At 40.4% G+C, this 72,089-nt stretch overlaps 1 protein-coding gene across 4 annotated transcripts; it reads left to right on the forward strand.

Moving 5' to 3' along the window:
• The first annotated feature begins 14,176 nt into the window (after positions 1–14,176).
• On the forward strand, positions 14,177–50,397 carry LOC120993465 (interleukin-1 receptor type 2-like). 4 transcript variants are annotated; one of them, XM_040421963.1, is made up of 11 exons: positions 14,177–14,335; positions 16,829–16,911; positions 32,827–33,073; positions 33,500–33,610; positions 33,710–33,899; positions 37,918–38,092; positions 38,279–38,344; positions 38,576–38,708; positions 39,964–40,109; positions 43,345–43,470; positions 50,246–50,397. In XM_040421963.1, exons 2-11 carry the CDS (start codon positions 16,833–16,835, stop codon positions 50,281–50,283), a joined length of 1,311 nt encoding a protein of 436 aa, XP_040277897.1. In that variant the 5' UTR covers positions 14,177–14,335; positions 16,829–16,832; the 3' UTR covers positions 50,284–50,397. The 4 variants fall into 4 exon arrangements, with proteins under 4 accessions (XP_040277897.1, XP_040277898.1, XP_040277899.1 ...); XM_040421964.1 differs by lacking the exon at positions 50,246–50,397 and adding an exon at positions 43,840–43,904 and having other exon boundaries at positions 14,178–14,335; XM_040421965.1 differs by having other exon boundaries at positions 14,179–14,335; positions 50,259–50,397.
• The last annotated feature ends 21,692 nt before the right edge of the window (positions 50,398–72,089 follow it).

Genomic DNA, 72,089 nt, shown 5'->3' on the forward strand with positions numbered 1-72,089 from the left:
GCACTGCAAGTATTTTTTTGGTCAAGCATTTATTTTTACCAAGATTAAAATTAATCAGCCGCCCTTTTATAATCATATGGGCGTTGGCTGTTTTCATCTAAAGGGAGGCAGTCTCAACTTATCCGTACTCCATCTTACTGATATATTTAAAAATTACAATACATCCTAAAATCGCTTCAAGCTTCAAAGTAGACGCAGCTACCCATTCTGATCGAGCGGGACGCCGCTCTGCTCAGGCTAGTTCTAAAATTAGTATTCATAGGACAGATTTGTTTTGGTGTGGGAAACATTAAGGAACTTTGAAGTTACACCATTGAATGATAGAGGTGGACTTAACAGTTACCTTCGATTTATTTCAGTTTGATTATTTTAGATCATCACCATCGATATACTGTTGTTGGGGCTGTATACTATTAATTTGAATACTGTCTAGATCCAATTTGCTGCTATTTAGATATATCAACTGATGTCATTTATCTACTGTACATTTAGGATTTTATGGGCCAGATTTATCATTACTCTGACAGCTCACTCCACTTTAACATATGGCTAAAGTCAGTTTTAGCTAAGGCCTATTGCACACGACCGTATGGCTTTTTCAGTGTTTTGCAGTCCGTTTTTCACGGATCCGTTGTTCCGTTTTTTGCTTCCGTTGTGTTTCCGTTTCTGTTCCGTTTTTCCGTTCCGTTTTTCCGTATGGGATATACAGTATACAGTAATTACATAGATAAAATTGGGCTTGGCATAACATTTTCAATAGATGGTTCAGCAAAAAACGGAACGGAAACGGAAGACATACGGATGCATTTCCGTATGTCTTCCATTTTTTTTGCGGACCCATTGACTTGAATGGAGCCACGGAACGTGATTTGCGGGCAATAATAGGACATGTTCTATGTTAAAACGGAACGGAATAACGGAAATACGGAAACGGAATGCATACGGAGTACATTCCGTTTTTATTGCGGAACCATTGAAATGAATGGTTCCGTATACGGACCGTATACGGAACGCAAAAAACGGCCAGTAAACGGGAAAAAAAAACGGCCGTGTGCAAGAGGCCTAAGTCAGATCTATAATCGGCCCTTTAAGACTGTAATAAATGTGGTTTGACGGTAGCAGTTTATCCGTCAGTAAGCAGCTTTACAAAAGTCGCACATCTTTATGAAAAAGTCGCACGTTTTTATGAAAAAGTCGCATGTTCTATTAAAAAGTCTCATAAGATAAGCATGGTCCTCACTGGAGTGAAATTGCGACTTTTTTGCGACTTTTTAAATAGTCCCAATAGTAAATCTGTCTAGAGATTCATTTACATAAGAAAACACGCCCACTTTCAGAAAACTGGCGAGCATAGTGCAGAGCAGAAAAAAGTCGCAAATTTGTGCGCAGTTTTAGCGTTTGGGACTTTTTTTGGGACTTTTTCACTCCATTATTCTGATACGAGCTAATGATAAATCTGGCCCTATATGTTTTTATAGCGAGTTCCATCGTTTTAGAATATTCAGTACATCAATAAATATATATTTTAAAATGGTTCTCTATATGGTCCGAAATTTCTGAGAGTGCCCTGCTCCTTAACCCCTTTTATCTCATTTTATAGTGATCGAGTGAGTGTTCTCGATTGGTGAGGTGCACCTTTTTTGATTTGCTGATAGCCTTGTGCGACATCTAACCCCGTTCTTTCACATCCTAAAATCTTATATATAAAATATTTTCATCTAAAAGGAGGCAGTCTCAACTTATCCGTACTCCATCTTACTGATATATTTAAAAATTACAATACATCCTAAAATCTTATATATAAAATATTTCCTTTAAAAATATTCCTCTCTAACATATATTTCATACTTAAAAAAAAAAAATATCTATCAAAAATATCATTTGTTTTGACAATATTCACATTACACAGAAAACGCATCCATATGCACCTTATATCCATGTAGGTAGTCCTTATATCACCAGATTTAATTTGCAACTTATATCTATTTATTCCACCCTTTTCACATTCATATACAGATAAAACTCGAAAAATTAGAATATCGTGCAAAAGTCCATTTATTTCAGTAATGCAAATTAAAAGGAATTGCATTAATGCAGCTTAAAATTAGAATTTTGTGAAATGGTTTAATATTCTAGGCTCAAAGTGTCACACTCTAGTCAGCTAATTAATCCATACCCCCTGAGCAAAGGGTACCTCAAAATTGTGACTTTGGGGTTTCATAAGCTATAAACCATAATCATCCAAATTATAACAAATAAAGGCTTGAAATATCTCGCTTTGCATGTAATGAGTCTATCTCATATGTTAGTTTCTCCTTTAAGTTGCATTACTGAAATAAATGAACTTTGCACAATATTCTAATTTTTCGAGTTTCATCTGTAGGAAGGTATCTCCAAGCTCGTTACGCTAATTTTCATTTTTAGCCTGTTAAACAGGTTTTTATGTCAAACTCTATATTAAATCCTTTTGGTTGCAATGTTCCAAGACAGTAAATCCATTCTACCTCTTTTTTGTTGATTTTCACAACCGGATCTTCTCCCCTCCATTTTGTCTGTATTTTTTCCAAACCCACAAATTTCAACCCTTGAGGATCTTTATTATGCACCCTTTTGAAATGTGCAGACACACTATGTGTCTCTACGCCTTTTTTAATATTCCGTATGTGCTCTTGTACACGTGTTTTTAGCTTCCTTAGAGTTCTCCCTACATACTGGAGTCCACAAGGGCACTCCAGCATGTAGATGACCCCCATACTTTTACAGGTAAGTTCTCCTTTTATCTTAAAAGATTAACCATTACTCTTAGGGTCCATTCACACGTCCGAAATTTCGTTCCGCATTTTGCGGAACAGAATTGCGGACCCATTCATTTATATGGGGCAGCACCATGTGCTGCCTGGATACGGAATTGCGGACCCGCACTTCCAGGTCCGCAATTCCGTTCCCGAAAAAAATAGAACATGTCCTATTCTTGTCCGCAATTGCGGACAAGAATAGGCATTTTCTATTAAGTGCCGGCGATGTGCGGCCCGCAAAATGCGGAACGCACACGGACGTGTGAATGGACCCTTAGAGGTTAACTTCCTCAATCTTAAATTGTTTATTTTTCTTGGTTCTATTTTTCAAGCTCCACAAAAACCGCACCATGCAAAAACATACTTGTTTTTCTGCTGTTTTTTTTGGATAGTTGACTATGTACTAGTTTATTCTTAATATTTGGTGCTCTTCTAAATATAACAGTGGGTTTATCGGGGATCAATCCTCCAGGGACTGGGTCGTTTTTTAAAACTGACCAGTTCTTGTGTATTGCGTTTTTAATAGCGCCTGCGTTACTGCTAAATTCTGTAATAAAAGCTATTTTTGCTAAATCACTTCCTTCTTCCTTTTTCTTTCTTTTTTCTTTCATCACATCCTCAAGACATTTTTTTAAGAATTTTTTTTCGTAACCTTTCTCTAAAAACCGCCCCTCAATTATTTGACTTTGTTCATAATATTCTTGTATATCAGTACAATTCCGGTGTATTCTTTCTAATTGAACTTTCGGTACATTTTTCAACCACGGTTTGTGATGACGACTTGTAGTCTCTAAATATGTATTTGTATATGTTGGTTTAAAATGTTTTAGTCTTAACCTCTTCAGGACACAGGGCGTACCGGTACGCCCTGATGTCCTGGTACTTAAAGACACAGGGCGTATGGGTACATCCTGTGTATTTCCGATCACCGCCGCCCGGAAATACAGGCACCTCGGCTAAATGCGCGGGGGGGTCCCGTGACCCCCGTGTCGGCGATCGCTGCAAACCGCAGGTCAATTCAGACCTGCGGTTTGCGGCTTTACCTGCGGTTTGAGGCGGCGTGTTGCGGTGCCATCGGGTCCCCATGTGGCTGTAGGGGGGACCCGATGGCATGGAAGGCAGCGCAATGCCTAAGGAAGGCATCACGCTGCCTTCCGGTGACGAGCCTGTGAGATCCAGCCCCCTGGATCTCCAGGCCGGAAGCTGTATGAGTAAGGCTGGGTTCACACGAGCGTGTCCGGATTAGTTCCGGATGCGTCCCGGTGTGTTGCGGCAAACCCGCGCGAGTAGGAATGCAATTGCAGTCAGTTTTGACTGCGATTGCGTTCCGATGTTCAGTTTTTATCGTGCGTGTGCAATGTGTTTTGCACGCGCGTGATAAAAAACCGACTGTGGTACCCAGACCCGAACTTCTTCACAGAAGTTCAGGTTTGGGTTCGGTGTTGTGTAGATGTTATTATTTTCCCTTATAACATGGTTATAAGGGAAAATAATAGCATTCTGAAAACAGAATGCATAGTAAGTGATCAGTTGAGGGTTAAAAAAAATAAAAAAAATTAACTCACCTTCTCCGTTTGTTCGCGTAAGTCCCGGTCTCTTCTTTACTTCTCAAAAGATGAACTATGGGCTAAAGGACCTTTGGTGACGTCAGATCACATGCTCCAATCACAGGGTCCATCACAGCGGTGATGGACCCTGTGATTGGAGCATGTGATCTGACGTCACCAAAGGTCCTTTAGCCCATAGTTCATCTTTTTAAAGAACTAAAGACCGGGAGAACTACGCGAACAAGAGGACAAGGTGAGTTAATTTTTTTTATTTTTTAACCCTCAATTGATCACCTACTAAGCATTCTGTATTCAGAATGCTATTATTTTCCCTTATAACCATGTTATAAGGGAAAATAATACAGTGTATAGACAGTCACCTAGCAACCGTGCGTGAAAATCGCACCGCATCCGCACTTGCTTGCGGATGCATGCGATTTTCACGCAACCCCATTCACTTCTATGGGGCCTGCGTTGCGTGAAAAACGCAGAATATAGAGCATGCTGCGATTTTCACGCAACGCATAAGTGATGCGTGAAAATCATCGCTCATCTGAACAGCCCCATTGAAATGAATGGGTCCAGATTCAGTGCGGGTGCAATGCGTTCACCTACCGCATTGCACCCGCGCGGAAATCTCGCCCGTGTGAACGCAGCCTTATACACACAGTATTACTCATACAGCCAATGCATTCCAATACAGAAGTATTAGAATGCATAGTAAAGGATTAGACCCCCAAAAGTTCAAGTCCCAAAGTGTGACAAAAAATAAAGTGAAAATAAAATTGAAAAAAGAAAGTTTTCCCCCAAAAAAATTAAAAGTTTCAAGTAAAAATAAATAAAAACGTAATTTTCCCCAAATAAAGTTAAAAAAAATTGGTAAAAAATAGGCGCAAAAAAAAGTATACATATTAGGTATCGCCGTGTCCGTATCGACCGGCTCTATAAACATATCACATGACCTAACCCCTCAGATGAGCACCGTAAAAAAATAAAAAATAAAAACTGTGCTAAATAAAAAAAAAAATTGTCACCTTACATCACAAAAAGTACAACAGCAAGTGATCAAAAAGGCATTTGCCCACCAAAATAGTGCCAATCTAACCGTCACCTCATCCCGCAAAAAATAAGCCCCTACCTGAGACAATCGCCAAAAAAAAATAAAACTATGGCTCAGAATATGGAGACACTAAAACATCATTTTTTTGTTTTAAAAAAGCTGTTATTGTGTAAAACTTACATAAATAAATAAAAAGTATACATATTAGGTATCGCCGCGTCCGTATCGACCTATTCTCTATAAAAATATCACATGACCTAACCCCTCAGGTGAATACCGTAAAAAAATAAAAATAAAAACGGCGTAAAAAAAGCCATTTTTTGTCACCTTACATCACAAAAAGTGTAATAGCAAGCGATCAAAAAGTCACACGCACCCCAAAATAGTGCCAATAAAACCGTCATCTCATCCCGCAAAAATCCTACCCTACCCAAGGTAATCGCCCAAAAACTGAAAAAATTATGGTTTTCAGACTATGGAAACACTAAAACATGATTTTTTTTGCTTCAAAAATGAAATCATTGTGTAAAACTTACATAAATAAAAAAAAGTATACATATTAGGTATCGCAGCATCCGTAATAACTTGCTCTATAAAAATATCACATGACCTAACCCCTCAGGTGAATACCGTAAAAAAATAAAAATAAAAACGGTGTAAAAAAAGCCATTTTTTGTCACCTTACATCACAAAAAGTGTAATAGCAAGCGATTAAAAAGTCACACGCACCCCAAAATAGTGCCAATAAAACCGTCATATCATCCCTCAAAAATCATACCCTACCCAAGGTAATCGCCCAAAAACTAAAAGAATTATGGCTCTCAGACTATGGAAACACTAAAACATGATTTTGTTTGCTTCAAAAATGAAATCATTGTGTAAAACTTACATAAATAAAAAAAAGTATACATATTAGATATTGCAGCGTCTGTGACAACCTGGTCTATACATGATCTAACCTGTCAGATGAATGTTGTAAATAACAAAAAATAAAAACGGTGCCAAAACAGCTATTTCTTGTTACCTTGCCTCACAAAAAGTGTAATATAGAGCAACCAAAAATCATATGTACCCTAAACTAGTACCAACAATACTGCCACCCTATCCTGTAGTTTCTAAAATGGGGTAACTTTTTAGGAGTTTCTACTCTAGGGGTGCATCAGGGGGGCTTCAAATGGGACATGGTGTAAAAAAAACAGTCCAGCAAAATCTGCCTTCCAAAAACCGTATAGGAAATCCTTTCCTTCTGCGCCCTGCTGTGTGCTCGTACAGCAGTTTTACGACCACACATGGGGTATTTCTGTAAACTACAGAATCAGGGCCATAAATATTGAGTTTTGTTTGGCTTTTAACCCTTGCTTTGTTACTGGGAAAAATGGATTAAAATGGAAAATTTGCCCAAAAATTGAAATTCTGAAATTTAATCTCCATTTGCCAATAACTCTTGTGGAACACCTAAAGGGTTAATGATGTTTGTAAAATCACTTTTGAATACATTGAGGGGTGTAGTTTCTTAGATGGGGTCACTTTTATGGAGTTTCTACTCTAGAGGTGCATCAGGGGGGTTTCAAATGGGACATGGTGTCCAAAAAAAACAGTCTAGCAAAATCTGCGGTTTACGACCACATATGGGGTGTTTCTGTAAACTACAGAATCAGGGCCATAAATATTGAGTTTGGTTTGGCTGTTAACCCTTGCTTTGTAACTGGAAAAAAATATTAAAATGGAAAATCTGCCAAAAAAGTGAAATTTTGAAATTGTATCTCTATTTTCCATTAATTCTTGTGGAACACCTAAAGGGTTAACAACGTTTGTAAAATCAGTTTTGAATACATTGAGGGGTGTAGTTTCTAGAATAGGGTCATTTTTTGGTGGTTTCTATTATGTAAGCCTCGCAAAGTGACTTCAGACCTGAACTGGTCCCTAAAAATTGGGTTTTTGAAAATTTCAGAAAAATTTCAAGATTTGCTTCTAAACTTCTAAGCCTTGTAACATCCCCAAAAAATAAAATATCATTCCCAAAATGATCCAAACATGAAGTAGACATATGGGGAATGTAAAGTAATAACTATTTTTGGAGGTATTACTGTGTATTATAGAAGTAGAGAAATTGAAACTTGAAAATTTGCAATTTTTAAAAAAATGTTGGTAAATTTGGTATTTTTTATAAATAAAAAATAATTTTTTTGACTTCATTTTACCAGTGTCATGAAGTACAATATGTGACGAAAAAACAATCTCAGAATGGCCTGGATAAGTCAAAGCATTTTAAAGTTATCAGCACTTAAAGTGACACTAGTCAGATTTGCAAAAAATGGCCTGGTCCTTAAGGTGAAATAAGGCTGTGTCCTGAAGGGGTTAAAGACACCTTCCTCCATGTAAACAGTTAAATCCAAAAAATTAACAGAAATTACGGCTGGGATTTAAACTTAGTGTTGTCCCTGACAAAGCAAGCGAAAACGAAACCCGGGTCGGGCAGATGAAAAACAGAGGAAATACTTCATATGATTTTATGTGTGCTGATTAATTTTAATCTTGTGAGTATAAAAATAAATGCGTGACCAAAAAAATACTTGCAGTACTTTACTATGTCAAGCTCTTTCCGAATAACATCTAGGAAATAAAGTAAATGAGATTAGAGTTGGAGTGCAAGCCCAGTGATTAAATACAAGTGACAGATACTCTTTGCATCTGAGTCTCACTGAACAGTTTCCCATTGGAAGATATACAAGCTGCGCGGTCCTTCTTTATAGAATATATGCACTTAAAATTGTCCTCTACACTAAATAATTGAATAATCCTCAACGAGAATTGAAAGGAATGAAACGGGTCGCACATTTTGTCAGCCTCATACTGTATATGTTCGCTTTTTGCACGAGGCAATTGTAAGTCGATGGGCTCCAAAGAATGATTTGGATATGCTACAGCTTCTGAGCACTTACCCAGTTGCTAAGAGACGCCTTTGGTATCTGTCAGAAGAAACAAACGTAGGATTGGCTATTTTGGACGAACGTATTACTCAGGCTGTTAAGGAAAATATGACTAAAAATTTAGAAACCAAACCTGAAAAGAAAAAGGAAATGAGACGATTAGAGGGTAAAAATCTAGTTTTTGAAGGAAAAGACCTTAGCCATTTTGTTACTAATAAAACAAAGACATTCTTTGAATTGTTTGGGATCCATGACGTGACAGAATACTGCAGTGATTCTCTAAGAAGCCATGTGAATGCTCTTAAGGTGGTCAATGATACCGCAGAAAGAGGAATTGCTCTGATAAAAAAGTTCAATGAATCGGTCAGGAACGAACAACAAAAACAATTCTTGTTGAGGGTAGTCGAGCATCACAGAAAAGTCGTCACCAAGCTAACAAAAAGAAGGGATTACATCGTTCAAAGTTGATTAATATAACACATGTTTTGCCTATCATACTACCTATTTATCTTACCGTAGTCTAGTTTTAATATTATTTTAAGTTTGTGATTTATAGTTTTCCCAATAAAAGTAATTAACATTGAAAAATCTTATTTTTTGCCTACTTTTACAAAACTGATCAAAGTGTGCAACCTCTAAATATTATCCAATCTTCTTCAAATTTGGCATATATATCTGTTACATCACTCGGGGCGTAAGCAAAGTCTGCAAAAAATTTACATTTTATTTTTTTCCATTACTAAATGAAACACCCTAATGTACAGCATTATGCGTCCACAATTGTATGGAGCGTGTTGCTGCGGTGAGCCCTCTCCATACGTGGCGGGTGCCATCCAGCCACAATGACGGGAACAGTGATCAAGTCGAACCTGGTCATTTAACCCTTCAGACGTGGCCTCACTTTGAGGTAAGGCAGAGGGATGCGTCAATTTTAGCTCACAGTGAACGCCATGATGGCAAAACACCAAAAACCTTGTGTTTTTCTTCAATTTTACCCCACAAATAATTTTTTCCCCCATTTTACAAAATAGGCCTGGTCTTTAAGGAGTTAAAGAGGAATAAAGCCTTTCTTAAAATGTTCAGACTTTCTGTTTTTCTGGGGTAAGAGATGCTCTGTGCATTTGTTTCCAGATTCTCAGTATTAGGTGCTAGGTTAAATGAGTCATGTCAGTGTGTTCTGGAACATAGAAGCCTTTCATTGCTGCTATCCTTGAAATTTGCTGTGTTTGTTTGCTGAGTTTGATTTTTGATTTACCTCTGACTTACTGGGTTGTATTACCCAGCACAGTCAGTTCATTTTCTACCTGAATGCAATTACTATCTCCCACCTCCTACATTGCTGGACTGTCATCTTCCTTCATCCGCTGCCATCAGAACTTGGCTCCTGTCCTCTCTGGGTGAATTATTTCTGTATATTTGTTGCACATGCTTCATATATTTTTCTTCTGATCATTTGGTTATAGTATACTGTAAGTACTGGGGATATCTGGGTACCAAAAAACAAGGTTAGTACTTGGGCAAGGCAACTGCTATAGATGAAGTCTAGTTCTGCAGTCTTGTGTACAACTGGCATCATTACAATTACAGGAAGTAGGAGCCATTGCAGTGCAAACCCTTAATCTTGAGGGTTTCCCCAACTTGCACAATAGAAAAAGTTAAAGAATGTAATTGTCTACTTTATTCTAACAATCTAGCCCCAATGTGTAATTATTAATTGGTGTAAATGTATCAGTGTCTGAAACATCCAGTGTTTAGTAGTGCAACAATGCCATATATTGGTGACTAAGGTAATTGATTTGTATGGGGGCACACATCACAGACACTTCAGCTGGAAGGATGGGTGGTAGCAACCAAACTCAATACAGTCTTTTATACAATTTTACTAAGATGTGCTGCCACTCGCTTACTCATAATTACTTGAAATAAAGTGAAATTGCTGTACAAGCGCCAACATTAACAAACTCATTTATTGTTTCTTTTTTATGCACTTTGAATAAAAAAAAAAATAATTACATACAAAACCAAATTAGAACCTTAGCTTAAAACAAAACAGTAATAGATTTAACCAAAAAACCCAACTGAGATCATTTACACATCTTTTGTGTTTTGGGTGTTTTTCTAGTTTGTAAAAAAGCTATAACATTCACAATTCAAATTTTTTCCTATAAAAAAGTTTATGGGAAAATAAAAGAAAAAATACCATACTCAAAACATGCCGCAATTTGAAAAATGACAAGGGACCAAACAGAGGTGTAGCTAAGGGTTCAGCACTCTTCAGAACATAAAAGCGATTACAGTGCAGTTATATCCAATGACTTACAGTTGACGTGTTTGATTGGAATCATTCTGAAGTACATTGGAATACTTTTCCCGTTTTTTTTTCATTTTGCCTAGACTACCATGACAACTTCTTCCATGTCTGGAAGTCAGCATAGGTTGTAACAGAAAGAGTGCCCTAGAAAGTAATATGGCCCCTTTTTTGCCCCACAGATAATAATGCCATTATTACCCTTTTAGGGTCCCTGTGAGTGCCCCTAAAAATAAAAATGCCCACCGGGCCCCATAAAAAATAATAAAGCCTACTAAAAAGTAATAATGCCTCATGTGCTTCCTTAATAAATATTTATGCCCTTTGCTTAAATAACAAATAATGCCATCGGTGCCCCTTGAATAAATAAAACCCCTCATGCCCCAATTGGCAACAGATTTTTTTTTTACCTTGTAGTCATGTTACATCAATCTTCTGATGATCACTATGAGTCATGTGATGACATCTGATGTCCTGTGTGGGTTCTGGTGCTGTGTAGGCTACATGCCTAAACTGACCTGCAGCTTAGAAGATGGAAATTCTAGGGTAGGGATCCTGTGCAGCGGCATGCACAGAATTCATAGTACCCCATAGCAAAACAGTTCGGGATCCTCTGCCCCGCCAGGTTTCCCAGTAGGCATGCATCAGTCACACCCAGATGAATTTACTTTTTTTGGAAGAAATGTTTATTAAGCAAAATTTTTATATAAAGCCACACCTAGCCTCACCCAGGTTTTCCAGCTTCTGGGTCAGAAAAAGTGGAACAGGTGCTTAATAAATATGGTGCTTATCCTGAGCACTATATTTCTAAAGGTATTCACAGCAGACAACTGGCACAAATACATTCATAAATCTTATGCCCCCCTTCTATTAAAAACCTGGCTGTCTGCAGCCACCACTAGGGGGAGCTCAGTGCATAGGAATTTATGCAGTTACAATTAACAAAATTAGAAGCTGTAATAATCTGTTTGCACTGAGCTCCCCCTAGTGTCAGCTACATGAAAATGCACTGTTTTCACATCAGGAAGAGAAGAATGAGTTCAGTGCTGGGCCCCATCCCAGTTGCATGGTCAGCCTCCATTAAAGGGGTTGTCTCATCATAGACAATGGGGGCATATCGCTAGGATATGCCCACATTGTCTTATAGGTGTGGGTCCCACCGTTAGGACCTGCACCTATATCGGGAACAGAGCCCCACAAGGTGGTGGCTAGTGGACTCCGGTCCGGCCACCACCAAGCCAGTGGCTGATCCAGAGCCTGGTCTCGGGAGGGGCACTTTCAGATTATTTTCTGTCCGCCGCCACAAAACAATGGTGCTTATAGAACAGACTACACAGTGGATGCTATATGTGTATAACAAACATATTTCACATGAAAACTTACAGTTACTTGGCTTGGCCCTTGGGGATCTCGGACACCACTTCAACACTTTGGCTGGGGGGCTCGGGGGAGCTGATGTGTTTTATCCTAATGAGAAAGATTTCATAATAAGGATTTGGAGAAGGGGCAGAGGAATAGCAGAGCAGGGAGAGGCTGGTGCTGCTACTAGGGGGTCATACCATGGGGGAGTAATAAAGCCCACCATAATGCCCCCCCAGTAGAAATAATTCTCCTTATAATGTGACAGTGCAAAAAATACCCCCTTGTAATGCCCCCAGGTGAGCTAATGTCCCCATAGTGCCCACATAATGTGCCAGTATAAAATACCCCTATATAGTGCCCCCAGTAAATGCCCCCATAGTGCTCCACACCCTCCTTCCTCCTAGTGCCCCCCATAATGTACCAGTATAAAATGCTCTAGTAGATGCCCTCAGTGTCCCCCATAATTTGCAAGTATAAAATACCCCTTCTTAGTGCCCCCGTAGATGACCCCATAGTACTCCTCTCCCCCTTCCCCATAGTACCCACCATAATGTGTCCCAGTATAAAATTGTACTGTACAGAGCACCCCATATAAAATACCCCTTCTTTGTGGCCTCAGTAGATGCACCTATAGTGCCCCCAATCATGTGCCAGTATTAACAGCCCCTCCATGTGCCAGTATTAATAACAGCCCCACATGTGCCAGTATTAATAGCAGCCCCCCCATGTGACAGTATTAATAACAACCCCCCCATGTGCCAGTATTAATAACAGCCCCCCCATGTGCCAGTATTAATAATAGCCCCCCCATGTGCCAGTATTAATAACAGGCCCCCACATGTGCCAGTATTAATAACATGTGCCAGTATTAATAACAGCCCCCCCCATGTGCCAGTATTAATAACAGCCCCCCATGTTCCAGTATTAATAACAGCCCCCCCATGTGCCAGTATTAATAACAGCCCCCCCTATGTGCCAGTATTAATAACAGCCCCCCATGTGCCAGTATTAATAACAGCTCCCCCCATGTGCCAGTATTAATAACAGTCCCCCCATGTGCCAGTATTAATAACAGCCCCCCCATGTGCCAGTATTAATAACAGCCCCCCCATGTGCCAGTATTAATAACAGCCCCCCTGTTCCAGTAATAACAGCCCCCCCTGTGCCAGTAATAACAGCCCCCCCGTGCCAGTAATAACAGCCCCCCCGTGCCAGTAAAAGTATTGTATATATTTAAAAAAAAAAAAAACAACTTATACTTACCTCCATGTCAGTGATGCGATGCAGGCCTCTTCCGGCCTGTGTCCCGCGCTGTAAGGCTCAGGCGGCGTGATGACGTCATTGCGCCGCCTGTGCCGGCCTCTGATAGGCTGCAGGCACTAGGCCGGCAGCCTATCAGAGGAAGGGAAATGGACACGCCTCTCACTCCCCTGCCTCAGCACAGCCATCTGTATCGCTGTCCTGAGGACAGCAATACAGATGACTATGGAGATGAGCGCTTCCACAATGGAAGCGCTCATCTCCCAGTGCCCCGCCGCCGCCAGCTCGGGGGGGGGGGGCAATTGCCCCATTGCCCCCCCCCCCCCCTGGATCCGCCACTGCACCAAGCTGGCTTCCCATAGAAGTGAATGGAAGCGCACTGTGCTATTTTCGCCGGGCCCCATAGAAAATGAATGGAGGCAGTGCTCCGTTATCTATATAGGTGCGGGTTCCAGCGGTGGGACCCACACCTATAAGACAATGGGGCATATCCTAGCGATATGCCCCCATTGTCTATGATGAGACAACCCCTTAAATGTATGCCACTGAACCTGTGGTTCCCTGATCTGCCAAAGGTTTCAATTGTATCTGTGTCCACAATAAGAAATACATATGATAGTGGTGCTCACTGGCCACTCCAATTCTGGCTGGGCTTACCATACCCCTACACCAGCACTAGCAAAATGTCAACAAAAAAGCAGTATTTAAAAAAAAAACAAAAAAACATAGTGTCATTGAGCTTCATGATATACGTTCATATCACACAAAAAAAGGAACCTGTGATGTGCTTTCCCTTTATATGTCCTAACTTGTGCAATCAGGATATTGATGAGGACCTGGAAAGTGTCTGCTCTATTTTAGACATGACATTGATTGAGAAATGTGTGAGGAAGTTCCACAATGCAACACACGGATGTATATATAGGTATATTCATTCATGCCATGTAATCATTCATTCTACTTGGTTATCGCCAAAGATACTAGTAGTTGTATGCAGAGCAACACACACTATTCAAGGAATTTAGGTTTTTGTTTTTCCTCAAAAAAGAGACCATTGGAGTGTGCTATAGAAGGTAAGACCAGATTTAATCATTATTAGTTCCCTAGCACAAGATTTCTCCTGTATAGCCTTGCACTCCCTTCTCTCCTGCCCTTTAATTCCATATTCACCTTTATCTAATTTCTTATGCAGAAAAATGAATGCTCCGGTTTTTGGGTAGTGTGACTGAAATTCACATTAGGAGACATCAATTGTTGCCTATTTGCCCTTCCATCTGGTCGAAGGCATAACAATTTGGATTTCAGATTGATAAAGAACACAATATTATTTACGGAATTTCTAAATGACTCATAATTTGATAATTGCAATGGTCATTTATAACAATATAAACATAACAATAAGAATGTGGCATATTGGTTAGCACTGTTGCCTTGCAGGGCTGGGGTCCTGGGATCAAGGGCAAGACCTGCATGGAGTTTTGTATGTTCTCTCTGTGTCTGGTGGGTTTCATCCCACACTCCAAAAACATACTGATAGGTAAATTTGTAATTTAGATTGTGAATCCAATAGAGACAGGTACTCATGTGAGTGATGTCAATATCTGTGCTGTGCAATATGTTGGCACTAAATAAATGACTAAAATAATATTTTAGGATTGGTGTGGTCAATGTGCCTCACAGCCACAAATCGTTAGCTCGACTCAAATATACATAATGATACACAGAACAGCCATTTTCAAACGGACATTGTATAGTTCCTTTTTTGCATCCATCTTACACACCTGGACTTCCACTGGTTCATCAGAATCGGAATCAGAGCACCACAGCTTTCTATGGAGTACTAACTCCAGTTCTGGTGAACTTCAGGAGGACTGGCCCGGTGTTGCATTTATAATACAGACACAAAAAAGCACCCATATTATGACTGTCTGAACGTGGGCTTATGGTTAGCAATCAATCTTTGAAAACATGGAATAATAAATTCAATAATTTTGATTGTTACTGATCATCGGTTATAATTATTGGTTTGTCAACAAAATGCTTACATTTACCGGCAGACATAGCACTGTCAAATATATCCAGAAATATGTTTTTGAATAAATAATTAGAGCCCCCACCATCCTCTATGTGCCAGTGTGATGAGATGCTGGGAAGAGCAGTTCCTGCTCTGGTGGATTTGGTGTGACCATAGGTCACATGGTTATCCTTTCATTTGAATAGGTAAAGTGGGGCAAATGTATGGCTTCCCTTAGCTATAGATTGCTTAAGGTTTAAAGGAAATCTGTCACCAGTTTTATGGTGTTCTCACTAAGGCCAGCATAAACTAGTGACAGATCCCCTTAGCAAAACACTGGGCCACTTTCTGTTTTACTAAAATCTTGTAATCCATTGCATGCCGATGAGTACTGAATATACATGAGCTCCTGGCTTTCTCCGAGTCCATCCCCTGCTGCTAATTCAGTTGGGAAAAACTGTCAGTCTCACAGGAGCGGAAAAAGCCAGAAGCCCATGAATATGAGGATTTGTTGGCATGATCTGGAGCTGTTTGAATCTAGCAGCATAAAATTGGTAACTGATTCCCTTTAAGTAACTAGACCACAGTGATCAGCTGATTGCTGGGGTGATTTGTGTTTTAAAAAGGGGCTGTCTAGTTAGGGCAACACTTTAAAGGACTGTCCATCTTCACTAATTTTTTAACAGACCCCTGCACTGTTTTGTAACTGTTGAAAAAAAAAATAAACATACTAACCTGCACCTCACCGCTCTGTTTTGTGTCCCCCATCATCAGTCTTCCAGTCCCCTCCTGTAAACCTCTGGATGGACGGAGTCACGTGCATTGCTGTAAGCAGTGTCTGGCTACAAAGGTTATGTGACCCCAAGCGGCACATGAACCAGCAGTGACATGCTGCTTGGGAACACATCACTGAGGCCTTTCATTGGCTTTAGCAGTGATGTGTCCCCGTCTGTTCGGAAGTTTATAGGGCAGGAAGACCACTGAAGGAAGCCAGAATGGAGCGGCGGGGAGCAGGTGAGTTCGAAATTTCAACAGGTACAACACGATGTAGGGGTCTGTTAAAAAAGTTCCCGAAGCTGGACAACCCCTTTAAACACTGTACCCAGTTAGTAAAGACTACAAATGTAAACTTAAACCTTGTTGCTCAAATGATCCTGGTAGTTATTACTTGGACTGGTAGGTCTAACCTTTGTCTGCTGTAGTATAGCCAGAACCTATGTTCCCAAACTTCAGTACATGGTATTATCTTGGAATTTCTGGGGTTTTTGGACTGTTTGGTGGCATTTTTTATGCTCTGTTTAAGACATAAGCGCGCCTTATGCTTTTCTACATCAGATTATTATGCGCCTCTAAACATAGAGCCAGCACGATGACTCACAGTTTCATTATACATTTAGTTATTTGCATCTTGCAGTGACACTGGTATAAGCAGCATCGTGCAATGACTAAGATACTCCTATGCACTTGTATGCACACATTACCATGGTGAATATGTCACGTTACGTTACATGTTACGTTACTATTTGATGTCAGTATTATTATTTTTTTACAGGAACATGTGGTTTCCCTTGATCATATTTGGAACATGTCTTTTAGAGATTTCTGGATTTAATGTATACCGGTTGAATACTGGAGGTAAAGTGTCTTACATGTCATAATAACAGTAAGATAAAAAAATAAATGCACTTTATTACATTTTATCATTTATGGTTCAAAAAGGAGATAACAATCATACCGGACCATCAAAAATTGACCCAAAACAAAATACACAGTCCAACCAGTGTTACATTCACTAAAGGAAAAACAAGAAGAGCCTCTTTACAATCAAATAGTCATCTGATGTTGATGAGTGTCCCAAGAGTGAGTTGAATGAGTGTCCCAAGGTTTCAGGAATTTATCAGTGGTACCTCGCAAGAGGGCCACCGAGTATTCAAGCGATCCCAGATCTTGAATTCTGACATATAGGTCAAGTCTCGATGGAGGAGCTGAGAGCTTTCAGTAAAGGGCAATCAAGCATTTAGCCACTGTAAGAATGCGAAGAAGCAGCCTGGCCCTGGGAACCCAAATATTTTTAGGAACCATATTGAGCAATAATATGAGTGGGTCAAAGGAAATTAGGAGCTTATAGATATCGGATATAAGTCCCTTGGCTAAGGGACCCTGAGAGCAAGTTTGCTCAAAAGATGAGAGGGATGGCAAAACCAAGGAGATCAATCCTGCCCGACAGTGTATAATTCTGTGATAGTGAAATGCAGCACTATGTGAAAGACTGAATTTAGACTGAAGGTCAGAGAAACAAAGGAGGTAAAAGGGTTAGTAATACGTCATCCGCAAACAGCGAAATGGAGAACGATTTGTCTCTGATCAGGATGCCATGTATATTCGGATTATGATGTATATTCAGATTATGATGAATAAGGGCTGCTAGGGGTTCAATAGTCAAAATGTAGAGGAGAGGGGACAGAGGACATCCCTGATGAGTCCCATTAGGGTTTGAGAGAAATGGAGAGTGGGCGTGTGGTAATTTAAGTGGTGTAAGGCATGGTACATAAACTCCCAGTCCAGGCAGTCGAAAGCTTTTTCCGCATCTAGGCCCAGCAAAAGGGCCTCAATGCCTCCCTTATTAGCCTTGTCAATTAGGTCGATCACCTGTCTGGTGTTCTCTCCTCCTTGTCGGAAAAGGACAAAACCAACTTGATCCTTTTGGATCAGGTTATGGAGCCAACAGTTTAAGCGGTTCGCCATTAACTTTGTAAATATCTTCAGATCAGAGTTTAGAAGACTTATAGGGCGGTAGCTGGAGCAGTCATATGGATCTTTTCCAGGTTTGAGGATAACCGTAATGAAAGAGAGTTGCATCGAGTCAGGGACAACTCCAACTCATTAAATAGGAACATAAGGTCGTAAGAGGTCTCCAATGGTCTTATAAAAACTGTATGGTAGACTATCTGGCCCTGGGGATTTACCGCCAGGCAAATCTTTGATGGTATCTCTCAGCTCCTCCGGCATAACCACTTGAGTTAGATGATTTAAAGCCTCCTGGGATAGAGTAGGCCGACGGCACTTAGTAAGTAAGGCGTCCAATACCGCATCCCAATCGGCCACATCGTCTGGAAGGAAGGGAGGGAATAAATGGAGGAGTAGTACGAGTGAAAAAGTTCTGCAATTCGATTTAGATGGTACTGCAGTGTTCCCTGATTATCCACTATGGAGTGTGAGTTAAGGCCAGCCTTGCGATCTTTGAGTTGGCTGGCTAGGATGTTATGAGGTTTATTACCAAAGGTAAAAAAGCATTGTCTTGAGTAGCATATCAATCTCTCCGTCATCGACAAGAAAAGAGATTTTAAACGGTTAAGCAAATCTATAGCCTACTGCAGTAAGCTTCTCATGGGGCACGAGTTATGAGCTTGCTCAAATAAGCGTAAGGAGTGCACATAGTTGCAATATTGGGCTTCCCTATCCTTTTTAAGATGGGAGGAGAGAGATACAGCCTCCTTGAAAGATCGCCTTTTGAGCCTCCCACAGAATGCCCTGCAAAGGTACTGTGGGTGAGTTGTCTTTAAAATAATTTGTCAAAATGGTGCGTAGTTCAGTACATACAGTGGATATAAAAAGTCTACACACCCCTGTTAAAATGTCAGGTTTCTGTGCTGTAAAAAAATGAGACAAAGATAAATCAACTTTTTCCACCTTTAATGTGACCTATAAACTGTACCACTCATTTGAAAAACAAACTGAAATCTTTTAGGTGGAGAGAAGAAAACAAAAAAAACTAAAATAATGTGGTTGCATAAGTGTGCACACCCTCCTATAACTGGGGATGTAGCTGTGTTCAGAATTAAGCAATCACATTTAAAATCATGTTAAATAGGAGTCAGCATACACCTGCCATCATTTAAAGTGCCTCTAATTAACCCCAAATAAAGTTCAGCTGCTCTAGTTGGTCTTTCCTGAAATTTTCTTAGTCTCATCCCACAGCAAAAGCCATGGTCCACAGAGAGCTTTCAAAGTATCAGAGGGATCTCATTGTTAAAAGGTATCAGTGAGCAGAAGGGTACAAAAGAATTTCAAAGGCATTAGATATACTATGGAACACAGTGAAGACAGTCATCATCAAGTGGAGAAAATATGGCACAACAGTGACATTACCAAGAACTGGACGTCCCTCCAAAATTGATGAAAAGACGAGAAGAAAACTGGTCTGGGAGGCTACCAAGAGGCCTACACCAACATTAAAGGAGCTGCAGTAATATCTGGCAAGTACATGCTGTGTGGTACATGTGACAACAATCTCCCGTATTCTTCATATGTCTGGGCTATGGGGTAGAGTGGCAAGACGAAAGCCTTTTCTTACGAAGAAAAACATCCAAGCCAGGCTACATTTTGCAAAAACACATCTGAAGTCTCCCAAAAGCATGTGGGAAAAGGTGTTATGCTCTGATGAAACCAAGGTTGAACTTTTTGGCCATAATTCCAAAAGATATGTTTGGCGCAAAAACAACACTGCGCATCACCAAAAGAACACCATACCCGCAGTGAAGCATGGTGGTGGCAGCATCATGGTTTGGGGCTGTTTTTCTTCAGCTGGAACTGGGGCCTTAGTTAAGCTAGAGGGAATTATGAACAGTTCCAAATACCAGTCAATATTGGTACAAAACCTTCAGGCTTCTGCTAGAAAGCTGAACATGAAGAGGAACTTCATCTTTCAGCATGACAACGACCCAAAGCATACATCCAAATCAACAAAGGAATGGCTTCACCAGAAGAAGATTAAAGTTTTGGAATGGCCCAGCCAGAGCCCAGACCTGAATCTGATTGAAAATCTGTGGGGTGATCTGAAGAGGGCTGTGCACAGGAGATGCCCTCGAAATCTGACAGATATGGAGTGTTTTTGCCAAGAAGAGTGGGCAAATCTTGCCAAGTCAAAATGTGCCATGCTGATAGACTCATACCCAAAAAGACTGAGTGCTGTAATAAAATAAAAAAGGTGCTTCAACAAAGTATTAGTTGAAGGGTGTGCACACTTATGCAACCATATTATTTTATTTTTATATTTTTTTCTTCCCTCTACCTAAAAGATTTCAGTTTGTTTTTCAATTGAGTTGTACAGTTTATAGGTCACATTAGAGGTGGAAAACCTGACATTTCAACAGGGGTGTCTAGACTTTTTATATCCACTTTATGTGGATTAGCCAGGAGAGTCTCATTCAAACGCCAGTGCATTTGGCAAAGAGGGCATATGGCCACTGCCCGTGCATTGCGGACCGCTATTTGCGGTCTTGAGCATGGTCACGGTCACTTTCATTCATAAAATATAAAATCAATATACTTATTAGTTTAAGCAATAGTATAGAGCGCTTTGTATGTGTAAGATGTACAAATGTACACACTTTTCTTTTTTTTTCTTAAAAAAATGTAAACATTTTTGTCTTGAAATCTTTTGTAAGAGTTCGAAAAATTTGATAAGAAAGGAAATATATACATGTTTTCATAACTGTCACAGTTTTTTAATATATATTTTTTTATGTTATATCAGTTTTTAATTGCAATGTCAGTCAGTAGCACAAAAGAAAGGTCTAAGATGTTCCCTAAAAAATATCAAATACATGTAGGTTGACTCAGAAATTTAGTTATTTGCAGTTAGATAGGACCCTTGTTAAAACTGAAAAATTGGCCTGATAAGAAAGGAGGATAAACACTCTGGTAACGAAGAGGTTAAACATGCATAAGATAAGCATATATATCTACCCTGAGAGAAAATAAAAACAAAATTATATAAGGACAGACTGCATTGTCCACATGTCACTTTTTAAGGCTGTATTAAACAGCCCAATGTTGCAGACGATTGATGGAAGAGAAGCTTTCCCTCCCGGCAATGGCCTGCTCGCTAGTGGAGGAAACCGCTGCTATTACATGCAGCGATCTCCTCCGCAGCATGGGGAGGAGTAATTACTATGCCATCGCTCATCCCCATGCTGTATAGGGGTTTGCCGGCAGCAGATCGTTATTAGACACCACAATCTGCCATCTGCAAATGGTAATTTTTAACATTCGGGTCAAAAGATTCGGAGTGCCCGATGACCAAGCGTTTGCTCATTCATTGGCAATCGACGGCAGCATTACACTGCCATATGATTGGCAGTGTAATAAAGGCTTTAGAGTATACACTCAAATACAAATAGCGGGGGATTGAAACTAACAAAAAACATGTCCACAAGCCCCAAAGCAGAAGTATTACATGCGGAAAGCAGAAGTGATACATATTTTATACAAGGGAATGGAACTACAATGAAGCTTAAAGTAAATCTTTAACCCCTTCTATCCCAGGCCAGTTTTCACCTTCCTGCCCAGGCCATTTTTTGAAAATCTGACATGTGTCACTTTATGTGGTATTAACTTTGGAACGCTTTTACTTATCCAAGCCATTCTGAGATTGTTTTCTCATGACACATTGTACTTCATGACAGTCATAAATTTAAGTCAATATAGTACACCTTTATTTATGAAAAAATCCCAAATATACCAAAAAAATATTAAAATTAGCAATTTTCAGAATTTCAAATTCTGTGCTTTTAAAACAGAAAGTGATACCTCATAAAATATTTATTACTTAACATTCCCCATATGTCTACTTTATGTTTGCATCATTTTATAAATGTCATTTTATTTTTTGGGGACGTTAGAAGGCTTAGAATTTTAGAAGCAATTCTAATAAAATTTAAGAAAATTTCCAAAACCCACTTTTTAACCTCTTGGGGACACATGACGTACCAGTACGTCATGATGTCCTGGTACTTAAGGACACATGACGTACCGGTACGTCATGTGTAGTTCCGATCACCGCCACCCGGCGGGCGGTGATCGGAACTGGGTGCCTGCTAAAATCAATCAGCAGGCACCCTGGGACAATGCGCAAGGGGACAATGCAGTTTGCGGCGTTTCCGGGTTATCGGGCGGTGACTGCAGTGGCTATCGGGTCCCCGTGCTGCTGTGACGGGGACCCGATAGCAGGGAAGGCAGCGCAATGCCTTTCTTAAGAATCGGGGCTGCCTTCCGGTGAAGAGCCTGTGAGATCCAGCCCCCTGGATCTCACAGGCAGGAAGCTGTATGAGTAATACACACTGCATTACTTATACAGCCAATGCATTCCAATACAGAAGTATTGGAATGCATTGTAAAGGGGATCAGACCCCCAAAAGTTGAAGTCCCCCCAAAAAAAACATAAAGTGAAAAAAAAGTTGAAAAATAAAGTTTTTCCCCCAAAAAATTAAAAGTTTCAAGTAAAAAAAAACAAAAAACTTCATTTTCCCCAACTAAAGTAAAAAAAAATTGGTAAAAAATAGAAAAAAAAAGTATTAGGTATATTAGGTATCGCCGCATCCGTATCGACCGTATGACCTAACTCCCCAGATGAACACCGTAAAAAATAAAAACTGTGCTAAATAAACAATTTTTTTGTCACCTTACATCACTAAAAGTACAACAGCGAACGATCAAAATAGTACCAATCTAACCGTCGCCTCATCCCGCAAAAAATGAGCCCCTACCTAAGACAATCGCCCAAAAAATAAAAAAAACTATGGCTCAGATTATGGAGACACTAAAACATCTTTTTTTTTTTTTTTTAAAAAGATGTTATTGTGTAAAACTTAAGTAAATTTAAAAAAGTATACATATTAGGTATCGCCGCATCCGTAATAACCTGATCTATAAAAATATCACATGACCTAACCCCTCAGGTGAATACCGTAAAAAAATAAAAACGGTGTAAAAAAAGCCATTTTTTGTCACCTTACATCACAAAAAGTGTAATAGCAAGCGATCAAAAAGTCATACGCACCCCAAAATAGTGCCAATCAGACCGTCATCTCATCCCACAAAAATCATACCCTACCCAAGATAATCTCCCAAAAACTAAAAAAACTATGGCTCTCAGACTAGGGAGACACTAAAACATGATTTTTTTGTTTCAAAAATAAAATCATTGTGTAAAACTTACATAAATAAAAAAAAGTATACATATTAGGTATCGCCGCGTCCGTAATAACCTGCTCTATAAAAATATCACATGACCTAACCCCTCAGGTGAATACCGTAAAAAAATATAAATAAAAACTGTGTAAAAAAAGCAATTTTTTGTTACCTTACATCACAAAAAGTGTAATAGCAAGCGATCAAAAAGTCATACGCACCCCAAAATAGTGCCAATCAAACCGCCATCTCATTCCTCAAAAATCTTACCCTACCCAAGATAATCGTCCAAAAACTGAAAAAACTATGGCTCTCAGACTATGGACACACTAAAACATGATTTTTTTTGTTTAAAAAATGAAATCATTGTATAAAACTTACATAAATAAAAAAGTAGACATATTAGGTATCGCCGCGTCCGAAATAACCTGCTCTATAAAAAAATCACATGACCTGACCCCTCAGGTGAATACCATAAAAAATAAAAATAAAAACGGTGTAAAAAAGCCATATTTTGTTACCTTACATCACAAAAAGTGTAATAGCAAGCGATCAAAGAGTCATAACCCCCCCAAAATAGTTCCAATCAAATCGTCATCTCATTCCGAAAAAAATTAGCCCCTATACAAGACAGTCGCCCAAAAAATAAATAAAACTATGGCTTTCAGAATGTGGAGACACTAAAGAATCATTTTTTTTTTTAAATGCTTTGTTATGTAAAACTGAAACAAACAACAACAAAAAAGTTGTCATATTTGGTATTGTCTATAAAAATACCACATGATAAAACCTGTCAGATGAATTTTGTAAATAACAAAAAATAAAAACAGCCAAAACAGCTATTTCTTGTTACCTTGCGTGACAAAAAGTGTAAAATAGAGCAACCAAAAATCATATGTACCCTAAAATAGTACCAACAAAACTGCCACCCTATCCCTTAGTTTTTAAAATGGGGTACATTTTTTGGAGTTTCTACTCTAGGGGTGCATCAGGGGTGCTTCAAATGGGACATGGTGTCAAAAAACCAGTCCAGCAAAATCTGCCTTCCAAAAACCGTATGGCATTCCTTTTCTTCTGCGCCCTGCCGTGTGCCCGTACAGCAGTTTATGCCACATATGGGGTGTTTCTGTAAACTACAGAAGCAAAGCCATAAATATTGAGTTTTGTTTGGTTGTTAACCCTTGCTTTGTAACTGGAAAAAAATTATTAAAATGGAAAATCTGCCAAAAAAGTGAAATTTTGAAATTTTATCTCTATTTTCCATTAATTCTTGTGGAACACCTAAAGGGTGAACAAAGTTTGTAAAATCAGTTTTGAATACCTTGAGGGGTGTAGTTTCTAAAATGGGTTCACTTTTTTGGAGTTTCTACTCTAGGGGTGCATCAGGGGGGCTTCAAATGGGACAAGGTGTCAAAAAACCAGTCCAGCAAAATCTGCCTTCCAAAAACCACACGGCGCTCCTTTCCCTCTACGCCCTACCATGTGCCCGTACAGTAGTTTACGACCACATATGGGGTATTTCTGCAAACTACAGAATCAGGGCAATAAATATTGAGTTTTGTTTAGCTGTTAACCCTTGCTTTGTTACTGGAAAAAATTTATTAAAATGGAAAATTTGCAAAAAAATATTCGAAAATATTATCTCCATTTGACATTAACTCTTGTGGAACACCTAAAGGGTTAACGACGTTTGTAAAAATCAGTTTTGAATACCTTTTGGGGTGTAGTTTCTAGAATGGGGTCATTTTTGGGTTGTTTCTATTACGTAAGCCTCACAAAGTGACTTCAGACCTGAACTAGTCCTTAAAAAGTGGGTTTTTGAACATTTCTGAAAAACTTCAAGATTTGCTTTTAAACTTCTAAGCCTTGTAACGTCCCCAAAAAATAAAATGTAATTTCCAAAAAGATCCAAACATGAAGTAGACATATGGGGAATGTAAAGTAATAACTATTTTTGTAGGTATTACTATGCATTATAGAAGTAGAGAAATTGAAACTTGGAAAGTTGCTAATTTTTGCAAATTTTTGGTAAATTTTGTATTTTTTTATAAATAAAAATAATTTTTTTGACTCCATTTTACCAGTGTCATAAAGTACAATATGTGACAAAAAAACTGTCTCAGAATGGCTTGGATAAGTCAAAGGGTTTTAAAGTTATCACCACATAAATTGACACTGGTCAGATTTGCAAAAAATGGCCTGGTCCTTAAGGTGAAAATGAGCCTGGTCCTTAAGGGGTTAAGGAACAGTTCAAGTCTGAAGTCACTTTGTGGGGCTTACTTAATAGAAACCCCCCCATTAATGATCCCATTTTAGAAACTACACCCCTCAAGTTACTGAAAACTGATTTTACAAACTTTGTTAACCCTTTAGGTGTTCCACAAGAATTAAAGGAAAATGGAGATAAAATGTCACTTTTTTGTCAGATTTTCTATATTAATCTTTTTTGTTCTTTAACATATCGAGGGTTAACAGCCAAACAAAACTCAACATTTATTACCCTGATTTTGAGGTTTACACAAACACCCCACATGTGGTCGCATACTCATGTAAGGACACATGGCAGGGCGCAGAAGGAAAGGACTGCCGCATGGTTTTTGGAAGGCAGATTTTGCTGGACTGGTTTAGACACCATGTCCCATTTGAAGCCCCCCTGATGCACCCCTACAGTAGAAACTTCTAAAAGTGACCCCATTTTGGAAACTAGGGTATAAGGTGCCAGTTTTATTTGTACTATTTTGGGATACATATGATTTTTAATCGCTCTATATTACGTTTTTGTGAGGCAAGGTAACCATAAAATGGCACAGTTTTTATTTTTTATTTTTTACAACGTTCATCTGACAGGTTAGATCATGCACTATTTTTATAGAGCAGGTTGTTATGGATGCGTTGATATCAAATATGTCTACTTTCTTTGTTTGTTTCAGTTTTACATAATAAAGGTTTTTTTTTTAAAATATGTTTTTGTGTCTCCATTTTCTGAACACCAAATTTTTGTATTTTTCTGCCAATCGTCTTGTGCAAGAGTTGACGTTTTTATTGGTAACATATGGTTTTTTGATCATTCATTATTAGACTTTATGAGGCAAGGTGACCAAAAATATTGCTTGTTTTGGCACAGTTTTTATTTATTTATTTTTACAGCGTTCACCTGAGAGGTTAGGTCATGTGATATTTTGATAGAGCAGGTCGTTACGGATGTGGAAATTCCTAATATGTATACTTTTTCTTATTTTTAAAGTTTTTCACAATAATAGCATTTTTAAAACAGAAAAAATTATGTTTTAGTGTCTCCATAGTCCTAGAGCCATAGCTTTTTTATTTTTTGACCGATTGTCTTAGGTAGGAGCTTATTTTTTGCGGGATGAGATGACGGTTTGATTGGTTCTATTTTGGGGGGCATACGCCTTTTTGATTGCTTGGTGTTGCACTTTAAATTATGTTAGGTGACAAAAAATAGCTTTTTTGGCACTGTTTTTATGTTGTCCATCTGAGGAGTTAGGTCATGTGATATTTTAGTGACTCCATTGTCTGAAAGTCATATATTTTTTTTTTTTGGCCGATTATCTTAGGTAGGGTCTCATTTTTTGTGGGATGAGGTGATGGTTTGATTGGTACTATTGTGGGGGTCATACGATCGCTTGGTGTTGCAATTTTTGTGATGTAAGGTGACAAACAATTGCTTTTTTGGCACTGTTTTTATTTATTATTTTTTACTGTGTTCACATGAGGGGTTAATTCATGTGATATTTTTATAAAGCTGGTTGTTACGGACGCAACGATACCTAATATGTATACTTTTTTTTTTTAATTTCACTTTAACACAATAATTGCATTTTTGAAACAAAAAAAATTGTTTTAGTGTCTCCATGTTCTGAGAGCTATAGTTTTTTTTTATTTTTTGGCAGATTGTCTTAGGTAGGATCTTATCTTTTGTAGGTTGAGGTGATGGTTTGATTGGTACCATTTTTGGGGGCATACGCCTTTTTGATCTCTTGGTGTTGCACTTTTTGTGATGTAAGGTGACAAAAATGGCATTTTTTTAAACAGTTTTTATTTATTTATTTTTTACGGTGTTTATCGGACGGGGTGGATCATGTGATATATTTATAGAGCCGGTCGTATCGGACGCGGTGATACCTAATATGTGTGTGTTTTCTTTTTTTTATATAAAATCAGGGGAAAGGGGCGTTTTTTTCTTCTTTTACTTAAAACGTTATTTTTTTATTAAAAACTCCTTTTTAGACTTTTTGTTTTAACTTTATTTCTGTCGCACTGTGGGACTTTACTTTTGGGGGTCTGATCCCCTCTGCAATCCATTCTATGTCGCATTCAGCGCTGATCGCGGCATAGAAGGGGTTAATCTGCCGGCATCGCTGTACAAGGCTATCAGGGACTGCCGGACCCATGCAGTGATGGGGCGCACACCGCTCCGGTGCCCGCCAGATCACCATGACGTAATAGTACGTCAAAATGCGGGAACGCACCTGCAGCCATGACGTACTATTACGTCATTTGTCAGGAAGGGGTTAAACAATCAATGCCCGAATGGGACAGTTAGAATCAAACAAAAAAACTTTATTTATCTATACAAAATATGAAATGCGGGCTAACATCCTATAATAATTCATGGAAACAATCAGATGGGACATATAGCTGCTGCGTAGTAACGCTTCCACCCATACTACTATTTAAATATCTGAGCATGTGTAGTGCCCTAGAGCAGGGAATACTTTGACATTTGGACATTTGTGGACATTTGCCTATATCCCCTATGCAAAGTTAAAACTTCTTACTGTATTTCACCTAAAAGGGTTAACTTGCACTGTTTAATACTGTGTAACTGCATTTTATGTATATGCTATGATATAAATCATGATATTAATCATTATCACTGTATTTACATGACTCTGTGGAAAGTGTTAATGAATACTGAGAGACTGTTAGGGCTTTGATTGAGAAGCTGGTAATTTTCCACAGCTGCCATAGGGTTTAAAGAAACCATGTTTTGGAGGGAAAAATCCAGACTTGTTTACCACCAAAAAGCAGACAGCCTGACCTTTTAAATGTTTAGTTTAAGCTATATTGTGATGTCTGGAGACTTGTTTTTGTCTGGAAAACCTGCTGTGTCATTGCCATTGAGTATCATTGAAGCTCTAAAGTAAGTCTATACCAGACGGAAGCTAAAACAATGTATCTGTTTGTGCTGAGTTTCTCCACTCTATCCCTCCCACTAGAGGGTTCTAGTCTAGCAAAAACTGTATATAAGGAGAGCATTCAGAGCCCCTAGTGTTCTGCAGTTAGGGACCAGTGCTTCGGGGGGAGACTCACGCCAGCCTGCATAAGTGACCAGAAGACGCTGAGATGGGGATGCTGAGCCACAGACCATGGGTCACTAGCTCTGTGACCAAGGAGCCACCTGGACTACTGAACTACAGACTGTTTGCCCTTGACCAGGAGGCCAGCCTTCTGAGAGAGAGAGAGAGAGAGAGGGACAGCTAGCTCAGGCCTTTCCTCAGCATCATACCCTTTTTTCTGCCAGGGAGGAGACTCTGCCAGAATACTGAGTGACCAGAAGAAGACTCTGAGACGGGGATACATAGAAAAATAGAAAACATAGAAACATAGAATGTGTCGGCAGATAAGAACCATTTGGACAACTAGTCTGCCCAATATACTGAATACTATGAATAGCCCCTGGCCCTATCTTATATTAAGGATGGCCTTATGCCTATCCAATGCTTGCTTAAACTACTTCACTGTATTTGCAGCTACCACTTCTGCAGGAAGGTTATTCCATGCATCCACTACTCCCTCGGTAAAGTAATACTTCCTGATATTACTTTTAAACCTTTTCCCCTCTAATTTAAAACTATGTCCTCTTGTAGCAGTTTTTCTTCTTTTAAATATTCTCTCCTCTTTTACCGTGTTGATTCCCTTTATGCATTTAAAAGTTTCTATCATATCCCCTCTGTCTCGTCTTTCTTCCAAGCTATACATGTTAAGATCCTTTAACCTTTCCTGGTAAGTTTTATCCTGCAATCCATGTACCAGTTTAGTAGCTCTTCTCTGAACTCTCTCCAAAGTATCAATATCCTTCTGGAGATATGGTCTCCAGTACTGCGCACAATACTCCAAATGAGGTCTCACTACGCTGCCACAGACCCATGATCACCAGCCTTGGACCAGGGTACCAGCCTTCTGAAGAGAAAGAGGGACAGCTAGCTCAGGGCTTTCCTCAGCATCAAATCCTTCTTCTGCAACGGAGGAGACCGGAGAAGCCAGCCCAATGCCTTGCTTGTATTGTTTCGTACCTGAACTCCTCCAGTAAAGAAGCACCCTGGTTTACTGCAGACCCTGACTCTCTGGACTTATTTCCCATTCGGGTGCACCACGTCTTACCATCACTTCAGCTGAGCAGCAACACGTGGTGACACCTCGACGGTGTCCGGGGTAGCCAGCGTAGCGTTGGGGCCACCCCAAACCCAGCCACTGCACATGTTTAGTTAGAGACCACTGCACTTTCACTATTTTTATAGTGCTAATAGATCGTGCTGATCCCGTTCAGGTATAAGCAGGGATCATCACGCGGCTCAGTAATAAGCAAAAGACCAGAGTAAAAAAGGTATTAGAGGTATATGAAGTGGTGTCACGCCAAAAGGATCACCCCACAGATGTTAGGCAGTTTGAGTATAATAATGTGCAGATTAACTTCAAATGCATCTTTGTTAGAACTAGAGCAGCTAATCCTATTACCCACCTAGCCACTTCCAACGGTGAGTCCTTTTCAACGTGATGCCTTCTGCATACAATTGTGGCTCTTCTCTCCACTCTTGACTATGTTAGGTTAACATGGTAATCCAAGATTACACACGTCTCATCCTTTGACATGACCGTGGGATGGCCATGTGTCAGACCATAAACCCCAGATCTGCAAAACATGGGCACCTTCTGTGTGCAGTCCACATCATGGTGTGGACTCCTTGAGTTCAATGGGTCTGCAATCCACAGCAAAAGATAGGACATGTCCTATGTTTTGTGGCATGGAGGCACATACTTAAAAGCACACAGAAACATACGGAAGCCCTTCCATTTGCTTCTGGATTCGTGCCTCCGCTACGCAAAGATAGAACATGTCCAATCTTTCGCCCCGTCTTGAGGATCGTGAGCCCATTAAAGTCAATGGGTCCCCACCGTGATGCGGGGTGCACATGGTTGGTGCACATGTTTTGCCGAACCCCATTTGCAGTCTGCAACATGGGCGGAATCATCACACATTTGTCTGAATGCATCTTAAGTCGCCTGATTCTTGTGGTTCCTACAACCATGCCGCAGCAAAAAATCGTATACTAAGTCACACATCTAACTCCGTCCAATGCATAACTATACTCAACCAATCCCACCCAATCCCCTTAGGGTTATGGGTGAATAGCTTAAAATGTAACTTTTACTAATATCCATACGAATATTTTTCTGCCTGTTTTAGGAGTAACAAATACTTGCAAGAACCCTGTTTGCAAGTATTTAGGAGTAACGAGGGTGTGAATGGGGCCGGGACTCCGACACATTTACTATCTTTTCTGCCTGAAAACAGGTTTAAAAGAGGAGTAAAAACTGCTCCAGTCAGAGGCCGAAGTAGTTTACTGTATACTCCAGGTGCAGTGACTGCCGGAGGTGCATCTAATTCATAAATTAGGCTAATCCTCCGGCAGTGCAGAGAGGGATCAAAGATCAAAAGCCAGTCTTTGTAAATGACCCCCAGTATGTTACCTGACAAAACCTATCATGGTACACGGCGGTACTGGTACACCTTGCGATAAATGAAAGAACCAACTGGTCCTACCACATCCAGAGTTTTGCTGGTGTATAAGCAGCATGTCCGCTGGAACCTGAACAAGGTGACTGTGGTGACCGAGCAAAAAGAATAATCACATAAGGAAGGGATGGTAACTGTCCCTCTTAAATCCCCTACATGGGGCGCTGTGCTCGCCCTGGAAAACAAAGCCATGCCCATAAAAATTGAGGGCATTGCATTCCACTTAGTGCTACCACACAGTACTAATGGCCACATTGTGCCCCTCACAGTAGTAATATCTACATTGTGCCCGTCACTGTGGTAATGCCCACATTGTGCCTCCTTCACATTAGTGATGCCCAACTTATGCACCTCGCAGTAGTAATGCCCACATTGTGCCTCATTTACAGTAGTAATGCCCACATTGATACGTCACAATAGTAATGCCCACATTGTGATCCTCACAGTAGCTATGTCCACATTGTGCCCCCTCACAGTAGTTATGTCCACATTTCCCCCCTCACAGTAGAAATCCCCGCATTGTGCCTCCTTCACAGTAGTGATGTCAACCTTGTGCCCCTCTCACAGTAGAAATGCCTACATTGTGCCACCTCACTGTAGTAATGCCTACATTGTGCCCCCTCACAGTAGAATACCCACATTGTGCCCCTCACTGTAGTTAGCCCACATTGTGCCCCCTCACAGTAGTTATGTCCACATTGTGTCCCCTCACAGTAGCTATGTCCACATTGTGCCCCCTGAAAACAGTCATGTCCTCCTTGTGCCCCCCCAAAAATAACTATGTCCTCCTTGTGCCTACCTGACAGTAGTAATGTCCTCCTTGTCCCCCCCTGACAGTAGTTATGTCCTCCTTGTGACCCCCTGACAGTAATTATGTACTCCTTGTGACCCCCTGACAGTAGTTATGTCCTCCTTGTGCCCCCCTCACTGTAGTTATGTCCTCCTTGTGCCCCCCTCACCGTAGTTATGTCCTCTTGTGCCCTCCTCACAGTACTAATGTAAATTAACTGCCCTGGCACTCCCTCAACTCTCTGCACCTAGATCACGTGCCTCGTTCCACACCCCTGCCCATACAGATTTATTATTTGACTGCAGTATATGCCTGTTTACATAGGGCAATGTGTTACCGATAAAATATAATTTTTGTGTGCCACATAAGTAATGATCAACATACATACAAGAGCTTTGCATGTTTGTCACATGATGAGTGCCAAATATACACTAGACAATTACTGAAAAGGTTGGTTTAGGTAACTTCTATCCCAATAATTGGCCTAATCTTTGTTCTTAAAGTGGTTTGTCAGGGCTCTTACACCCCACACCCCTGCCAATCAGCTGTTTCAGATTAAATACCTCCATTGTGCAGTGGACTGTGCTTGTAACTGCAGTGCTGCTCCCATTCACTTCAATTATTAACACCGATCTGATATTGATGACCAATCCTGAGGATAGATCATTAATATTAAAATTCTGTAATACAGCTCAAAGGAAAATCTTAATGCACTTGTCCATAACATAAAAAATTCAAGTTGTTCTCAGTCCACTATTAGTTTCCTACCAATACAATACTAGATCGGTGTACCTAACAAAGTTTAAATGAAATGTATATTTGAATTGTAAATGAATCTTCAAAGGTGAACACTCCTTTTAAATGTTGACAAGATACGTTTTATATAAAGTATTTGGAATGTTAGTGTAACATGTAGTATATAGTATATGTTATTCAAAGAAAGTAACCCAATACTTTTTTTTTTACATAGAAAAATGTCAAGTGCCGATCACACATTCTGTGGGTTATTATGTACTAGATGAAGAGCTAGCTACTATCCAGTGTCCAATCTCACAGCATTTACAATTAGACCGCTCTACATTTCATTTGGTTTGGACTAGAAATGGTTTAGAGACAATGGATACAGCAGAACAGCCTAGAATACAGCAAAAGGAAGACTCCTTGTGGTTCTTGCCAGCTGTAAAAGAGGACACTGGGATATACACTTGTATTATGAGGTGTGTAGTACTTTTGAATTATACTAATTTTCTATGCAGTTTTGGTGCGGTTTTTTTGTAGGTTTTTTTCAGCTTTCAGTTCATTTCAATGGGAGAATTAGCGCAGAATCTGCTCCAAGATAGAGCATGCAGCTTCTTTTTTCAGATTTTTTATTTAACTTGGAAAAAAAAACTATTTCTGCCTCCCATATAAATGAATGGTGTCTTTTGGTGTGGATTCTGCACAGAAAACGCGTGTAAAACAGCACCAAAAAAATCTATGTGAACAGGCCCTAAGGCTACGCTCCCAAGTTCTGTCCAACTTGACTTCTGCCAGCATACTGTATCTTCACTCTTTTCCAGATACCTCCTCTAACACACAACCTCAGATTTGTCCTTTACCTTTTCCCTCTCTAATAATCTAAGAAACATCTTATACCTTGGTAGAAGCTTTTCCAGGAATTCTCTCCTCTCCTGCAATTCCTTCCCTCATGATCCAATCCTCATATATAATTTGAGTTATGGGCAGCATCAAATCCTTTTTGATACTAGACAAAGGTTTGTTATGGAATTTTTCTCTTTCTGGAAGTCTTTTGTAGCAATGAATAACAATTTTATGTTAATCATCAAAGCTTAATTTCACTTTTCTGTTTTTAGGAATGCATCCTACTGTGCTGAAATATCAATGTCCCTAAAAGTCATGAGTGACACACCATCATCCTATCCTTATATTAAATATGAATATATATATATAATTGGTGTTGAAAACAATACTTTTGAGATGATTTGCCCTGCTTTACCCAACTTTATAAAAGACCATATCAATGTGAACATAAATTGGTATAAGGTACTGTATGACGTTTACCTTTAACTGATAACTACTCATGTCTCATGTAGCATTTCCTTATACTGTTAGTAAAACTTATATTCTCTCTTTATGTATGCACAATAACTAAGATAGATCCTAAATATCGGACTCTGGACAAGAGGCAGAGCTTTTTTTTATATATATATATAATTTCAGACAAATCAGTTAAAGGCATTGTGACAAATTCTTAATTTATCCCCTATCCATTAAGTATTTTATCACTGGGGTATGACCACTGGCACCCACACTTATCCCAAAAATAGGGGTCCTCAGGAATGGAGAAGAAAGTTGCCCTTGCTTCTTTTTTGCTATTTCAATGTGCAAAAGCCCTACAAATATTTAATGGGTATATTTAAAACAAGTCTAATCCTGCAGTTCTCGCACTGGCCACTAAGCCTAATAGGTGCTACTTCTTGGTACGCATGGGTCATTTTTCAGAGGTCATCTTCTTATCAAAACAGACAGGATTAGAATGACATATATAGATAACACAGGATCCACCATTCACAATAGGTGATTGTCAGAGCTTACCTATTCTTTACTTGTACAATGACCTCTGCACAGGTCACAGAGCATGCCTAAAAGACTCTCCCATAGAAGTCAATGAGGTCCCCTCCTGACCATTGTGGCAGCTCAGGCAAGATGCAGCCCTCATAATCATGGTCAGAGAATAGAATTTAAAAATCTACAAATCAGAAAAGAAAATCAGATTAGAAAAAAAGGAAATGTGTCACTGGTTTTAACTAGTAGAAAGAAAAAAAATTATATATGGCACATGTATATGCCTTTAAATACCATAACAATTTAAAAATATAATCTTTTCATCATTCTGTCATCAGAACAATTCTAGCTGCACAGAGTGCCTTGTTCGTGCACTGTTTGGGGTATTGCCTTTTTCCTCCAGAGGATGTCGCTAGTTTCTTTCATATTAAACAAGTATAATAGGAGTTAACTCCTTCCTGCTTCAGCCATATTCTTTTTATGCATTTTTGATTTTTACTCCCTGTCTACCTCATCCCTTAATTTTTTTTTATGTTTGCATCACATATATGAGGTTTTGTTTTTTGAGGGACAATTTGAACTTTCTAATGGCACCAGATAATATTCCATACAATATATTGGTAAGCTGAAATAAAATTAGGGTGGAATTGGATAAAAAAATTGCAATTGCTCCGTTACAGGTATTTTTTTAAAACATTCGTTGTGCGGTAAAAATGAAGTTACCTTTAGGCTACATGCACATGAATGTTGTTTGTTTCCGTGTCCGTTTCCGCTTTTTTTTGCGGATAGGATGCAGACCCATTAATTTCAATAGGTTTGCAAAAAATGCGGACAGCACACCATGTGCTGTCCACATCAGTATGTCCATTCCGTAGCCCCGCCCCAAAAAAATAGAACATGTCTTATTCTTGTCTGTTTTAGGCATTGTTACAATGGATCCGCCCAAAAAACTATGGCATACGGATGTCATTGTTTTTTTTGCGGATCCGCAATTTGTGGACCGCAAAACACATACGGTCGTGTGCATGTAGCCTTATTCTTTGGGTCAGTATGATACTAGAGATACCATATACCTTTGGTTGTGTACATATTTTAATATTTTAATAGTTCAGGCATTTTTGGACGTGCCAATACCAATGGTGCTTGTGTTTTTATTATTTATTTATTTTTATGTAAAAGTAGGAAAGAGGGTGAGTTTAATTTTTTATAAATATACAGTAATTTTAGAAAATTGAACCTGCATAGTTTGTTTCTGCCACAGTTTGCAGTGGCATTAAATGTACATATGAGTGCCTTATGCATTTTTTTTTTTAGCTTAAAGGGGTTATCCAATTTTAAGAAAACCCCCCCACATGTGCCGAGCATCTCACCGGTAATATATTTACCCCGCTCCCCGCGCCGCTCCTGGTACTCGCACCGTCGTTGCTGCTTCTCCCTGCACACGGATGAAAACATCCGGTGTCAGTGGGGAGCAGCCAATGGCAGGCCGGGACAGGGACGAGCCTCTCTAGCATCGCAAGTGACGCACTGAAAAAATCTGCATCGTGTGCATGAGAATTTCTAATTTTCATAGAATGCAATATTCGTGACCTATGGTGCGGATATTCTGCACGCAAATCCGCGTGGACAATCCACACGCAATCCTGATCATGTGCATTTAGCCTAAATCCTTTATTCCAAAGTTGAATTGTCATAGGCTAAACTGCTGCCCAGAGTCTTTGGTTTTCACCTTGGTTTTCACCTTTAATTTACAGTGTCAGATTGGGCTCCTTGGGTCCATCAGAGAGAATTATTCTGAGAGATCACCCTCCACAGAACACAGAACATGTGCACATCCACTTCTAATGTTAACCGAGCCTGGGGGTACCAGAGGATCCTTTGGCAGGCCAATCTTACCCTACCCTTAAAAGTTTGCCCAGGATTAGAAAAAAGTTGTCTGCTTGAGACACTGAATAGGGATAAGCTGCAATACCAGAAACTTCCCATGAATGACTAGTGGTGCTTCTGGAAAAAGAAGACCTTTTTTCCTTAGCCTGGAGAACGCCTTTAACTCTAACAAGAAGATATTGACCTCTGGACATCTCTAGGTTCCAGTGCCAAGTCTTTAACCTGTGACACGCATCAGAATATGGTAGAAACCTGAAGGGAGATCGTGGTAATGTCATCACAACATCTTGTGCTGTTCTATTGCTTTATAGTCTTCAGGCCTAGTGGCCTGCGGCCTATGAGGCTTAATAGGGACGGGAGCCATAGGCTTCTGTGGCACACTGTAAACTGCCACCCACTCAGAGTTGGTCACAGGCTGCAGATAATAGCCTCAAGGGCCGTTTGTTTGAGACCTCTAGTCTATTATATGCTTACAGATGATATACTAGATAAACCTCGAGGCAATATACACAACCATTGTATACTTACTGATAAATAAAATAATGCACCCAGGGGCGTAGCGAAAGGCTCATGGGCCCTCGTACAAGAGTTCACCTGCCGCCCCCTTCCTTCAGTGCTTTGCGGCCAGGGACAGGAAATCTTTTGTGCTGCCTGAGGCAAAAATTGAAATGGCACCTCCCCAGCCAAAATCTTGACTCCCTTCACTCCAGCCAGAGGTGTAACGACCAACATGAACTTTCTATAATACCAGTGTCTTCTTATGTGGCACAAGGGTCTTTGGGCCCCCTCAGGCTCCTGCGCCCGGTAGCGACTGCTACCTCTGCACTCCCTATAGCAGTGGTGGCGAACCTATGGCACAGGTGCCAAAGGCAGCACTCAGAGCCTTCTTTGTGGGCACCTGCATCCTGTAAAAAGTCTATGGTGTACCAATATGCCTTAGACTGCCATTCATTAGAGCAGGGCACATTATGAACTGCACAAGCAGCGCATTGAATGTAGGCAGGGTATTAAATCTAAATGATAAAGTACATAGAAGATATACTATATCAGTATTCAGGTTAAATTGCTGTGTTGGCACTTTGCAATAAATAAGTGGGTTTCAGTTGCAGTTTGGGCACTCGGTCTCTAAAAGGTTTACTATCAATGACCTATAGCTACGCCCCTGAACGGACCCATATTGAAATGTCAATGTCATGGCAGGACTTCTAACTGGTATCTTTCAGCAGGATAATACTTTACCACACACAGCAAGGTTTGAACAATTCCTTGGTCTGTCTGGTCACCAGACTTATCGCCAATTGATCATTTATGTGATTAGCTGGGACGCCAGCTTCAGCAAACCACGAGTGTGTAGGATCTACAATGCTAGCTACAACATCTGTTTGCAAATGTGCCACAGGATACCATGCAGAACCTGTGTGCCTGCATGCCCTACCATATCTTATCTGGTATCCAGGCTAGAGGTGGCCTTACAGGGTTCTAGAACCTCCTTAATAAACTTATGCTTTTGATCAATAATTGTAATCACTTACATATATCATGATTGTCAATGATTGTATATCCTATAATACAGAAAAATAATATGTGGACATGTCTCTTTGCTTATTAGGATGGAGAACCTTTGCGTATTGACAGCTCCAAATACAGATACCTGGATGGGACCACATATGTGTCGATAAATGATGTAGGCTATGAGGATGAAGGCTATTACAAATGTCAGTTAACATTTTCCCTCGAAAATAAAGATTACACCATGTCAAGGATTATCCAACTTCAGATTATTGGTAATTGCCATATAAGAGCTTTGTAATGACCACAATGAATAACATACAGGAAATGTTCTGTACAAGCTGTCCTTCAAAGAAGAACGGAACTTGTCTTTATGACTTCATGTTTGTTGTACATTTGTTGCATTCCTTGTAGTTTCATAATTTGCTTTGTAACAATTTTATTCTCTTACATTTTTGTAGATGAAGGGAAGAGACAACAGCCTGTCATTGTGAATACCAATCACAAGACAATAGCAGCTGCCACAGGTATGATATATCTGGCTCAGGATTGTGATATGATAGGTCTTATCAGTGTGTTAAAATGCTTGAATATGGAAGAAACATTCAAGAGACCATTGGCTACACGAATGCTATTTTTATATTTCAGCTGACCAATGGACTATCCCCTACTCCTCTACTTCTTCAACTCCTATTAGATATATTATTCACTATTTATTATGCTGAATTTTTGACAAGCGTATTTTCATACTTTACAAGGTTCCAAGCTAATCATACCATGCAAGGTATTTGCAGGCCATGATGATGGTAATCTCATGATTTGGTGGACGGCAAATGACTCTTTCATGAGCGATTATTCAACAGATCACCGGGTGACACAAGGAATGCTACAGTATGTGAACTTACTTAGTCTGGGGGCTATTTTATAGGGTACAAGGATAGGGGAAATGTACTTGTTCCTCTATGTAAATGTGCCGCCGATCACCCAACAAATGAGCTGTAACGCTCATTTGTTGGGTGATTGCATCTTTTATGTGGCACCAGAAATCCTAGTTGTTGAAAGCACATTGTAAACAGGAGACATGCCACTGATAATATATTGAGTGCATCAGGTTATGTGGAAAGCCATTATAAGGACTGACTTGTGGCAGAATCAGACACTGCTGTTGGCCCTCACCCCACCCACCACTGCAGCCTTTCCAAAGAATAAAACCATTGATAATTGAAGGTTGTGCGGGGGAAGCGGGAGCTTCCAAAGGCTGTTAAGAAAAGAAAACACAAAAAACACTTAAAAAAGTGCTATTAATGGTAAAAATTTAGGAACTGTTTTTAATTTTCAGTCCATATTGTCTTCCTTCTCGTTAAATGGAAACAACACATTGTAATTTATTTAAGGATTACTTCTTTTTTTTTTATTACCCAATGATGAAAAATATCTTAGAATGTTTCTTGTCTTAACAAGAAGTTATATGTTTAAGGGTTCAGGGTTAGTATAACTGTTTTATGTCTTAAAGGGGTTGTCCCACAAAAAAATATTCTACAGTTTTTAGACCAGCACTTGGATCTGAATACTTTTATAATAGCATGGTCATGTAATTAAAAAAATTATGACTTCTGAGTTATTCAATGAAATTTATTTGTATAGCACCACCTTCTCTTTTTTTAATTTCTCTTTTCACCTCACTGAGGTGGACGCACATGCTCAGTTCCATCCTTCAACTGCAACCTACTGCAGTTGAAGGATGTGCTGCTAGCGTAAATTAGATCTAGCAGAGCAATTGGAATAATGCATGGAAAGATCTCTGGATCCATGTGAGGTACATGGCTGGTTCAAGCTTTGTTAGAATGAGATTGTCATGTATTATATGATGTCTGATTTAAATTTTTTAGATTAATCATGGGATAACCCTTTTACGTTTACACACAAATTAATTAATGTTTAGTTGGTACTTAATGTGGCAACCAACATGCTATAGAATCTCTCCACTACATTAACCTGATAAAGGGAGAACATATCTGATCATTCTTCAAACTTCCATGAAGTGTAAATCACCACCTTCATTTTTATCACTGGGATGGTATTTACTGTACTCTTCCCAGAATCCTTACATCATACTAATAATCATACAAAACTTCTTTCTTACCAGAGAAATTACAGAGGCTGATGGTCAGTACTTTGATTTACCATTGATTTTTGAAAGGATTGAAGAGGAGGATTTTATTACTGACTTTAAATGTATAGCGTCTAATGACTATGGCCTTGAGGTTCTGCCAACCCAGATAAAACAAGCAGGTAAGAATAATTCCAATGTGATTCATGTGATATTTGATTTAAAAATACAAATGTAATACTTCTGCTCAAGAGTAACTTGTGTTTTCAAGTTCGCCGTACAAGGTTCGGGTTATCTAAGAATTCTGTTATGGATTCCGCTACCACGGATGATAACTTATGGTCTGTGGTAGCGGAATCCATAACGGAATTCTAAGATAACCCGAACCTTGTATGCCGAACTTGAAAACACAAATTCGCTCATCCCTGGCATTATTAGCAGGGTTGCCATCCATCCAGAAATTTCTGGACAGTTGGATAGGTGTTTTGTGTCTGTAAAAAGAAAAGATGTGTCTAGATTATTTTGTTGGTAATTATAATGATTTTACAGCTCACTGTAAATGCTGGTAATGAGTTCTTATCACTATATGGAGCTATAGACAAATATCACTTATAATCTTTATCATTCATTATGGTTTTCCAATTTGTCCATAAAAAATGTTGACTGTCCATGATTTTGGGATAAATTGTCCAGATAAAAGAAAAATTTTGGTTGGCAACCCTGATTATTATTCCCCTACAAATGTATACAGGCATTAGATCCAATTCTCCAGTAAAATTACTAGCAAGTAATACACTTGTAGGGTTATTCCATGGTAATAATGTTTTAAAAAAATGGGTGGAATAAGCTAAAAATAAAACATAATCATTACTTACCAACCATTCCCCTGCTGTGGGTTGGACTGCTCGTTCAGCCAATCACTGGCTGAGGCGGGTCATCACCATAGCCAGTAATTGGCTGAGTGGGCAGTCCTAGCCTTTACCTGCCTGGGATCATTAAGTAGAGAGCAGTAGGGACTGAAGCTGTGGTAGAACAGCAGCAGCGGGGATCAGAGGGGTAAGTAATGATTCATTTTTATTTTTAACCCATTTTGCCAACTTTATAAGAATAACAAATATTCCCATGGAATATCTGTCTAAAGGGGTATTGGGGTGTCGGCAAATAAAGCTTATTCATACAATTATGAAACGTTTGACAGTTTTCCACTATACTAGGACAGGTTCTATCATTTGCAGCCCAGCTGCACAGATGCGGACAGCACACAGATGACATCCGTGTGCTGTTTTCTTTTCTTTTTTGCGGACCCATAAAAATGAATGGGTCTGTTTTCGATCCAAAAAATGTGCATTGGACACAGACCAAAAATACAGTCGTGTGCATGAGGCCTAAGGCCTCTTGCACACGAACGTTTTTATTTCTGTTTACGTTCCATTTTTTGCGTTCCGTATACGGACCATATACGGAACCATTCATTTCAATGGATCCGCACAAAAAAAGGAAGATACTCCGTATGCCTACCGTTTCCGTATTTCCGTTTTTCCATTCTGTACAAAGATATTGTCCTATTATTGTCCGCATAATGGACAAGGATAGTACTGTTCTATCAGGGGCCAGCTGTTCTGTTCCGCAAAAAACGGAATGCACACGGACGCCATCTGTATTTTTTGCGGATCACAAAATACTGAAAAAGCCATACGGACGTGTGCAAGAGGACTAAGTATGTACTCCTTATACTGTGTGGTTTCAAAATAGAGAGATGTTAGAGAGGAAGTGGTAACAGGGTGTATTTACACATGCAGGTTTTGATGAGGTGTTATGCAGTTATTAAAGCCAGAATCAGGTGTTGATCATAACAGGAGAGAAAGTATAAAGGACAAATAGTACTTCTTCTTTCTGAATCTTCTCCTGGTTTCAGCTTCTAAAAAGAAACAAAAAATTCTGAACAAAATCTGACCAAAACATGCATGTGTGAATTTATCAAAGATGACACTGACGTAAAATTAGCAATTTCTTCCACGCAAAAATTTGAAACTTGCACATGGACTCCATGCTGAAAACTTTTGACATAGTAGGAATGGGTAGAGCTTCAAGAGAGGGGCATGGTTTACCATGGATCAGCAAAAACAGTATTAGGTATATCAGAAACTGGTATAAATTATATAGTAGCAGAAAAATATGCGATAGATGGTGTAGATTAGGCTACTTTCACACTTGCGTTCGGAGCGGATCCGTCTGGTGTCTGCACAGACGGATCCGCTCCTATAATGTAAACGATGGTATCCGTTAAGAACGGATCCGTCTGCATTATATTTCAGAAAAAAATCTAAGTGTGAAAGTTAGTCAGACGGATCCGTCCTGACTTTGCATTGAAAGTCAATGGGGGACGGATCCGTTTGAAATTGCACCATATTGTGTCAACTTCAAACGGATCCGTCCCTATTGACTTACATTGTAAGTCTGGACGGATCTGTTTGGCTCCGCATGGCCAGGCGGACACCCGAACGCTGCAAGCTGCGTTCGGGGGTGTCTGCCTGCTGAGCGGAACGGAGGCCAAACGGTGCCAAACTGAGGCATTCTGAGCGGATCCGCATCCACTCAGAATGCATTGGGGCAGTACGGATACGTTCGGGGCCGCTTGTGAGAGCCTTCAAACGGAACTCACAAGCGTAACCCCGAACGCAAGTGTGAAAGTAGCCTTAGACTTTTTTTGACACAGAGGGCTAAAAGTGCTCCTAATTTATTAGAAAGTTTCACAACTTATACAATGATTAATCTTTAGGCCTAATGTGTACGGCATGGGGGCTATATGGCTCTGTACAATGCATTGCTTCCTGTGGAGAATAGCCCTGTCTATAGCACCATTGGGGCATGCTACAATTTTCATTCTGTTGAACTTTTGTAAAAACCATCAGGATAACCTTTGTACAGAACATCTTTGAGTGTACTATTGAGGCTTCATACAAAAAATGCAGAAGGGAGATAATGCTTATTACAATTTTTATTAGGCAAGCCACACGTGTGTGACGTTTCGGTCCATAGGATCGAAACGTCTCACATATGTTTACATTGCATAATAAAAATTCTAATAGGCATTATCTACATTATCTACTGGAGTTCACAGTTCTTCTTACTACTGCACCCAGCAACCAAGTTATAACCCATCATACGGAATGTAAATAAGGCCTTACTGGAAAACCTCTTTACATATGAGGGAGACCTGTTTTCAAACAACCTTAGTTTATTAGTACTAGTGTACTAATGTTTACTGCATGTAACATGGTTGTACTTTTGTGATATTGTTTTTCCCATATTACAGATATTGTGGAGGACTGGCCTCTTCCTGTTATTGTAAGCTTTTTGTGTTGCATCACATGCAGTATTAGTAAGTATGCTTGTTATTTTTCTACTTTTTTACAGCCTACTCTTTTGCCTGGTACATTGCAGCAGTTCCTGCCCTTGTGGTTTTCCTGATTATAGCGATAATTTTCATAACCAAATACAGGAAATGTGGAAATAAGAACGATTATTCAAGTCGTAAAAATGGTAAATTTATCTTATTCTTAAACATAAATCTCTTAGCTGGGAAATTAAGTGTTCATTGATTAACATAACACTTTCACTGAAATGCTCTAATTATTAGTAGACCACCCCAGGACTGTTAAAGGAACATGAGCGGAGCACATAGTAAAATGGCCTGTTGAGATTCTATTTTAGCCATTGTCAAGGAATATTTCTCATTGCATTTCGTATTAGTTACACTAAACCATAGTGTTTGTAGTGTTTTTATGAAAGAACATGTGAATTACTGTTCTGCGGACATGGATGTTGTTTATAACAATAGAGATGTTTCCAATTTATTAACTTACACTGACCAGCAAAAGGGTAACAATGTTTTGAACTTTTGACTTTCAGGCTCCATATCTCACCATCCACTACAGCTTTGAACGTGAGACTAACATCATTTTATACACAATCATGTTGGCTATCTCATACATAAACTGGACTTCAACTTTTTAGCATATGATTAGTTATGCAGATTCTTCGCATGTAACTACTGTAGGAAGGCGCAAGGGTCCGTCGTTGACACCGAGGTTCCTGGCCTTGGTCAAGTAAGAGCCGGTATTTTCAAGTGTCAGCGGCATCTAGTGCTGGTTGACACGTTGCTATTCTGTAGGCTGATCCGGGCCGGCTCTTACTGGGAGTAGCCAAAGTGCTGGGTGGGTGGCTCTCCCCACGCTCCAGGCCGGGTCTTTACTGGCCTATATCAAACCCAGCCAGCAGTCTCAGCTGTGTGTGGATTACTCCTCTCTGACAGTGGAGCGCTGTCAGTCCCTGTGTGTTTTGGGATCTGAAAACTTGTGCCATGCAAAAGGGCTGAGAAACAGGCCCCTAAAGCCTGCTGTGGACCACGTGTGGAGAAACTGCAAACCAGGTGAAGGTTTTTGTTCTGTGGACTTTTCATGGTGTGAACAAACACCAAGACTGCAAAATGTCACTTTTTGTTTTCCCTTATGTGTGAATAAAACACTGAACTGTTTAAGTTAAAGACTTTGTGGTTGCCTCTATACTGCATCCGATAGCCTGTCTACCAGAGCAAATCCCTACACTACATTGTTACTGTTTTGCTCCTAAAATTCTAAATTTTTATTTTTATTATTTTGTAAATCCACCATTGGCTTTCAACGCCGCTTGAATCCTTCTGCATGCACTTGATCAGATTCAAGCTTAGCTTGAACAAAATCTATTCCCTGGTCTCTTCTACACGTTCCCAGCGTTGGTGCATACTGGCCGACTTACTTGGGTATGAATACAGCTTTTTCTTCAACTTTACCCACAACTCTACCCACAAGTTTAGATTGGGTTGAGGTCTGGGGAATGTAGGGACCAATCCAACACCTTTACTTCATTGTCATTGAACCATTTCTTCACCAATCTCGACATATGCTTCAGGTTGTTGTCCTGCTGGAACACTATTTCATATCCATAGTCCTCGAGTGTACAAAAGTAACTTACATAGTTACATAGTTAATACGGTTGAAAAAATACATAAGTCCATCAAGTTCAACTAAAGGATAGGTGGGGACGCAAATCCCAGTAGGAAGTGAGACTCAGATTTCTACACATTTTCATAAGCATTAATGTCATTTTTTTCTAAGAATTTATCTAAACCCTTTTTAAAACTGTCCACTGTTCCTGCTGGGACCACGTCCTGAGGAAGTCCGTACCACATATTTACAGTTTTTACAGTAAAGAAGCTTTGATGCTTCTGGAGACTGAATTTTTTATTCTCCAGTCGGAGGCAGAGCCCCTTTTGAGGACATTTGACATGGAACAGTTTTTCACCATATTTTTTGTATGGCCCATTTATATATTTGTATAGGTTAATCATGTTCCCCCTTAGACATCTCTTCTCAAGACTAAATAAGTTTAATTCTTTTATCTTTCTTTATAACTAAGACCCTTCATTTCCCAGTTTAGTCGCTCTCCTCTGTACTTTTTCCAGCTGCAGAGCATCCTTTCTATGGACTGGTGCCCAGATCTGAAATGCATATTCCAGATGAGGCTGCACCAACGCTTTGTAAAGTGGTAGTATTACATCCCTGCCCCGCGAGTCCATGCCTCGTATAATGCATGACAATATCCTGGTGGCCTTAAAAGCAGCTGATTGACTTGTCTTGTAGGATTCTCACATATAGCTCAGCATTGAGACCACCATCAATCCTGTTCAAGTATCCAATGCCTTTGGCTGTAAAACAGCCCCATATCATCAGGCTTCCTCCACTGAACTTGACAGTTCCTTCAATTTCTCGATCCATTACACCCTTTTCCCTTGTTTCTTCCAGACCCATTTGCACCCTTCAGAGCCCAGTCTATTGACTTTCCAATCTTCTACTGTCCACTGTTCATACTTTTTTTGCAAACTCAGGCTCACGCTTCTTATGGCAATATTGAAGTCGAGGCTTCTTCACCTTTTTTCGGGCCATGATTACAGACTTGTGTAATGTGCGTTGCACAGTGCAGCATGGATGTCTGTGATCTCACTATTCCGAAGCATATGAGCCACCTCGACTGCTATGTTTGCGTTTCCTATTAATTTTGGACAACCCCTTTAAGAACAACCAGCTATTTGGCTGTTCCCTGTTTTTTATGTAAACTTTCACTGGTAAACAGTGGTTAATACAGTTTATGTATCTTTGACAAAAAAAAGGTAACATCTGTTAGGAGAAGGGATGAGGGAAACCACCGTACTTTGTGGCGTGCTTTGTGATGAGGTTTTAAACTGCTATTATACATTTTCATTGAACTTTACTCAAGTTCATTCTGATATATAGCTTACAAACTTCATGAATTTCCTTTCCCAGACCATTTCAATTCTCAGTAGTTAAGTATTCTAGATAAAATATTACAGTTCAGTAATGCCATTATCAAGCTTCAAAGACTGATTCCACCAGTCAAGAATGAGATCAGAACATTGTTGTTTTTATGTTTTTCTGGAATATTGAATTGTTATTTTAAAAATAGATGATTCAACATGTGTACTCTAAATTTCCCATTAACAAGATGTATCACCTTTCCACAAAATAAGCAATAAATGTTCGGGGCTCACTGATTATGAGAACAATGGTCCACCAGTCCACTGTGTGAATGGAGTGGTGGTGCACATGTCTGACCACCGCTCCATCCACTTCCAGGATCATTTATTTATCTAAATGTTGCTAATAGGAAAATAGAGTCTGCAGGTGGCACACACCACGTTCCTATGGTTTGATATTGAACTGCAGACCCACAATGTGTCACCATTAGGTGTTTCTGTATTGTACTTTATTTTTACCTATAGGCAGTGCTTTTAAATTTGGCATTTTATGGAACATGACACAGTTTATGTATTTTATGTATTTTCTCACTGATTCTGTATAGTAGGGGCCGTAAGTGTCTCTGAGTGCTGTATACAGATACAGGAAAAATTCCAGAACCAATGCCAATGGAATAAAACATCTTTTTTATTAATTCAAAAGAGTAAAATAGTCTAACAAGGAACACTGCAGGCACAGTTTATGCATTCTGGTGTGAAACTTGTCTGTGCACTCCTTAAAAGCACATGACATGACAACAAGTCAGATAAAAGAGAAAACTTGGAAGGGAATCATACATATCAAAACAGTGTAGCTCACACATAAATACAAATTTAACAACATTCATGTCAATATTGGTATATTAAATCCTTAAAGAGGTTTTCCGAGACTTTTTACCTGGTGACTTATCCTCATCAGTATTTGATCGGTGGGCGTCCGGCACCTGGGGTCCAGCCAGTCAGCCATTTGAGAAGGCAGCGGCGCTGCTGTGAGTGCCTCGGCCTTTTCACAGCTAACCAAGCACAGCACCAAACATTGTATAGCGGCTGTGCTTGGTATCGCAGCTCAGCACTATTCATTTTGATGGATCTTAGCTGCGCCTAGGCCATGTGACCTTTCACACCACTGGTCACTGGTCTAGAGAATGCTGTGAGAAGGCTGCAATGCTCCTCCTCCTTCTTAAACAGCTAATTGGCTGTAGGTTCTGGGTGTCGGACCCCCATTGGTCAGATACTGATGACCTATACATCAGTTAAAAAGTTTCGTAAAGCATGTACATATATAAAATTTGTATTAAAAGGATGTATGGAGCATTCTCATGAGCTGAGCAGCTCCATACACAGCTGGTGCATGCTGTATAATGCAGCAGACATCCGCTGGCAGTGACTGGGATTGGAGATGACTCTGATCCTTGTCATTTGATTGCTCACATGCCATGATCAATGTCAACCATAATATCTGAGGTCTTAGACATCTGTCCTCCAATTGGAGCCCCTGCTGCAAAATCATAGGTCTCCAATTGATTGCTGTAGCAGCCTGGGGCCTTCTGAAGACTCCTAGACCTGCCATAGCAGACTGCCTGTTTAGCCATGCCTACAGCACAGCTTAACAGGGGGCCTTTCACAATCCAATAGACTGCAATAGTATTATATTGCAGTCTATGGTACAGGCGATTAGAAGCATATTCAGGTTCCCTAGAGGATTAAAAATTACAGTGAAAAATTATATTTTTAAATATATAAGAAACACAAAATAGTAAAGGGCCTCTTAGCGATTATTAGGAATTTATGGGGTCATTTACTAAGCTGAAATACGCCTAAATTAGGTTTATTTCAGGCGCAGATCTGCAACTTCTCTCCGCACACGCCAGGTCTAAAATTGTGGGTGCAGTGTGGGCAGGGAAGGCGGCGGGGCGGCACCTCTTCATAACTTCGGAGGAACCACCATCAGCTATGGGCCTTTATTAAGCCAGGCGTCTAAAACGCCGGTCTTAATAAATGTGCCCATTGAAGACAGTTCAGTGAGTAATTACTAGAGATGAGCGAATCGAATCCCACAAAGTGTAACTCGATCTGAATTTCAGGATAAATTCGATTCGCTTTGATGCTGAATTTCCTGGTGCTTCGTGTTAGCGAATCGATTTAACCTGAAATAGTATAAAAACTAAAAAGTTCATTCTTACCACCTCCATTTGCTCGCGATGGGCCGCCAGCTGCCATCTTGATAAAAGATCTCGGCCGAAATCCCGCGTGCGGTGACATATGATGTCACCACGTCGGCAGGCATGATGACGTAATATCGCGCCCCGCGAGATTTCGCGGCAGATCTTCAAGCAAGATGGCGTCAGCCGGCCTGTCGCGAGCAAATAGACACTGTAAGTTTGATTTTATTTTTATTTTAAATGTTCATTTCACACTGTTTTTACATTCAGATACCGCGTGGCATCTGAAGGGTACAATGATGGGGGGCAGCGCTATTACAGCTCCCTGTCATTGCACCCACTACTTACAAAAAAATGCGCTTCGTGCCGAATTATTTTTTGTAAAATTCGGCGAATCAGCCAAATCAAACTTTTGAAAAGATTGCTCATCTCTAGTAATTACCCCTCTGTCGTGCTGCTGCCTTCTCCGCTGCACTCACATAGACTGCGGGCTCTTCTACTCCGGTTCCGACCAGGTGTGTGCCCTTCTCTTCCTGTTCAGCTGCATAATAGTAAATGCAGTACTGCAGTACTGCAATCCCAGTACAAAGTACGCATTTTTGGATATGTGGTTTCTGTTTTTTTTTTTTACCAATAACTTATCCACAACTTGTAAGCCCAGACTTACTGGTCTGAACTTAAATTACTTAGGGTTTGATGTAGATCTAAGTTGGGCTCAGTAGAACCTCTAGTGCCCAAGTGCATGAGCTGTTATGGAGATGCAATAATACAGCCTCAGGGCTCATGCACAAAATCATATTTTTATGGGACAATACAAACATAATTTTTTTTTGAGGACTTATGTGCAAAATCTGCAAATCTCAGCGATTCTTGTACATATTTTTGGATAGGAACAGCCCTTTCTATTGACGGGAGTGAGATAAATACTGAATGCAGACAGAAGCTATCTTTATTATACCGATCCATTTTGTGTAGACTGACATATAGCTGTGTGCACAAGGCTTTATAGGGGGGCTGATTCCACATCCACAGGGTTGCTTTCCCAAATGGTGTCAACAAGTTACAGGAGACATTTTTGACCTGTATTTTCTCAACGATGAGAGGACAAGGCCCTCTTCTCTCACAGAATTGTGTACTGATCCTATATCATGCTCATGGCATCAGATAGAACAGCACTGAAACTTTGCTGGAAAACATATGAAAAAGATGAAAAAATAATGTACATGAATTAGATAAGTTAACAGGATTTCTGAGTTATTAAAAATGTCCCTAAATGCAGTTATAGTGCTAAAATAGCAGACCACATACTCGCCTATTTCATGTCTGCCTCTTTCAGCTCTAGTGCTCCAATCCTCCCTTCCACAGTAGCTATGAAATCATCTTTTTCGTTAAAACATGGCTGGCCACCCGAGTACCTCAGACACCACTGCAGCCACTTACTGGCCTCAGTGGCACATGACCACTGAGGCTAGTGATTGCATGCAGTGGTCACATGGAATATACTGGCACATCATCACTACAGCCAAACAAACACAACCCCCGTGGGTCAGCTGCCAACTACACTGAGACAATTCTAAGAGGTGGCAGCCTGGTGGGTTCCCTGCAACGAAGGCCAGATCCATGTATAAGTTTTAAAGGGTGTAAACCAGGATAACACCCTCAGGACTAGTGCAAAATAAAACCAGTTAGTTGGTACTGTGGATACACACCCCCTGTAATTGCAAATCAGTAAAACTGAAATTCTAGTATTTAACTGTGGCAATAATTATTTAGAAATCACATGCATATCATATCTTATGCTAAGTTTTACTTTTCAGGTGTTATATTCTGAACATTACTTAGGAAACCACTTAGAAGATCATAACAGATAAAGTATCAGACAAGTAAACCTTAGATGTATGATTTTTGGCAACATGACATCTAGGCTGCTCATTAAGAAGACAAGAAGTGCAAGAAGACAATCTTTACATCTATGAGAGAGAAAAAAACACTTGCTCATTAAAAAAGATGTATAGTGAGTATTTGGTTTCTTGTTCTAGAACATTCCAGATCCTGCTCATTTTGTCCTATGACATTTGTGGAAATATTTGGAAGTAACCTGTTCTAATGAATGATTGTTGTAAATTCATTTAGGTTGGCAATACACTTTAGATCCTGTTGGGGGAAAGGCAAACACTCCCAGTACTCATTAAATGGGCAGCCAGTTTCTCCAAAATTGGCAGGTTCACCTTACCTAATGTATATGGCCAACTTTAGCGTTTCACATATTGCATTTTGTACACTGAATATACTTTTATTGTGAGCCACATAGGTTTTGTTCTAGATCTTTTTTTGTAATAAAACTGTTACAATTATAATAGATGTGTGTAAGTATCAATTGATAAAACTTCATGAACTGTATTTAAAGGAAACCTAAAGATTTTTAAAAGGGGTTGTCTACTCTTTTGCAAGTGATGGCCTATCCTTCATAACTATGTATAAACACTGATTTAGGCTTCTTGCACGCAAACGTATTTTATTTCCTTGTCCGTTCAGGTTTTTTTTAGTTGACCGTATGCGGAACCATTCACTTCAATGGGTCCGCAAATAAAATTGAAGTTACTTCGTGTGCATTCCGTTTCCGTATGTCCTATTATTGTCCGCATTACGGACAAGGGAAGTACTGTTCTATTCGGGGCCAGCTGTTCAGTTCCACAAAATATGGAATGCACACGGATGTCATTCGTTTTTTTTGCGGATCCGTTTTTTCGGACTGCAAAATACATACGGTCGTGTGCAATAGACCTTACAGGTAAAAGGTTTCCTTAGAATAAAGACAGCATATACTTACATCACATCAGGTAAAAGCAAAGCCCAGAATTACCTCAACCTATATTATCGGAACAGATATTAGAAATGTAAGCCTAGATATAAATTGGCAATCTCTGCATTATTTATAATAACATTTTTTGTTAAGGGGTTGTCAGACGGGATTGTTTTTTTAATATATGGATGAAATGGGTTTAAAGAAAATGAAGTATTATCTTACCGATCCTCCTCTGCTACAATTCCGTTAACTGGGTCCCCACTGGTCTCCACTTCTTTTTCTTGTCTGTGACACACAAAATGGCTGGAGATACCTTCTCAGACAATCTTTGTCCACTGTGGAAACGAGGGATTGGCTTAACAGCCGTTCCTAAGCAATATCCTGCATGTCTTGCTAGGACCAGCAAGTGGACAGCAGCTAGCACCCAAAATACATTAAAATGGTAGCTGCAGGGGATTGATGAGGTGAGTAATGCTTTTTTTTTATTAACCCCTCCTGCCCCATATATATGTAAAAAAATGAAAGGGAATCTGTCACCAACTACCTCCCTATCCAACTGTTTGCATAGACACATAGTTGTAGTTCGCCTGACTAAAATGCTGTTTTTCTTTTGTTGATCTGAGACTCAGTTCCTGAATTATAATATTTTTTCTTAGGGTCCATTCACACATCCGTAATTTGGGTCCGCATTTGGTCCGCAATTTGCGGATCCATTCACTTTCAATTGGGCTGGAACAGATGCGAATCCGCATTTCCGTGATCCGCATCCGCATTTTTGGGATCCACATCTGTTTTTTATGGATCCGTTTTTTCTGGATCCGCAATTCCGTTCCTGAAAAAAATAGAACACGTCCTATTCTTGTCTGCAATTGTGGACCAGAAAAGGCATTTTCTATTATAGTGTCTGTGATGTGCGGTCCGCAAATTGCGGATCGCACATTGCAGGTGTCGGTGTTACGGACGTGTGAATGGACCCTTAATATGCAAATTAGTCATTTGGTGCAACAAGGGAATCCCCTCCTCCTCCTCTTTCAAGTTAGACCCGTTGCTCAGCCAAGGTGAAATGTTGGCTTTCTGGGAATGGATGAAGCAAAGGATCTCCCATGCGCAGCATTCTTGATGAGGGAGGCATCTGGGGATTGAGCTGGCCAGGAGAATTGCGTAGTGTAGTTGGGCAGTGTGTGAGCAGGTATCTTGTGGGAACACCATATCAGTAGGACTGGTTCCATGATGTCCTGAATACATAAAATGCTGATCAATGTTCCCTCCAGGAATACAAAATGGTAGCTAATGACAACCCAGACCATGATACCTGGTAGGTGCTCTCTAACCCTCCTTCAAACTCTCATGTGGCCATCAAGGCAGAACCTGCTTTCCTCACTGAACACTACTTTTTGTCATTGATAGCTGCCAGCCTGAAATAAATCTAGCAGAGCAATTGGAACAATAAATGGGGGGAGCTCTGCATCTTTGTGAGGTACTAGGCTAGTTCTACTGTATTATGTCTGATTACATTCAACATTAATATACTTTAATAGAAAATATGTGGCTAAGGACTGTATGACACAGATTATCTGACAGATTTTCTGACCAATCTTTGGTCAGATGGCCTATTACACACAGAGATCTTTTGTTATACACACCAACTATTGGTCTGATTGGACAGAAAGTGGTCCTATAATCTGTTGGTGTAATACAGGCCTAAAGATGGATTTAGACGGGCTGACTGAGCAGCCGATTGTCGGGGAAAGAACGCTTTCTCACGACAACTGGCAGCTTGTTCAGTAAAGAAGGTTGCACATTTACATGCAGCGATCTCCTTCACTGTATGAGGACGGGGGATCGCTATAACGATCCATCTTCCTAATACGGAATCATGTCTTCTGAGCAGCAGATTGCTGCACGATGTGCTCCTCAGAAGCCATGATTAGTGGTGCCTGCACAAGCGACAGGATCACCCGATGAATGACCGTTTCGCTCTTTCATTGGGTGATTGCCAGCACATTTAGACGGCCAACGATCGGGAACGATAATCTGAACGATTATTGATGCGTCCAAATGTACCTTTACACCATGGAACACAGATGGAGCCTCCACCAGCTCCTATTGAAACATTGTTATTTTAATTGATATTGATTTATTCCAATAAATTAACTTTATGCAAACATCAATATTCTCGTCATAATCCCTTTATTGTTACAGAAGTATAAAAATGTTGTAACTTGAATACTAAAAATAAAATTGTTACTGACCTGAATTCAGAAGCGGACAGTCCATTTGGAAAGTGTCAGCCCACGTTTCAGAAGTAGATGCAATTATGTAGTAAGTTTCTAACGCCCGATAGAGACCCGGCAATAGCCTTTATACCATCACTGACAGTGGAGCAGTATAACAGACACATTTAAAATGGACATTAAAAACAGACGAATACAATTGGCTTATTCCCCCCCCCCCCCCCATAGTGCCTCTAGTATGATTACTGCCCCCTTAATGTCCCTCAGTATTATTAATGTCCCCATTAGTGCACCCCTAGTATTATTAATGCCTGCATTAGTGGCTCCCAGTATTAATAATGCCCCTATTAGCGGCCCAAGTGTTACTAATGCCCCCATTAATGCCTCCTAGTATTATTAATGCCTGCATTAGTGGCTCCCATTATTAATAATGCCCCCATTAGTGGCCCCAAGTATATTACTGCACAATTATAAAAGACATTTTCTCAGCTGTCAGTTGTCATACAGCAGTGCGTGCAGGCATAGGGAAGTACATTAATATATGATAAAAGTCAAGCTGACATGTCAAAAATGTTTTCCTGCATTTCTAACTACTGTATATGACCACTTAGGTCTGGAAAAGAGCATGATTGTCACATCGATTTTGTAATGATTGTACAGTTTTTTTTAAAGACAAACAGCCTTTTTCACAGAGGGGTATTACATTTTTTTTTAACCTCTTAAAGACCAGGCCTATTTTCATTTTTGCATTTTGGATTTAGCATTTTCCTCCCCACGTATCAATAATCGTAACTTTTTAATTTATTCATTCGCATAGCTGAATGAGGGCTTATTTTTTGCTGGACAAGATGTGTTTTTTAACGCTACCATTTGATTTACCATGTCTTGTATTGGAAAACGGGGAAAAAATTATTTGTGTGGTGAAATTGAAAAAAAAATATATATATGAATTCCGCCAAGGTTTTTAGGGTTTTGACATCACAGCGTTCACTGTGTGCTAAAAATAACCTGACGTCCTTATTCTGCGGCTCAATATGAATGCGGCGATATCAAACATATATATTTTCTTTTTTGTTTTACCACTTTAAAAAAAATAAAAACCTTTGAAAAAAATAATTGAAATTTTCTTTGCATTGCCACATTCTGACAGCCATAACTTTTTTATATTTTGGTCTACAGAGCTGTATGAGGGCTTGTTTTTTGCATAACGAACCATATTTTTCATTGGCACCATGTTTGTGGTATGTGCGACTTTTTGATCATCGTTATTTAATTTTTGGAGGGACAAGATGACAAAAAATGTCAAATCGCTTGTTTTTCTTTTTTTTTCTGTTACGGAGTTCACCAGACAGGAATTAATTTTTTTATATTTTAACAGTTCAGACATTTTCGGACACAGCAATACATAATATGTTTATTTTTTTTTACTGTTTATATATTTTTATACGTAAAATTGGGAAAGGGGGGTGTTTTAAACTTTTAATACATGATAGTTTTGCAACAGCTGGAGGGCCGCAGGTTGGGCATCCCTGTTCTAGGGTATATGTCTAAGGCTCCTTTAACATGAACAATACAGAATGTGTCTGGATCTGCGATTGCGTTCAGTGGTTCAGTTTTTTTCAAGCAGATGCTATCAGCTTTGATGCATTTTTAACGCATGTGAAAAAAACTGAAGAATTACAAACATCTACTAGCAACTATCAGTGAAAAACGTTTTGCATCCGGATCCAATGCGTTTTTCAAGGAAGCCCCATTCACTTCTATAGGATCCAGGCAGCATGAAAAACACAGAATATAGAACATGTCCACAGACCCATAGAAATGAATGGGTCAGGATTCAGTGTGGGTGCAAGGCGTTCAATTCACGCCTTACACTCGTATGGAAAACTCGCTCTTGTGAAAAGGGCCTACCGGAGCGCCGAGTCATGACCTATCAAATTCTGATCCTGGAACTCAGTGCTGTATTTAAACCCCTTCCTGGCCATATACCAGTGCCGGTGATAGTCTCTGACTCACTAGCTGTGTTTCTGGTTTGTGAGCTTATTGGATTGCTCGTTCCTCAGACCCCGGCTTGTTTTCTGACCACTCTCTGTCTTTTGTTTCATACCGCATAGCCTGTCTGGTTCTGACCCATTTACATACGACCCTGTTTTAGTGTTGTTTTGTCTTTTGGTGTCTGTCTGTCTCTGCATGTAAGAAGAAAAACTGCTACAAGAGGACATAGTTTTAAATTAGAGGGGCAAAGGTTTAAAAGTAATATCAAGAAGTATTACTTTACTGAGAGAGTAGTGGATGCATGGAATAGCCTTCCTGCAGAAGTGGTAGCTGCAAATACAGTGAAGCAATTTAAGCATGCATGGGATAGGCATAAGGTTATCCTTCATATAAGATAGGGCCAATGGCTATTCATAGTATTCAGTATATTGGGCAGACTAGATGGTCCAAACGGTTGTTATCTGCCGACACATTCTATGTTTCTATGTAAGTAGCACAGGGTCTGTCGACCAGTTGCAGTCTTGCTACCTAGGGCTTGTACTGCAAATAGTTAGGGAAAGGGGGCTGGTTTCTATGTCAAAGCTCACTGTCCGTGTCTGTCCCTTCCTATAGGCGTTACAGAATGTTTATTTAAAGGGGTTGTCTGGGTTCAGAGCTGTAGCACATCCTCCTGCGGCACAGCCAAGACCAGGACAGAAAGTGCCAGTCTTGATAAATCTCATGGTGTCACACTCTAATCAGCTAATCAACACAAAACACCTTAATGGGCTCCGCGGAGGTCTTTGCGATCCTGCTGCAAATTCCCCAAAATTTGCTTCTGCCCCATTAACAAAGCCAAGTTCAGCTTCCGATTTTGACACTGTAATTTATGCACATAACCTAAGTGTCACTTCATAGATGCGAGACGAAGCAAGTCTTGTGATATTTGCAGAAAGATTGCAAAGACCTCAGCAAAGCCCATATATTTTACGGTAGTACGGAGGCTATATTATTAACGATGCTTTCAAACTAATCGGGTTCGGATACAACAGTCCGAACCCAATTTGCTCAACACTAATAGATTCATTGTTTGTGGGCGGCACATCCCTTTTAACACGTAGACCTTCTCTGTGTGTCCCAGGTTTGAACTAGAACTTGACTTTTTTTGTGTCTTGTGTTACATACATAGATTGCACACTCCTTTGAGACTTATAGGTGCTGACCTATTGTGGCTGGGGGGAATCGTATTGTGTCATGGCACTGTCCTGTATTGCTGCTTGCATATTAATTATGTCAGATATTATGTGTTGTATGACATTTTACTAATAAAGGATGAAGTTATATTATATGTGTGTTCTCAATTTTTTGGTGAGCTGTCCCAGGAGCTCAGCCAAATTCTCTGTGCTCCTACTCATAATCATGTGACAGGCCGTAAGATAACTGTCTGGAGCAGTCCTTCCCCCTCTGCCCTGTCTGCAGCAGTGTAAAGCTCGGAGATGCTGCTGCATTCCTTATAGTGCTGTGTATCTGCAGTGTCCAGCAGAGGGAACTGGAACCAAAGTTTAAGAGACTGCTGTGGAAGCAGATTCAACGTGGATAGGAAAAGGCTAGATAATAGGGGTCATTTATTGTGACCCCCTATGCCGGAAACTGGCTTCAACACCAATTCACCTAAATTTATGCGTACCCCCATCCACAGTGTAGAAGCTAACTGTCTGATCGTCGGGGGTCTCATCAAACTGCACTTGCACTTGACTATCTCTGGCAGCCCCATAGAATTGAATCGTGCATCCGCCACTCCATTCAAATGGTGAAATATGCGGATATGGCATGTTGTTGTAATAAGATAACCCCTTTAAGGAGAGAGATTATAAAAATACTTTTGGTGAGAGTGTGGCATTGTTATACAGTATAAATGACTGGGTGGGGGCTAAGGAAATGAATACAATTTGCAATAATCAAAGACAGCAAAAAACAAAAAAAAAAAAAACAGCATTACGTTGCTAACACAAAGGTATTGTGACAGCAGTAATATAGTTCTGCCAAATAGGTTTTGCAACAATACATTAATATATATTGCATTGCGGGCAGGTGACTAATTCTGGAATTTACAATGTTATACAATGCAGTTAGAAATCCGCTGCTGTACAGTATGTGTTATATTTTATCAAGAGGCCTAGGGATTAGGGCCTAGGGCTACTCAAAATATATATTATTGTGGCAGACTCTGCAATGAGGTGTGTAGTGTATGCACTATTCATGCGGTTCACTTTGACCCACTAAGAAGTTTAGGAGTATGAGCAATAATAGTGGGAAATAAGACCAGTCTCAAATAGAACATATCCCATACTTTTTAAGTTTTGAGATGGGAGAATGGGTAATCCAAAGATTGAAATAGAAACACGGTGCACACATTTTTTTTTATACCTTGCCCTATTATATAGGACATGCCCCTGATCTATGACATTTGCATCAGCACATATGATCACACAAAAATAAATACAAACAGCACAGCAAACTTCCTAATCAAATACAGATTATACACCAGACCTCTAAATAAAGATATAGGGGGTCATTTATTAAGACAGGCATTTTAGACACTGGTCTTAATTACCCCTGTGGCCTATGTAGAGGTTCCAACCAAAGTTATGTATAGGCACCAACCTCTACATAACTTCAGCGCATCCACCGCCAGTCTAAATCTACACCAGCTTCTTTGCTGGCATAGATTTAGAACATTTTCTACGCCTAAAACAGGAGTAGAAAATTTATAAATAAAATTGGCCTGGCGAAGAGCTGAAGTTAGCCAAGAAATTCAATTCAATACAATTTGCTATTCATCAGGTATACCCAGCCAACTCTGCCTTAGGATTAGGCCACACGGAGTGGCCGTGCTGCCGTGAAGAACCTGGTGGCCAATTAGCTAGCAGCTGCCTTTTATTTAATAAGACCGCACTGTATAGTTGGTCTTCATTATTAATGGCCACGCGGCATCTTTAAACAGCGGCTGTTGCTGTTATAGGGTTTGGGCGGTTAGATGGGGGGACAATCCAGCTCCTCCTCTCTCTGTATCTTACTGGCTTTTGCAGGACATGGAGACTTTGAAGGATGATTTGGAAGAAGTAAAGCCAGCAAAAGATGAGGATGGTGATCATCAAGACGTGGGCCCCCGGAGGGGTGCAGACTGGATGGTATTGGTTGGCACACTGGCACCGGAATAATAAAGACTTCCATCTTAGGCTACTTTCACACTTGCGTTCGGAGCGGATCCGTCTGGTGTCTGTACAGACGGATCCGCTCCTATAATGCAAACGCTTGCATCCGTTCAGAACGGATCCGTCTGCATAACTTTTTTTCAGATCTGATTTTTCACTTCGTGAAAACTCAGATCCGACAGTATATTCTAACACAGAGGCGTTCCCATGGTGATGGGGGCGCTTCAAGTTAGAATATACTAAAAGAACTGTGTACATGACTGCCCCCTGCTGCCTATAGGGGGAGGGAGGGGGGCCGGCCGCACTGGCCACCAATGAGTTAAATATAGGGAAGGGAGGGAGGTGGGGCCGGCCGCACTGGCCACCAATGAGTTAAATACAGAGGAGGGAGGGGGGCCACCGCACTGGCCACCAATGAGTTAAATACAGGGGGGGGGGTCTGCTCTCTGCTGCCTGGCAGCACCTGCCAGGCAGCAGGGGGCAGTCATGTACACAGTTCTTTTAGTATATTCTAACTTGAAGCGTCCCATTCACCATGGGAACGCCTCTGTGTTAGAATATACTGTCGGATCTGAGTTTCACGATCTAACTCAAATCCGATGGTATATTCTAACATAGAGGCGTTCCCACGGTGATGGGGACGCTTCAAGTTAAAATATATCATCGGATTGGAGAAAACTCCGATCTGATGGTATATTAATAGGGACTCTTGACTTTACATTGAAAGTCAATGGGGGACGGATCCCTTTGCAATTGCACCATATTGTGTCAACGTCAAACGGATCCGTCCCCATTGACTTGCATTGTAAGTCTGGACTGATCCATTTGGCTCCGCACGGCCAGGCGGACACGAAAACGCTGCAAGCTGCGTTCGGGTGTCCGCCTGCTGAGCGGAACGGAGGCCAAACGGTGCCAAACTGATGCATTCTGAGCGGATCCGCATCCACTCAGAATGCATTGGGGTTGTACGGATCCGTTCGGGGCCGCTTGTGAGAGCCTTCAAACGGAACTCACAAGCGGAACCTCGAACGCAAGTGTGAAAGTAGCCTTATTGGTATTTAATTACATTTACAGCTGATGTAGGAATAAGTAAATGTAGTAATAAATAAATAAAACTGAGGCAGAATAAGTCTCCTTGCACTCTCCCTCTCCAATATTCTTCTATTAATCATTTTCAGCAACATTTTCTCTAGCGCATGAGCACTTGCCAAGTCTCCCTATATTCAGCTCACAGGACAATGGCGGAGACCGCACAGGATGAGGGTTTTATAAGGCTGTGACATCACAGAGGATGGCTATCTGCAGATTGGCCGGTTGCACGGTATTATGGGTAATCTCGTGTTCCTGGGCTTCTTACTTTCACTTTGTAACACGTGCAGCCACAACTTTAGGAAAAACTGATTACCAGTAATTTGTTGCAATTCTGCTTAGATGATTCGCTTTGCTCAATACTAATAGGGACAAGCAGGGCAGACAAGCGGGGCAGCTGACAAACAGGGAAAGAGAAGACAAGAACTATGGCTGGCTATGCCTGCTATCAGAAGTGCAGGAGATGCAATACGGACCTCAAAACCTGCAACCCTCCCCCCCCCCCATATGTGGGGTTCAATTTAATTAAGCAGCATATATAAGTGATTACTGCAGCAATTCCCAAGGTGGTGCAGCAATCTACCTGTGTGTATTAAGGTGAAATTGAGCATCAATCCCCAATCGTCCATTTATGTATATTCAGTTTCCACACGGTTGCAATTACTTTTTTTTTGGAGGGGGGGGTCAAATTAATTAAGCTGCATATATATTAAGTTTCCACACAGTTGCAATTTCATATTTTTTTTGGAGGGGTTCAATTTAATTAAGCTGCATATATATGCGACTACTGCAGCAACACCCAAGCTGTAGCAGCACTCTACCTGTGTGTATTAAGGTGTGAACTTGAGTGTCAAGCCTCAATTGTCCTATTACATATATTAAGTTTCCACATAGTTGCAATTACATTTTTCTTTTTTGGGGGATTCAATTTAATAAGCTGCATATATACGTGATTACTGCAGCAACACTCAAGGTGTATCAGCAATCTATCTATGTATATTAACGTGAAATTGAGTGTCAAGTCTCAATCGTCCATTTCCATGAATTCTATTTCCACATGATTGCAATTTACACTTTTGGAAGGATTGTCAAATTTAATTAAACCAGCATATATATCTGATTAATTCAAGACACAGGGTAGGGCAGCAATCTACCTGAGAGTGATAACGATAAATTAAGCATCAAGCCTCAATCGTCCATTTCCATGAATTCCATTTCCACACGTTGGAATTAATTTTTTTGGGGGATTGTTAAAGGTAATTAAAACAGCCCATATATCTGATTACTACAGGCAGCAATCTATCTGCGAGTGATAACGAGAAATTGAGCGTCAAGCCTCAATCGTCTTTTTCTTTGAATTACATTTCTGCGTGGTTACAATTAATTAATTAAGCTGCATATATATGTGATTACTGCAGCTATATCCAAGGTGTGGCAGCAATCTAACTTTATTAAGTGAAATTGAGCATCAAGCCTCAATCGCCCGTTTACATATTTTAAGTTTCCACCCGGTTGCAATTAAAATTTTGTAATTTTAATTTTTAATTAAGCTGCATATATACGTGACTACTGCAACAAAACCCAAGCTGTTGCAGCACTCTACCTGTGTGCATTAAGGTGAAATTGAGTGTCAAGCCTAAATTGTCCTTTTACATATATTGAGTTTCCACATGGTTGCAATTGAAATTTTTTGGAGGGGGTCTAGTTTAAATAAGGTGCATATATACGTGATTACTGCAGCAACACCCAAGGTGTGGCAGCAATCTGCCTATGTGTATTAACGTGAACTTGAGTGTCAGGCCTCAATCGTCCATTTCCGTGAATTCTATTTCAACATGGTTGCAATTAAAATTTTTGGGGGATTGTCAAATTTAATAAACCAGCTATATATACAGTACAGACCAAAAGTTTGGACACACCGTCTCATTCAAAGAGTTTTCTTTATTTTCATGACTATGAAGGCATCAAAACTATGAAATAACACATGTGGAATTATATACATAACAAACAAGTGTGAAACAACTGAAAATATGTCATATTCTAGGTTCTTCAAAGTAGCCACCTTTTGCTTTGATTACTGCTTTGCACACTCTTGGTATTCTCATGATGAGCTTCAAGAGGTAGTCCCCTGAAATGGTCTTCAAACAGTCTTAAAGGAGTTCCCAGAGATGCTTAGCACTTGTTGGCCCTTTTGCCTTCACTCTGCGGTCTAGCTCACCCCAAACCATCTCGATTGGGTTCAGGTCCGGTGACTGTGGAGGCCAGGTCATCTGGCGCAGCACCCCATCACTCTCCTTCATGGTCAAATAGCCCTTACTTTCAAAGTTTTCCCAATTTTTCGGCTGACTGACTGACCTTCATTTCTTTAAATTAATGATGGCCACTCGTTTTTCTTTACTTAGCTGCTTTTTTCTTGCCATAATACAAATTCTAACAGTCTATTCAGTAGGACTATCAGCTGTGTATCCACCTGACTTCTCCTCAACTCAACTGATGGTCCCAACCCCATTTATAAGGCAAGAAATCCCACTTATTAAACCTGACAGGGCACACCTGTGAAGTGAAAACCATTTCAGGGGACTACCTCTTGAAGCTCATCAAGAGAATACCAAGAGTGTGCAAAGCAGTAATCAAAGCAAAAGGTGGCTACTTTGAAGAACCTAGAATATGACATATTTTCAGTTGTTTCACACTTGTTTGTTATGTATATAATTCCACATGTTCATAGTTCATAGTTTTGATGCCTTCAGTGTGAATCTACAATTTTCATAGTCATGCAAATAAAGAAAACTCTTTGAATGAGAAGGTGTGTCCAAACTTTTGGTCTGTACTGTATATATATATATATATATATATATATATTTATATTTACTACAAGACACAGGGTAGGGCAGCAATCTACCTGTCAGTGATAACGAGAAATTGAGCGTCAAACCTCAATCTTCCATTTCCGTGAAATTAATTTCCACATGGTTGCAAACTAATTTTTTTTTTTTATTGTTAAGTTTAATAAACCAGCATATTTATGTGATTACTACAAGACACAGGGTAGGGCAGCAATCTACCTGAGAGTGATAAGAAAGTGTCAAGCCTCAATCGTCCATTTCTGTGAATTCCATTTCCACATGGTTGGAATAAAAAAAATTTGGGGATTGTTACATTTTATTTAACCAGCATATGTACACTCACCTAAAGAATTATTAGGAACACCATACTAATACGGTGTTGGACCCCCTTTTGCCTTCAGAACTGCCTTAATTCTACTTGGCATTGATTCAACAAGGTGCTGATAGCATTCTTTAGAAATGTTGGCCCATATTGATAGGATAGCATCTTGCAGTTGATGGAGATTTGAGGGATGCACATCCAGGGCACGAAGCTCCCGTTCCACCACATCCCAAAGATGCTCTATTGGGTTGAGATCTGGTGACTGTGGGGGCCATTTTAGTACAGTGAACTCATTGTCATGTTCAAGAAACCAATTTGAAATGATTCGAGCTTTGTGACATGGTGCATTATCCTGCTGGAAGTAGCCATCAGAGGATGGATACATGTTCTCATTCTGTTTACGCCAAATTCGGACTCTACCATTTGAATGTCTCAACAGAAATCGAGACTCATCAGACCAGGCAACATTTTTCCAGTCTTTAACAGTCCAATTTTGGTGAGCTCGTGCAAATTGTAGCCTCTTTTTCCTATTTGTAGTGGAGATGAGTGGTACCCGGTGGGGTCTTCTGCTGTTGTAGCCCATCCGCCTCAAGGTTGTGCGTGTTGTGGCTTCACAAATGCTTTGCTGCATACCTCGGTTGTAACGAGTGGTTATTTCAGTCAATGTTGCTCTTCTATCAGCTTGAATCAGTCGGCCCATTCTCCTCTGACCTCTAGCATCCACAAGGCATTTTTGCCCACAGGACTGCCGCATACTGGATGTTTTTCCCTTTTCACACCATTCTTTGTAAACCCTAGAAATGGTTGTGCGTGAAAATCCCAGTAACTGAGCAGATTGTGAAATACTCAGACCGGCCCGTCTGGCACCAACAACCATGCCACGCTCAAAATTGCTTAAATCACCTTTCTTTCCCATTCTGACATTCAGTTTGGAGTTCAGGAGATTGTCTTGACCAGGACCACACCCTTAAATGCATTGAAGCAACTTCCATGTGATTGGTTGACTAGATAATTGCATTAATGAGAAATAAAACAGGTGTTCCTAATAATTCTTTAGGTGAGTGTATGTGATTAGTACAAGAGACAGGGTAGGGCAGCAATCTACTTGTGATTGACAATGAAACATTGAGAGTCAGGCCTCAATCGTCCATTTCCGATGTCTTTCACATTGTCATTATCCCTTTCCACTTCTCCCACTCAGACTACTCCTCCTCCACTCCATCGTCAGCCATCGCTAACAGAATATGTGGCCAGGAAACAACTCTACACGCCCCAACAATCCGATTGTGTGCAAGCTTAATTCCCATCTGGCCAAGTTGCTGGCGGTGCAGTTGTACTGAGCTGAAGATTTAATCCAGTGTGGATACCTTGGGGGATGGAAGACCGCAAAACCGTCTCCTGTATTAAATCCACTACAGTTGCTCTCCCAGCCACCAAATCAAGTCCTGTGCCAGTCATTTGCACTCCTACCCCCCTGGAGACTCAATTCGGCAATGGTGATAACCCTACACCACTAGTGCCCCTGCAAAGTCTACAGGTGATCAGTGCCACAGTAGCTACTCCTGTTGCTCCTGAGCCTCCAAATATAGTTGAAGCACCACCTGAGCCCGCCAAACGGGAGAACCGCCCTGATGTGCATGGGAAAAAGAAGGAGTCCACTGATTTTGTTCCATGCACTCCAGCATCAACCACTGAATCTGGAGCTTCTTGCTATGAAAGACCAAGGTTCTATCCTTTATTGCTGTTTGGAGAATCTATCACCTACTGGGAAATAGCCAAGGCTTACAGAGGATCCTCCACAAGAGATTGATCCTGCAGTTCCAAGGTCTGCCACAGAAGGCCACCAGGAGATCGCAGATGGCATTTCTGCTGGAGTTGCAGCTGCAGAGAGCACCAGAGCTAGCAGTGACAGCGATGAGGATGTTGTGCAGCTTAAAGAAGGACTTTTGCGCCCTCAAGTATGGGACCCAGGAGGAAGACTTCAGATCCCTCATCTAAGGAGACCCCGTGCTGCGAGAAAAAAACATCCATTGGACTACTGGATCCACAACCTAGACTGCTTCTAAAGGGTGAGAGAATTGTTGGTCTTTTCCGTTTTGTTGCCCTGTTTTACCTCTTGCCCAGAAGAGCACAGATAGTTTTTTGGCTGATGGATGGAGTCTTAACAATCTCCAGCTTGCGCACATTGGCGCCATACCTCATGTGGATTACAAATTACATTTTTTCCTTTTTGCATTATATGTTCCAGTTTTGCAACGTTACAAGTCTGCACCCAAAGAAAGGACTCAAACGCGTACCTGAGCTGATTTCTATTGTGACATTTTTTGCACTATATTTTTGCACTAAAGTTCTAAGGTTCTGCAACGTTCAAGCACTTTAGCCCAATGTGACCTCTTATGCATTTTTTTAATGCACTTTGGACTTTATACTGTTAGCCAGATAGTTAGCATCCTTGCTCCATTGCTCATACGGACTGCCTCAGAGGACACTGAATACTAATGGTCCCACTTTGCCTTGTATTAGTTTAGAAAGCCTAGGTATTATATTGTACTAGATATTAAGCCTGTTACAATAACAGGCGCTAGAACAGTAGTGCATAAACATTAGCAGGAACATTCTATATTAAACAGCAAAGGAATTTGACCACATTGTATTTCTTGTTTTATTTTTGTAAAAAATATTTGGCCAAGAAGTCAAAATTAAAATAATAATAAAAATAAAATGGAAACGTATATATCACAATACAGTAAGTATAATTATTATTGCCTTAGTGTAAAACTTTGTAACAATCTGCAATATACAATATTTGAAGCAAATATTCTGGAAAAATGTAGTATTTTTTTATGTCTGGAAATTTTTCTATAAAATTTCTTTATAGACAACATTTCTTGTAAATATTCTGTCTGAATTTGGCAACAGTTTGCCTTGTTCAGGACCATCTACAACCTTTACAACCACATCTGAAAAAGTTCTAACTCTTGATAATGCAACATATAACTGACCGTGGCAGAATACTGGTTCTGGCAAGTCAATGCCAATTTTTTCTAAGGTTTGCCCCTGAGCTTTATTAATTGTCATGACAAAGGCTAATGTAACTGGAAATTGTCGCCTTCTTAAGGTAAATGGTAAATTAGTAGAGGATGGAGCCAAATCAATACGGGGAATAAAGACCATGTCCCCTTAAACTGAACCTGTTATTACTTGAGCAATAATGAGGTTTTTTTTTCAAGTCCGTTTTGCCATGTAGTACCAGAATGTTGGCTATTTCTTTAAATGCGATCTTACTACATATTGTGCAATCATCATTGTGTTGTTTAGGTTTATGAACTAAATCTTCAATGAGATATTGCTCATATTTAGTAATGATGAAAAAACATAGATATATGCAAATAATTCTCTAAGTTGTTTAGGCATTGTGAAGTGGACAGCATCTTCCAGAGTGTTTTCCCACACGTGATCATCATTAATAAGTCCTTTTGCAGCCTCTTGGAAAGTGGAATAGATATTTCCATGTACCGTCCTCAGATCTTCAAAAGATACTGCACCTGCCACATGCAGCAATAGTAGACGCAGACTGTAACGCTCTGTATCTGATGTTAAATTGACAGAATACATTTGTCTACATTTTTTGTGCACTATGTTGACTAATTTCCAACAACAATTTTGAGAGTCAAACACATAGTGCAAAGGAATGTCCGAATATAATATATTCTTTGCTTCCTCTTTTTGTTGACTCAATTTGAACCAAGCTGTCAATTGAGTATCACGGTTTAAAGCTCTCTGTACTGCTGTGGCAATGTTATTTGGGTTGAAAAAAAAATGATTGTTCTTCAGGCAGATGCACCGCTAATCTATGGATGGTATGGGATTGATAATGCATTTAAAACCCATGCAAATACCATGCTGCTTCTGGAGCACTGACATACTGTACCTTGAATTAATAAAGGTCTTTATTTCATCGTGATTCAAAGTACCTTGTTCTTGAATGACAATATTTGCACAATCCTGACATTTGTACACATATTTAAAAAGGTATTTGACACTTTTCACTGATGCACAAACTTTCACATTAATGTGGCAATTGTACTTTAACGCTAAGTAAGGATTATATATGTAGATTGTAAGACATCACAGGCAGGGCCCTCTCTCCTTCTGTACCAGTTTGTAACTCGTCTTGTTTATGCTTAGTGCAATTGTCTGTATTATGTATGTATACCCCTTTTCATATGTACAGCGCTATGGAATGAATGGCGCTTTAACCACTTACCGTCACGCTAACGCCGAAAGGCGTCATTTCTGCGGCGCTCCCAGGTCACACTAACGCCGATTGGCGTCATCTCGCGTGAGCCGAGATTTCCTGTGAACGCGCGCACACAGGCGCGCGCGCTCACAGGAACGGAAGGTAAGAGAGTTGATCTCCAGCCTGCCAGCGGCGATCGTTCGCTGGCAGGCTGGAGATGTGATTTTTTTTAACCCCTAACAGGTATATTAGACGCTGTTTTGATAACAGCGTCTAATATACCTGCTACCTGGTCCTCTGGTGGTCCCCTTTGTTTGGATCGACCACCAGAGGACACAGGTAGCTCAGTAAAGTAGCACCAAGCACCACTACACTACACTACACCCCCCCCCCCGTCACTTATTAACCCCTTATTAGCTCCTGATCACCCCTGATCACCCCATATAGACTCCCTGATCACTCCCCTGTCATTGATTACCCCCCTGTCATTGATCACACCCCTGTAAAGCTCCATTCAGATGTCCGCATGATTTTTACGGATCCACTGATAGATGGATCGGATCCGCAAAACGCACACGGACGTCTGAATGGAGCCTTACAGGGGCGTGATCAATGACTGTGGTGATCACCCCATATAGACTCCCTGATCACCCCCTGTCATTGATTACACCCCTGTCATTGATCACACCCCTGTAAAGCTCCATTCAGACGTCCGCATGATTTTTACGGATCCACTGATAGATGGATCGGATCCGCAAAACACATACAGGCGTCTCCCTGGAGCCTTCCAGGGGGGGTGATCACCCCATATAGACTCCCTGATCACCCCCCTGTCATTGATCACCCCCCCTGTCAGGCTGCATTCAGATGTCCGTATGATTTTTATGGATCCACGGATACATGGATCAGATCCGCAAAACACATACGGACATCTGAATGGAGCCTTACAGGGGCATGATCAATGACTGTGGTGATCACCCCATATAGACTCCCTGATCACCCCCCTGTCATTGATCACCCCCCCTGTCATTGATCACCCCCCTGTCATTGATCACACCCCTGTAAAGCTCCATTCAGACGTCCGCATGATTTTTACGGATCCACTGATAGATGGATCGGATCCGCAAAACGCATACGGACGTCTGAATGGAGCCTTACAGGGGCATGATCAATGACTGTGGTGATCACCCCATATAGACTCCCTGATCACCCCCCTGTCATTGATTACCCCCCTGTAAAGCTCCATTCAGACGTCCGCATGATTTTTACGGATCCACTGATAGATGGATCGGATCCGCAAAACACATACAGGCGTCTCCCTGGAGCCTTCCAGGGGGGGTGATCACCCCATATAGACTCCCTGATCACCCCCCTGTCATTGATCTTCCCCCCTGTCAGGCTGCATTCAGATGTCTGTATGATTTTTACGGATCCACGGATACATGGATCGGATCCGCAAAACACATACGGACATCTGAATGGAGCCTTATAGGGGGGTGATCAATGACAGGGGGGTGATCACCCCATATAGACTCCCTGATCACCCCCCTGTCATTGATCACCCCCCTGTCATTGATCACCCCCCTGTAAGGCTCCATTCAGACATTTTTTTGGCCCAAGTTAGCGGAATTTTTATTTATTTTTTCTTACAAAGTCTCATATTCCACTAACTTGTGTCAAAAAATAAAATCTCACATGAACTCACCATACCCCTCACGGAATCCAAATGCGTAAAATTTTTTAGACATTTATATTCCAGACTTCTTCTCACGCTTTAGGGCCCCTAGAATGCCAGGGCAGTATAAATACCCCACATGTGACCCCATTTCGGAAATAAGACACCCCCAGGTATTCCGTGAGGGGCATCTTGAGTCCATGAAAGATTGAAATTTTTGTCCCAAGTTAGCGGAAAGGGAGACTTTGTGAGAAAAAAATAAAAAATATCAATTTCCGCTAACTTGTGCCAAAAAACAAAATTTCTATGAACTCGCCATGCCCCTCATTGAATACCTTGGGGTGTCTTCTTTCCAAAATGGGGTCACATGTGGGGTATTTATACTGCCCTGGCATTTTAGGGGCCCCAAAGCATGAGAAGAAGTCTGGTATCCAAATGTCTAAAAATGCCCTCCTAAAAGAAATTTGGGCACCTTTGCGCATCTAGGCTGCAAAAAAGTGTCACACATCTTGTATCGCCGTACTCAGGAGAAGTTGGGGAATGTGTTTTGGGGTGTCATTTTACATATACCCATGCTGGGTGAGAGAAATATCTTGGTCAAATGCCAACTTTGTATAAAAAAATGGGAAAAGTTGTCTTTTGCCAAGATATTTCTCTCACCCAGCATGGGTATATGTAAAATGACACCGCAAAACACATTCCCCAACTTCTCCTGAGTACGGAGATACCAGATGTGTGACACTTTTTTGCAGCCTAGGTGGGCAAAGGGGCCCATATTCCAAAGAGCACCTTTCGGATTTCACAGGTCATTTACCTACTTACCACACATTAGGGCCCCTGGAAAATGCCAGGGCAGTGTAACTACCCCACAAGTGACCCCATTTTGGAAAGAAGACACCCCAAGGTATTCCGTGAGGGGCATGGCGAGTTCCTAGAATTTTTTATTTTTTGTCACAAGTTAGTGGAAAATGATGATTTTTTTTTTTTTCATACAAAGTCTCATATTCCACTAACTTGTGACAAAAAATAAAAACTTCCATGAACTCACTATGCCCATCAGCGAATACCTTGGGGTCTCTTCTTTCCAAAATAGGGTCACTTGTGGGGTAGTTCTACTGCCCTGGCATTCTAGGGGCCCAAATGTGTGGTAAGGAGTTTGAAATCAAATTCTGTAAAAAATGACCAGTGAAATCCGAAAGGTGCTCTTTGGAATATGGGCCCCTTTGCCCACCTAGGCTGCAAAAAAGTGTCACACATCTGGTATCTCTGTATTCAGGAGAAGTTGAGGAATGTGTTTTGGGGTGTCTTTTTACATATACCCATGCTGGGTGAGATAAATATCTTGGTCAAATGCCAACTTTGTATAAAAAAATGGGAAAAGTTGTCTTTTGCCAAGATATTTCTCTCACCCAGCATGGGTATATGTAAAATGACACCCCAAAACACATTCCCCAACTTCTCCTGAGTACGGAGATACCAGATGTGTGACACTTTTTTGCAGCCTAGGTGGGCAAAGGGGCCCATATTCCAAAGAGCACCTTTCGGATTTCACAGGTCATTTTGTCACGGAACCATGAACCAGACGTACAACAAGAGATAAGTGAAAATAAGAAGGCTTTATTGAAAATAAAGCTGTAAAGCAAAAGTCCAAACGGATGGTGAAACCGAGCAGAGTCTTTGCGAAGCCAGAGGTCAGGAACCAGAAGGGTAGTCAGACGAAGCCAGGATCAGGAACCAGCAGGGTAGTCAGACGAAGCCAGGATCAGGAACCAGCAGGGTAGTCAGACGAAGCCAGGATCAGGAACCAGCAGGGTAGTCAGACGAAGCCAGGATCAGGAACCAGAAGCAGCAGCAGTCTTAGAAGCATGTGAACACAAGAGGACCAAGCAAGGAACTGAAGCCACAGACCTCCTATATATATGAGCTAGGCATCCAGCTCCTCCCAGGGGAAGGAGGAGCCGCAGGGTGGAAGGCTACAAGAAACCCAGAAACCAAGATGGCCGCCAGCACATGTCAAACAAAGGAGAGCAGCAAGCAGGTAAGACCATGACACATTTACCTACTTACCACACATTAGGGCCCCTGGAAAATGCCAGGGCAGTATAACTACCCCACAAGTGACCGCATTTTGGAAAGAAGACACCCCAAGGTATTCCGTGAGGGGCATGGCGAGTTCCTAGAATTTTTTATTTTTTGTCACAAGTTAGTGGAAAATGATGATTTTTTTTTTTTTTTCATACAAAGTCTCATATTCCACTAACTTGTGACAAAAAATAAAAACTTCCATGAACTCACTATGCCCATCAGCGAATACCTTGGGGTCTCTTCTTTCCAAAATGGGGTCACTTGTGGAGTAGTTATACTGCCCTGGCATTCTAGGGGCCCAAATGTGTGGTAAGGAGTTTGAAATCAAATTCTGTAAAAAATGACCTGTGAAATCTGAAAGGTGCTCTTTGGAATATGGGCCCCTTTGCCCACCTAGACTGCAAAAAAGTGTCACACATCTGGTATCTCCGTACTCAGGAGAAGTTGGGGAATGTGTTTTGGGGTGTCATTTTACATATACCCATGCTGGGTGAGAGAAATATCTTGGCAAATGACAACTTTTCCCATTTTTTTTATACAAAGATGGCATTTGACCAAGATATTTATCTCACCCAGCATGGGTATATGTAAAAAGACACCCCAAAACACATTTCTCAACTTCTCCTGAATACAGAGATACCAGATGTGTGACACTTTTTTGCAGCCTAGGTGGGCAAAGGGGCCCATATTCCAAAGAGCACCTTTCGGATTTCACTGGTCATTTTTTACAGAATTTGATTTCAAACTCCTTACCACACATTTGGGCCCCTAGAATGCCAGGGCAGTAGAACTTCCCCACAAGTGACCCCATTTTGGAAAGAAGAGACCCCAAGGTATTTCGTGATGGGAATAGTGAGTTCATAGAACTTTTTATTTTTTGTCACAAGTTAGTGGAATATGAGACTTTGTAAGAAAAAAAAAAAAAAAATTCATCATTTTCCGCTAACTTGTGACAAAAAATAAAAAGTTCTATGAACTCACTATGCCCATCAGCGAATACCTTAGGGTGTCTACTTTCCGAAATGGGGTCATTTGTGGGGTGTTTGTACTGTCTGGCCATTGTAGAACCTCAGGAAACATGACAGGTGCTCAGAAAGTCAGAGCTGCTTCAAAAAGCGGAAATTCACATTTTTGTACCATAGTTTGTAAACGCTATAACTTT

The sequence above is a fragment of the Bufo bufo genome, chromosome 3 (assembly GCF_905171765.1).
Source record: "Bufo bufo chromosome 3, aBufBuf1.1, whole genome shotgun sequence".
NCBI classification, from domain to species: domain Eukaryota; kingdom Metazoa; phylum Chordata; class Amphibia; order Anura; family Bufonidae; genus Bufo; species Bufo bufo.

What these genes read in the sequence shown, in the direction of transcription:
- LOC120993465 (XM_040421963.1), top strand. Translation starts at nt 16,833, where the DNA reads ATGTGGTTTCCCTTGATCATATTTGGAACATGTCTTTTAGAGATTTCT. An exon ending in TATCCAACTTCAGATTATTG is followed by an intron (nt 38,093 to 38,278) that starts GTAATTGCCATA and finishes ACATTTTTGTAG; the next exon opens with ATGAAGGGAAGAGACAACAG. An exon ending in GACAATAGCAGCTGCCACAG is followed by an intron (nt 38,345 to 38,575) that starts GTATGATATATC and finishes ATACTTTACAAG; the next exon opens with GTTCCAAGCTAATCATACCA.